Source organism: Quercus suber, unplaced genomic scaffold (assembly GCF_002906115.3).
Source record: "Quercus suber isolate HL8 unplaced genomic scaffold, Cork oak 2.0 scaffold_664, whole genome shotgun sequence".
Lineage (NCBI taxonomy): Eukaryota > Viridiplantae > Streptophyta > Magnoliopsida > Fagales > Fagaceae > Quercus > Quercus suber.
The window spans coordinates 96133-168221 of NW_027070105.1; the positions used below are offsets into that span (position 1 = coordinate 96133).

A 72089-nucleotide genomic window follows, 5' to 3' on the forward strand; every position below is an offset into this window, starting at 1 on the left:
AAAAACAAGAATAAAAAGTCATTTCCTTTTGTCAAATCATCAATCACTATAGTGAACAGGATTACGAATTTACGATTTCAAGTTAGGGGCCAAAACATGAAAATTCAAACTAACATCCACAAAAGAAAATATACAAAATAATTGCTTTTTTTTGCACACTATTATACAATTATATGCCAAAATGGAATACAATATTCTTTTGAATCCCAAAGATCATTTTTTTCAGTGCCTTTTAAGCTATGTTTATTTCTCCTCGCTATGAAAGGCTAATTCTTTTATCAATGATTTTGAGTAAAACTACACATATTGCACCACACATCTTTATCAATCTAGAAATCAATATATAATGGGAACTCCAATGAGTATTTCCATGTCTTTGTAAAGGCCAATATGGTTAAATCCCCCTATCAGTCTTGAGATCATCAATGTTAATAATATGTGCAATTTCAGCAGCTTTGAAAATTTTCAATTGATCATTACGCTTGCATAAAGCATCAATAATATGACAATAAAAGTAGGTCTAGTAAAAAAAATTGATAATGGGGATAATAATATATGCTATTTTTCAAAATTTAAGTTTTTAATCCATTCCATTTATCTTGCATATTGCTTGGACCGTTGTATCCTTATACTTTTGAACATATAAACTATGAGACATAATGTTAGCAACAAGAAAAATCCCAAAAAAGCATCCTCACACCAAGCCATTATCCACAAATCTTAAAGCCATAGTCGCCATTTGATCAAGTCATCACAAGATTCATCAAAAACTGTGCAAAACTTTGCATCACCAATATCTTAACGATGAATCTTGTGATAAGTCAATGAAAGAGGAAATGGCTATAATTTTAAGATTTATTAATAAAATTGGTTGCGTGAAAACGTTTCTTTTTTTTCTTTTTTTCTTTTTTTTTGGGCTTATTCATTTCATTGGCACAGGGGCATCAACCCTAAAAAATGGTGTGTGTGTGTATATTCTTTAGTATATCTAAACTCTATCATCATAGTTTAGATATTCAAAATATTTGAGAATAAAGGATATGATGGTGCAACTAATATGCAAGGTAAAAGAATTAGATTACAAGCTTTTATTTCAAATGATTTTTCATATGCTTACTACATACATTATTTTGCACATCATTAGTAATTGAAATTAGTAGCAACGTCAAAATAAGTTATCTTCATTCATTATTTTGTTTTACTAAATTTATTTCAATTTATCAATATTGTTGCTTCATGTAAGCATAACTAGCAATTGAAAGTTTTCAAAACAATAGAAGTTGTACATATAATTTACTATGATGAGCTCAAGACTAGAAATAAGACTTAATTAAGTTGGCCCTTTACAACAAGCTAGAGATACTCATGAGTTCACATTTTAGATCGGTTTTTACTTTTTAGCCTAATAAAGATGTTTAGTGCAATATGTGTGATTTTATGCAAAATCATTGATGAAGAAACAACTCCTTGATAACTGCAGAGAGAAGTATACTCAACTTATGAGTCATTGACTTTGTTTGAATTTGTTTGGTCTTGCATTTCATGAAAGACAATATAGAGATCATTGATTTACTTTATCAATTTGTACAATTTTCAGTCCCAAGAAATTTTTAATGTCATGCATCTTGTTTCATCTACTAAAACACTTGAACAAAAATTCTTAGATGATGGACAAGATGACTTACAATCATTTTGTGGGGCACGTAACATAAATATTTCAAATATGAATGCTCATTATGCGAGAGACGAACTCAAGATCATCATTAACAATATGACTTTACAATTGAGCATCATTATCGAGTAAAAATTTTTTTTAAGCTACAATAGTTTAGATTCAAATTTAAAGGAATTAAATCATCAACTTAGGGAGCATGCAATAGAGTTATTTATTTAGCCCAACTCTAGATTTTTGAGAGGCACAAAAATTTTTTAGAATCAAATTCAATTAGGACTATATGCATAGTTCGAAACGGGCAGATTAAAAGAAAGTTTTTCAACCAATCCACGGCAGGTTGGAAAAGTTTCAAATCGTTGTGGACTCACCAACCTCCAAAACCAACAAGTTAGTTGAAAATTTACCTTTCTTGACTTGATGGATTGATGGGTTAGGTGAGTTAGTTTTTAGTTATATGTACGTAGTATACTAAACTTTAAATATTTACCATTTATGGATAAATTTTAGAAGTTGTATTTCCTCTCAATCCTATAAACTATTGAAGGAAACATAGGTGACCTATTTTCACATAAATCAAAGTACACATGTCTTAAGCTATAATATTATATCCATGTTACTATGTATGTTTATGAATATGTTGGAAAAGAGTAAATAATTCATTATTCATATTAACAGGAGCAAATTATGGAGTTAAAAAAGAAAAGAAAAAAAATTAGATTTGATACAAAATAAAGACTAAAGAGAGATGAATATATAAAAGTGGGTTGCCCACACAAGGTTAGCTCGATTGGTAGGCCTTGGGTGTGCTCCCTCAAAGTCCCGAAATTGAGTCTTGAGATACCTTAGGAACAGTTTTTGCAGGTGGCATTGTGCATTCGAGGTTTACTCGACAAGGGTGAGTCCAAAGGGTTTGCCTTGAAGAGGTTCCCGTCATCAAAACATATATATATATATATATTAACATAAAGAGATAAAGAGATGCAATCTAAGAGAGAGGAGTCAAAGAAAATGAAGTCAGGTCTAAGAAAAGGAGAGATGCTGAGAGTCTAAGACATACCAGAATGACGTTGAAGCATGCTGTCATGGAGTGGAGCGGATTGGGCGGTGAGGCAATGTCAACATGGAATGAACCTTAGACCGTTGGTGATCACTAGTGCCTGACATTGGAAAATCAGGGCGGCTCATGGTTGAGTTGAGAGCTTGGACCGTTGGAACTCCAATGGTAGACAACTGCATGAAAAGGTGAAGCCGAGGAGATCATCAAGTAATAGGCTAGTGGATCACATCCTCTAACACTCTTCTATTCAACTAGTATAGGTTTTTTTTTTTTAATAAATCAATAGATATTTGATATAGGACATAGTTTTCTTCCAAACTGATTTGAGAAAAACCATCAATGAGTATTATTTAAACAAGTCGTATTACCCAATAAATATGTAATGTGTAATTACAAAGCCATCCTGGCAAGCTAAGCTCCCCCAGTTTGATTATTATTCTTGATTTTACTTATTATTATAAAAACAACTTACTATCAAGTGAATGGTTTTATCCAAGTGAATTGAAGGTAAACTTTTTCCTTTGATATAAGGGGATTTTGTTTGTTTGTTTGCTTCTTCTTCTTTTTTTTCTTTTTTTCTTTTTTTTGTTTGGGCTAATTTTATTTTATTAAGGTGCCAAGAATTACGTGGAGAGCAGACAAGAAGGGTTTTGTCGGGTTTGATTCTAAAATGTCTCTCTCTCACACACACACAAACAATTGACGGGGTGTCGTAAATTATTCAACAATGGCACAAAAATAAACCTAAGAATGTAAGATGTTAATAATGGTAATGTAGAAATTTTGGACTATATATAACGCAGCAATAGGATCATATAAAAAATAACTCGAATAATATTAAGTTTATTTAGTACTCACAAAGTTCGTAGAATTGCTGAGCAACATGCCTGTAGTGCAGTAGTGGTGTAACTCCCGTTCAAGTTATAAAGTTAACAACACATTGGGCTTTGGAGGAGAATATTGAAGCTCTATTCCATTTCCGTCTCTATCTCTACCTTGGCTTCACTATCTAAGCCAGCATTTATGGCTTCCACAAACTCCTTATTGCAGCCTTATCACATCTCATTGCAATGCCTCTCGAATCTAGTTAGTTTCAATCTTGCTACAGTTGGTATGAATAGAAAAAATCTTATAGCTTGAGTTCCTATCAAATTCCCCTGTTTTTGGTTTGATGTCATCATCACCAATCTCAACAACATGAAAAAGCTTCTTTTCAGTAACAGCCTAATATCTGCTGGATGACCTCTGAAAGATTTCATAAAGGAAGCTAGAATAGTTAGTAAGGAATACAAACAACCCAACTACCAACAAGACAACGAAATGGTAGGTTCCAATTAACTAAACTGATAAAGTTAGTAAGGAATAGAAACAACCCAACTACCAACAAGACAACGAAATTGTAAGTTCCAATTAACTAAACTAATAAAGTCTTGTCATCAAATAAAGAATTTTGGGATATCACTCCTACACCAAAAAGAGAAATCATTATGTGGCATATGGGAACAAGGAAGGGTGAACACAAACATTCACAAACACATGGATCCAACTCAATCAAAGCAACATGTATACAAGATTAAAAAACAAAAACATACAAACCAATCTAAACTAAACCATCAACCTTCCTTTTGATTTACAACAACAATAAAGTCTTAATCTCAAAACTTATGGGATCGAGTATAAATCCTCAACAAACCAATCGAGATCAACCACATGAATTCTTTTGTATCATTCTACCCTATCTAAAATCATACTCTCTACTAAGGGAAAAACTTCCAAATAGCTTTTGATGTGATACTCTTTAATACAAACAAAATTAGGTACAATTTCTTAGGAGGTTTTACCTGTTTGCCACCTCCATAATCAACATGTCATTTTTTACTAACATGCAGCTAACTTAAATCCACAATTCATAATCACCACACAAAAAAGAAGTATGCATATATATATATATATATATTAATAAACTTTTAACTATTTCAGTGTAATATCAAACTACAGCCACCAATCCTTTCCTTTCTCAGCCGGGCACAACATATTGGGGTTTCAACTGCAAGCACAAGGTTGTACAAATCCCACAAGATCCATCAACAAGGAAAATTAATTATTCAAAAGAAGTTTAAAATGTCCAAAATTACATTAACAATATGCCATTTACCAGAAAATTGAGAACAACTAGTCTTACCAATCCCTAACAAAATCAACGCTACTTCAGCAGACATTGAAATCAAGATGCTTGTGGAGAAGTTGAATATCAAGATCAAAAGCACTTTTTAACAATAAAAGTGTCTCCCCAACCAAGATTTATTGTTAAACTCCTACAAGCATTGAGTGACAGAAGCAATCATGACAAAGCCTGCATACTCTTTCTTATTATTCTCTGTGGATACTGGATCTAAAGGATTCCCATATGTACATCTTCTCACAAGCCACAACAACATCATCCTTCAGCAAGCATGGTGTTAACTCTATTTTGCAAGCAACAAACATGCTCACAATTGCAAGTGTATGTGAAATAGCACCATTGCATTGAAATGCACATGCAAATATACATCATGAAGCCTTATAGTGAATAAATATTATACATGCTATAAATCATCGACATGTAATTAACGTGAGGTGCAGTAAACTAAGAGGGAAAGAGAGATATCTTGTACCCAATTGCAACGATCACAGCAAATAGCACCAGATGCAACAATGCTAAGATAGTAAGGCCATTCTAGATATATATGGAGAAGAATGCTAAAGAAATCGCTCATTTTAAAGACCGATAATTGATTCCCCGGAGCAAAAGACTATGATGAAGATGACTTCAGAAGTAGTAGCTTAATAAAAGATACTATCTAATCAATTCAAAGGCTGAGGGACTCGATTGTGATGATGGAACCAAAGAAGATTTTGAACAAGTCAAAAAGGATAACATAGGTGTAATTATAAGTAACATTATCATCATAAACAAGCAGAAATAGCCAAACATTGTGAATTTGTGACATATATACACAAGTAACACTACGTACGTGATCTAGAAAGATACAACATAGGCAGTAACATTCATTAATGTTTTATATCAAACATAGCGTATATACATGGTTACCACTATTACCAAGATGCTCATCAAAAAACAAACAAAAAAAAAAAAAAAAAACACCACTATTACCAAGATTCACAGGAATTTTATAATCACAGGAAATAAAAAGTATTATTATATATATATGATAACGTGGTACGTACCTGGAGGCTAATGGAATCCATGAATGTAAAAGGTCGGTGATTCATGTGAAACCCTAAGGCCGTACTAGGGTTTGATGAGAACATCTTCAATTTGCGTTGACTCTCTTTTCTTGGTCAGCACACTTGTTTTGGTGGATCCAGATTTAACATGACGTAAACTGTGGAACAATGTGATTACAAACTAAATTAGATTGTTGATGTTTAATTGTGTATTAATTAATTAAATACTATTTTATGAATAAAAAATTAAGGAAAAAAAAATACAAGCGTTGTATTTTTTTTTTTATAATTAAAAATATTACTAGCTGAATCGAGAAAATAAAATGAGGATCAATTCAGATTCCAATCGGTTAAACAGACTAATTGGGGTTTTTTTTTGGTTTTTTTTTTGGGGGGGCTTCAGTTCGATACAATATCTAAAGGTTTTAATCCAAAGGATTGGTGGGCCAAACCCAGAAGTGGGCTTTGCCTGGGCCTAATCGTAGCACACTAGATTAATTTGATATATTACCAAGAAAATGGGTTATTCATTAATTTAATGTCTAAAGAATTTTTCTAAACCCGGAAGGACCATTAATGCATTCATTGGGCCATTGCATTTCAACCATTAATATCAAAGTTGTTTAAGTGGGCTTAAAAATTGGGCTTATGTCCATTTGCTTCCTTCTTTTTCACATGCCCGGTCCTTTCTTTGCTAAAAATACTTGCTTGAAAAAATAAAAAATAATTTAAGTCCCTCATCCTTCTTGCTACTCCTTTATGCGCTTGTGGAGTAAACAAATGGTGCTTAATCTGAATTCAGTTCATGAAATCAAAACCTAATTGATGAAAAATCGACATTATTGCAATTGCCATTGGAAAATTCAAATGAAACTAGCGATCCATAAAATGTTAAAGATGCATCTTATATATATATATATATATATTGTATATCATGTAGCAAGAAGGCCTGATTGGTCCATCGCAAGTGGTTTTAAGTTGTGTACATATTTAGTCCTTTTTTGGGGCTTGAAGCGCATATGTACAGTATCTTAGATGTTGTTCCTTAAGTTCTCATCTTAAAATTCTGTCATGTAACTACTTAACTAAAAAAATACACTTCTATCCCATGAGAAAAAATTCACAGCAAAATCTTAAGATGAGAACCTAAGGAACAATACCTAAGAACTGTACTTAAGTCTTGCCCTTATTTATTTATCTTGGGTCCAAATAAAAAATTAATACTGATTTGTGCTAATCGAGTCCAGGACAAGAAATAATTTTCAAACCAAGGCTGGCCCTAACCTAAGCCCTGAAATTGCAACATCTCACGGGCACAGTTTAGGGCCCAAGAGCATACTAACGTTTAAGAACCCAAGTATTCAAAATCCTAAACCTTAAACTAGAAGTATCCTGCACTGAATTTTGATAGATGGTGTGATTTTCTAGTATTTAAAAGATTTAGCAATATCATAAACTACTGCGGCACACATTACCTCATGTATATAGAAGTTTGTAAAGAGATATCAGATTTGTCATTTTCCCCAACATCCTTGTATTATACTAGAAATATAGCCTTGACTCTCCTACTAAAAGAAGCAGCAATACCTGTGACATTCCAAGTTACATTGAGAATGAACCCCCAAAAAAAAAAACAGATGATAAAATCATTTCCCCATGACAAAATAAATCAATCGCTACAAATGTCTAACAGCCTTTAATTAAATCTTAACTTTTTTTAGTAAGGAAAAAAGCACTAGGGTACCAAAGAAGTATAGCCGCTACCCCTTATAAATGCGGATTTGTTAGTTATTTAGCAATTACACAAAAATATATACATATAGCCTATGTTAGTAATACTAATAAATATGCAAGTATTGGTGCGTTTAACTAAGAAGCACTATGATCATTTAAAAAATGAACTGAAATGATATATAGTCAATTGAATATAACTTACAAATGTGTTGGAAACCCCTTTCTCTGTCAAAGGACACACACACGCAACACACAGAGCAAGATGTCTGTAGTGGCATGAAACTCCAATTTAAGTTCAAAAGCTCACATCTTCCTTTGTTTTTTTATTGAAGAAGAATACTCTAGCTCTATTCCATGTTCCAGCTCTCTCTCTATCCAGGCTTCACTATCTATCTCAGCATTTACCTCTTCTACAAACTTCTTGTTTGCTGCTGTGTCACGTCTCCTTTTAATTGCCTCTCTGATCCTGTTAGTGTCAATCTTCGTATGGTTATTATGAACAGAAACAATCTTATAGCTCGAGTTGCAATCAGACTCCACTCTTTGTGGCTCGATCTGACCATCACCATCCTCAACAACACTACTAGCACTGCCACCATCACTCATCTGACATGGTAAAGCTTCTTTCACACTAAGACAGTTGTCAACTTTTTCCTGATTCAGGCTACTATTAGACTTTACACCTCCAGCCTCCACCAGGGTTCCATGGCTAGAATGGCAATCAGAAGTTGATCCACTTGAAATGCATGTTTGATTGCTACTAACCACTGACTTTTGAGCTAAAGCTTCAGATTGAGTGTTCCTCCCACATGCAGTTCGTGGTGCTTTTTTTTGGTCTTGCTTTAACAACTTAAGCATCATCTGCTGGATGACCTCTGATGAAAGGATTCATAAAGTTAAAAAGACTATCTGAAGAATTTAACAATCCAACCGCCAATAAAACCAGAGAGGAGAAAGTTGAAAACAATGACACAGCAATTCAACCAACCAGTACACTAGAAGAAGAGACTACAATTAAACCACATCATCCATGCTTTAGAGGGAGGGAAAAACAAACAAACAAACAAAGAAATAAAACAGGACAGGAAACTCAAATACATTGTCAGGCATCAACCATAACTCTTACAAACGGTCTTCTGGTTTTCATTAAATATATCTCCTAGGTCCAGATTACATAGTAGAAAAACTAACATGCAGCTGATTTCAATCCACACAAGTCATAATTCATGATATTTAAGTACAAATTATTTTGAGATATATCATGACAAACCTTTTAACTGTTTCGGTGCTACTTCAAACTCCAGCCACCAAACCTTTCTCTTCTTTGTAAGCAGCTCCATATTTTGTAAAACAGTGGCAGCAAGGAAGATGGAACCAGCAGCAATATAATGAGGTTTATACTGCAAGCACAATGTCGTCCGAAGCCTACACATTACATTCACAGGAGACTTTAATTATCCAAAAGATCTATAAATACCCTGATTCACATCTATGCTATGCCGTACACCAAGAATATGATGAGAGAACTAATTCTTACGAATCATTCACAAAATTCCATGCTACTTTAGAAAGGTCAGACAGCTCCAATGTCTTTAGTGCTGCAACAAGAGGCTTGTATGGAAGTTGACTATCGAGATCAAATGCAATTGTTGACAAGAGAAGTCTCTCCCCAAGTAAGATTAATTCCTTCTGCTTATCAAAAACCTCCTACAAGCACAAAGTGGGAAATAAGAAATCATAATCATGGCAAATATAGAAAGTCAAAATGAAGAATGGGCATTTCTACTTACACTTTGTTTCTTTATTCTTTGCTGGGCTAAATTGTCCCATTCATACATCAACTCATAACCCGCAATAACGACATCCTTCAGGAATCGTGGTGTCTCCTCCATTTTGGAAGCAAGAAACATGCTTGCAGTTGCAATTGTCTGTAACATGGCACTACCAAGTTTAAGCGATAAATATAACTAATAGATAAGCAAATCTTTTCAAACTTCCACATTTGGCATGCCAAGACAAGCTAGATTCACTAAGAAGAAAATTATCATAGAATTTTGGAACCATATCAATTTTCAAGAATATTTAAAATTATTTACTCTTTAAGAGTATATGTATATGACATAATTTAAAATATAACAAAACAGCACAGATACGCATATCCTGTTTTAAGAACTAATCAGATTTTGCTGACGTGCCTCATAAACTATGAAACCCATCTCACCATGCAAAACTTTACCATAGGGATAAAACAAGCAAGAATAAACTACAGCACAAGCACACTAACTGTAGTAAGCAAAGGAAATAAAAAAAGATCCATAATCCTCCTTGTGTTTGTCTTCTAACTAATTTCTCCATCTATCCTTCCATGTTGTTTACTGATCCAATTGCAGATAACTGAGCGTCTATAAGTTAAGGGAGTTCGGGTGATTTGGGCAGGAATGAAACAGGGGGAGTTATCTACAAAGCATTTGAATTTCCCCTTTCAGTTGAAATAGTTGAAAATCTTCTTATTGGATTCTTTTTTCTTTTTCTTTTTTTCATTTATACACACACACACACACACACACACACCCACACACAAATATATATTCTAAGAATGTTCATCACAAGAACAAAAATTACAACTTCCTGGTCTGACGCATTTTAGTCATAAAGATAGTAAAGCAATATAAAATGGCTTATCAAAAAAGGAAAAGAAAAAGTAAAGCAATATAAAAATGTCTACCTGCCAATCATTCTTAGCATGAGATTGACGTATATAAAACCGATGGCACAACAGCATTCCACCTGCTATGGTCACCTGAGGCCTGAAAGGCAGACAGCATCAATCACTATCGTGGGTGAATATCATGCCATAAATTGATGGCACACAATCATCTAAGACGCTACTACATATGAAGGGAATAATCAACTACATTGTATCCAGTGTAATTAATACATTATGAGGACAAGAAGTTCACAGTAAATAGCACCGCAACACATATAACAAGGCAATTCAGAAGGGTATATAATTGGAGACACTTTAAGGGGCCTTTTGGAGAAGTCACAGTAACAAGTCATTCATTTCAAAAGCTTACTGCTCCTATCTTGGAGAACAAAGCATATTGAAGCAAAAAATGACTAGATCTAGTCAAAGAGGTGTTCAATCTTTTCCAAAACCCTTATCTTGGAGAACACTAATGGATTTTTGAACGAGTAAAAGGAACAAAAAGGTGTTATTCAGATAACCATTCATAAACAAGTAGACAGCTGTATCATGGGTCCAATCAACAACCAGATGCATGCTCCAAACATTACAAGTCTAAGAGTATGCAACATTGGCTGATATATAGCGAACCTTAAACCAGGTATGTGGAACAGCACAAATATAAATCAACATCTAATTCACATAGGCATTTTTAAACAAAGGCATAATTTGTATTAAAACTAGAGGGGGACGTAGATGACATGACCATCACTTATAAGAACAAAACACAATCACTAAGAACGGCATGTAATAAATTCAATTGGAAGCCTCGTGACTCAGCAAAAGAACATGTTTAAAAATAACAGAAACCTAAATTTTTTGGCAATACTAGGTCTAAGATGCCATTAATAATATAAATCAGAACATAAGCTTACACATTAATCTTCTTGCCAAGCTTCTGAAGAAATTGGCAATATGACTCCCGCAAGTGTGACTCATACTTGAAATCAATTCCATCCTTCCTGGAAGGGGATTGATCTTCAATTTCTTTTCTACTGAAATACCACTTTCGTGTATAGCTTGGAGCCTCTTCTGTCATATTGCAAATTCTTGAGATCCCCTGCTGATAAAAAACTTCTCAATGGAAGAAGATCCAAAGAATTCCAAAGTGACACCAAGAGCCTTGTAGCTCAATGGTGTTGCCTGGTGTTTCCAATGGAAATGTCCAAGGTCAACTCCCCCTCCTCTCCCACTTAAAAATGTATAATAATAAAAAAATGTGACAACTGACAACTGAACTACTGGTGCTTGTTAGAAACTTTCCCTCAGAAATTAATCACCTGCAGAGAAAAAAAAAAAAAAAACAAAGGTGAAAATGATATATCAATTAAATAAAGAAAAATCAACTAGGAAATAAGTTCCTGAGGAGCTCGAAAAAATGTGTAGTTGTACTAATAGAAAAGATCAAACATATTAACATACTCTGCCATCTACATGCACAACATCCAAAAGATAACCAACATATATTCCATAACTATTTACCCGACAAAGTTAAGTGACATCCCAAAAATTTTAACATTTACCATTGAATATTCAAAAGCCCGGATTGTTAATTTCAAATGCCAAATCACATGATTTTAAACAAGAAAAAATGTTCATACTAATCAATATGATCACGGCATACAAATTATGAATTCAATCTTGTAGGAATAATACAAATCCATAAATCAAATATAATAAAACCCCACCAAAAAACAAACAAACAAAAAAATAGATTGTTGAAGAAAAACACTATCAAGTAGCTATAAAACCCTAGAATTTATTGGCATTGGCCTATACCAGATTCAAACATTTGAAAATTCACACACAAAAAAAAAAAGAAGAAAGCAAAATCCAACATGAATTCTTTTCTAGTAACCAAATAAAGTAATCAATTTTGATTCATAAATGTCCACACACACATAGGGTTAATGGAATTCAAGAATTCTGACCCAGGAAAAATATGAAAAAAAAAAAAAATCAAAATCAAAATCACAACGAACGAACCAAACAGCTCCTCATATTAAATTAAGAAAAACAAAAACAAAACCTATAATACCGACGATTCCAAGGCATTTAAATTCAATAAGTGCGAAAAAGAGAAAATAATAATATTAATAAATATATATTTATATATATATATATATATATAGTCAAAAGCGCGTAATTCAGAAATTATACGAACACCGAAATATATAATTGGAATAGAAAATTGTATCAATTTTAATTCAGCTTCACTCGGATTCAGTGTTCAGAACCAATAAATCACAGGAAATAATTTTAATTAAAAAAAAAAAACTTGCAATTACCCAAATTTCCTTCTATTAATTATTGAAAATTTTCTGAGAAACCAAACGCAAAGAAAGATTGAGAGAAGAAAATAGTACCTGTGAGGCGCCGAGGCTGAGGGAACCGAAATACTAAATATCGGATTTGGAGCACAAAACCCTAATTTTTTTAAATCAAAAAAAATTTTAATTTTCTTTTTTGGGCTTTTGGGTGAAGTCCTTGGTTCCTAAGTTACCGTTTGTGAGAGAGAGAGAGAAAGAGAGTCAACTAATAAGTCAAGTAACTGTAGGTCTTCTAAGTTCTAAGTTCTAACCCTTTTTATCGAAGGAGGGTTGGTCGGTTAGTGACTTAAAGTGTAATTTTTTCTTGATTAAAGTATTACAACTTAAAGTTTAATTTAAGTAAACTAAGGATTTGTGATTATTTATGCAATTAAAATTTTTAAACTTTATATTTAAGCATTATCCTTTTTTTGTTAAAATATATATATTTTTTATATGAAAATCCCTTTATAAGTAGGTTCTTATATGCTATTCAAAAAAAAAAAAAAAGCTTAGGCACCTTATATTTTTTTTATAAACAAAAAATAAAGTGTATTATTTTTATGTTTAGTCAAGTATTGAGTAATGGTGATTTCAATTAATACAACTAGTAAAATTTCTTATCTTGAATTTCAAGTAATAAACTAGCCCAAGTAATAAATAAATAAAAACCTTATAGCCACAAAGAAAGAAGTTTTCTAAATATTTTATAATCTATGCGGACAACCTTTTTTTTTCTTTTTTCTGAATCTAAGTGAACAACTTAACACATATTTACTGGGATTAATATGCAGGTTAACATGACGACACATATAGATTTGATCTACACTTAAATAGCAGATGTACTCTTAACGCAATGGTTACTCTATAAATATAAATGCTTGTGAGGAGTGAGTGACAAGAGTCAGGATTTAAGTCTCCCGGAGGGAGACTCGAACACATATATATTTAAATTAGACTATAGTAGAATTTCTATCTTATATAAAAAATAAAAACAAAAAAAGCCATGCAGACCACTCTTCTTGGTTTTTTTTTTTTTTTTTTTTTTTACTTCATCGTGTAATGCAATGGAAAACAATTATATAAAAAATAAAAACAAAAAAAGCCATGCAGACCACTCTTCTTGGTTTTTTTTTTTTTTTTTTTTTTTACTTCATCGTGTAATGCAATGGAAAACAATTGAACTAATATTGTTCATGTCCGATTTCCAAAGGATATGAAATAGTTCCGTAAACCGATTGATAAAAGTTTGCCATATATTTTGAGGAAATAAATAAAAGATTTTAACTACATTGTTGCGTTGTGTAGCATTGTTAGGTAAATGAATCTATAGTCTCAAAAACCAACAAAAAAAAAAGGTAGATCTATATTCTCTGTTGAGAAATATCCAAAACAAAACTGAGAGTTGGAACTTTACTTACTAGTTCATTGTGTAGCATTGCTTCCTAACATTACTTCATGAACTTTGCTACATGTTGTCAAGTTCAAAACTGAGCAAGTTACTTCGATTCACTAAAATGGTTTGATTTCTTAAGGCGTGTTTCATTTCCATTCATCTAAAGGCTATCGCATCTAGCTTTTCTAGCCAGAAAAAAATAATAATAATAACAGGAGCTAATTATTCAGTAGCCATACATTATACACAAAAAGATCTAATTAGGAAGCAAATTTTTTCTCTCTACCCTCTTCTTTTTCATTAGTATTTCAGAGGCATATCTCAATACTATAATTGCTAGAGGAACAATTCTCGGAACAAGGGAAAAAAAGAATAGTCATCAGAACAAATGTCATTATTTTCTCATTAAAGGTCCGTTTGTTTTGGCTTCAAACGGTTTCCGAAAATTATTTTCCGGAAAATTGGGTGTTTGGCTGTTCCTTCAAATTTGGTCAAACTGAAAACCATTTCCGGTTGACCGAAAATAATGCCAAAAACGGGTGAAATGGATTTCCGGACTTATTTTCACTTCAAATGAAATTTTCCGGAAAAGAGAGAAGAGAGCATGAAGAGAGACCCAGCAACCTTCGACCCAGAGAGAGCACGAACCGGCGCTCCAAGCCCAGAGTCCATCGCCGGCGACCTTCGACCCACGAACCCACCAGTCGCACCGCGTCGGCGAGACCTAACGAGTCGCACTGCGAGACCTACGAGTCGCACCGCGTCGGCGAGACCCAGCGAGTCGCACCGCGAGACCCACGAGTCACACTGCGCCAGCGAGACCAAGCGAGTCGCACCGCAACGATCCGATCGAACCCAGTGGCCGGCGAGACCAAGTGAGTCGCACCGCAACGATCCGATCGAACCCAGTGGCCGGCGAGACCAAGCGAGTCGCACCGCAACAATCCGATCGAACCCAATGGCTTGACCGCAAGGATTGTTGCCGGAATTTGCGTTGTTGTTGCCAGAATTTGCGTTGTGTTGTTGTTGTTGTTGTTTTTTTTTTTTTTTTTTTTTTGGATGAACTGATTGTTGTTGTTGTTGTTGAGAATTTGGGTTGTGTTGTTGTTGTTGTTGTTTTTTTTTTTTTTTTTTTTTTGGATGAACTGATTGTTGTTGTTGTTGTTGTTATTGTTGTGTTGTGTTTTTGTTGCCGGAATTTGTTGTTGAATTGGGTGTGATGTTGAAATTTTTTGTAATAAAATTTGTTTGGATGCTGAGAAAATGTGAAAAATTTTCCGAAAAATAGCATTTTTAGAATACATCCAAACACATGAAAATATTTTCCACAACAATTTTCATAATTTAGCCAAACACTTAAAAATATTTTCCTTTTCCAGAAAATAGCATTTCCGGAAAATAAATATTTTCCGTAAAACGTTTTACACGAAACAAACACAGCCTAAGACATTGTCGACAATCATAAACCACACCAGGGCATGTCTTTGTCTGCTATAAACTTAAGCTAGCCAGTACTTCAAAACCTAACATCTCAAAACTTCTAATGTTTGGGGGCACTAAATAAAGATTGAACTATAGCCAGCAACATGAATACAGACAGAACCTTTTTTTTTTTTTTTTTTTGATAAGTTAATGCAGACAGAACCATTAACGGTGAGCCTGTTTGAATGTATCTGAAACATCATTCCTATATGTCTGCTACAAGGAAGTTCCCAGATAGCGATACCTGCATAAAGACATAAGTCAAATATTTACACTAGTTTCTCACTTAAACGTAATCCTAAAATTGAGAGGATGGGGAGGGAGGGCTTATGATTTTAAGTACCTTCTCGCCAAGCTTGAATGGTGGAAGACCCTTGTAAGGGCATGTACTGCACCGAAAAGCATCCCCCAGTCCACACTGCAGGTTGTATAAGAATTTTAGCGCATTGTTAGTAACATTTATGAAAAAGGGTGATTTAGATATTTCCAGCACAGTCAAGCAACAAGCAACTGCATGCATGACATAATGAAGGACAGCTTTGACGTTTTCATTGAGCCCTTGAGGTCTACTGTTACAAATTTTGTCCTTTGATCATCCTGTACTTCTAAAGGTTTTGATAAATAAAAAACCACTATAACCCAGTATCATTAGTTTACTTCTGCACAACCCCATTAAAGCATACAAGCTACATGTACAGGCATGCCACTTCAATCAGTCTTAAAGATAAATGCTAATCAACATATGCAGCCAAAAAGTGTCACTCCATGCAGCCACTAAAATTCATATCAAGCAATATAAGACATACACTGCCACATGCTGATTGGGGATTATTGATCTGCTCTGCAGTGACTCCCAACTGTACTTTCTGCTCTTCTTCAGCCCTTCCACATGTGCAGTTTTTGCAAGCTTTCCTAGTGCTTCCAACTTCACAATCATCAACTGCACGAGCATAATGTTAAATACATGGAAAGGTAAAAAGGGGGTAGGGGGCAGGCATCAGAACTCCCAAGACTTAACCAAACACCATTCAAGAAAGATAATGAGAACTGTTTTAGGCTCCTATAATATCTTACCCTGTGGTAGCTGTGGTTTCTTCAAGTCCTCTTCACTTAATAAGCTATCTTCATCAATCAAATCAAAATCATCATCAATCTGGACTTTGGGTAAAGTTTTGGTGGCCTTTTTTATGGCAAATGAAGAGCCAATCTTCCACGAAGGTTTCTTAGCCTTAACCTATGAACAAAGAAGAAGACAATTATCAACTACAAATATAAACCTCCCAATCAAGTTTACTTCTCCACATCCAATAAGAACTGAAAATAATAAACCTCTCTCTCAATCAAGGAAATGGTATAAGTATTCATTCTTTCATATTCATCATCTAGAAAGTAGCTGCAACCTGATGGAACCACCTACATACCTTTAAAATAATCAAAACCATCCACCCCAAATTATAACTGAAACTAAACATGGTGTTGAGGTCCAGAAACTTCATAAATTAAACTCCCATTCAAGTGGCAAAAAGAAAAGGGGTTACACAAACTGCGCACAAAAATACTAAATGGGCTTCTTCATCTTATTTGTCTTAATTACAAATAGCTGATAAAAATTAATAAATACGGTATTTATTCTTCACTCATCCTATCCATATCCACTTAAAGCTTCTTTGTTCTTCTGGTTTCGGATCTAATTTTAAGACCTTGTGTAATCAACTCACAGAGACTTTACAACACTTGGCTGGTCAGGCTCAGGATGGCTGGTTTACCTTCAAGCTCTTGGACCTTTTAACATTTTGTTTAATGATTACAGTTGTATAGTTGTCTACCTTTGTCAACGGGTGAGAAAGATAAGGAGTTTTTTGAAGATAAACTATCAGGAAGTTTATTCACTCTTAATGGTTTAAATCAATAAATGCAGTGTCCGTCCCTAAAGTTAATAGTCTGCAGAAGAAACTATTAGAATTCGTGAATGTTCTCATCCAAAATATTTTCCTGTAAAATCTATTCAGTTTCTAAATGAGGATCATTTGGGTTATATTACTAAGATATAACTTACTTATAGATTTATTTGCAGAATTGTGTGTTAGCACCATGTTAATCTGACATTCTCTACTGTGATTGAATCCTGCTTATAGATGGAAAGGAATTGGAGGAACTCAAAATTGGGAGCAAGGAAAAAGATAAACTTTATAGAGATGAAATGTGCAGGACTGCCAATTTCATAGAGGAAAAAGGTAAACATTTTGCTCAGCAGATTTTTAGGTGGCATTTGTCATTTTTATTGCTAAAGGCTGACAGCTTGCAACTCCTATGGACTGCTGGTTCATATGGGAAAATGAGAAAATATAACCAAATAAATTTAGATCACAACAATTATAGAAGAACTTCATTAGGCTTTGATTTCACTGTCTATTTATTACTTTGGAAGACATTTGAAGTTCAAGCATCAAAGCACCATAAGATTTGCATATACTACGGCTCAAAGAATAATAAAGTAGTTGGCCTTCGGAGCTATGCAGTTATAATCAGTTTTGGAAACAAAGCCAAATTCCTTACCATATGATATATACATCTTAAAATCTCCAATTTTTAGAAAGGGTTGCATTGAGGGGGTAGAGAACAAAATAATACCACTTTAAACAGGCTTAGACACAGAAACTTACCCCAAAAGACTGGACTTCTGATGGAACCGTTGATTTGAGAACTCCCACTTCTAAGAAACCCGCCAACAGTAACTTGCGCTCAAGAGCAGAGGCTATCTGTAAGAAAACCTATTAAAATCTATCACTTCAAACTAATTTCATATAATCACAAAACTTCAAACTAATTACCTTATCTGTTTCCCCCACAGTAGACTGACGATTCTTATGAACTAGGATTGTCCCACCAGGCTTCAATACTCTTAAGATTTCCTCAAACAACCGGTCAGTGGGAAATTCAACTGATCTACATATACAAATAACAGTCTCGAAAGAGGAAGACTCCACAGGCAGCTGATCTATTGTAAGTCAAGACCATATTCAGAAGAGAAATGAGAACAGAATATTTGATTTAGAACTACTATGGAAGCATTCTTAAAAAATTAAAAATTAAAAATTAAAAAAAAAATTAAAAAAAAAATAAAAAAAGGCTTGAATTTAAAAGACTCTGTAAGAAGGTCAGGTAAAAAAAAGGGCTAATCAAGTTATAAAATTATGTATCTTGTTAGTAGAGGCTTGTAAAACCAAGCTATTTATAATCTGAAAAGACTGAAATTATACAATAAATGGCATGAAGACTTCCCTATAAGAAGAAGCATAAGAAATGGCTAAAAATAATCATCATGATCCAAAATTTCTATAATTAAATTAAGAGGAAAAGAAGTAAGGAATAAACTAATTACCGGTTAAGTTTGTGAAAATAAAAGTGTTTATATATATATATATATATATATAAGTTGCTCAATCCAAATATGGTCTTGAATTTCAAAATTATTGTAGGAAAAATAAAATTCTATGCTCCCCAATTCTATATCACTGAGATATCAGGCTGAAGCCACAGAGCTTCTATGCATACACAAAGAATTCACATAACTAGACTACAAGCTACACAAACTACCTTCATACAATCTATTACTAACTTCAGCAAGAATTATGTATGTTAAATTCAGAATTGAAAAGGACACATTTGTTTATTGGATAAATAGAAGGGGGAAGAAAGTAACAAATCATAATACACTCCTGATATCATAGAGATAAATGAAAAAGAATCATGCCAATCCCCCATGAGAGAGAGAGTGAGAGAGAGAGAGAGGGAAAGGAAGGCGATAGAAGGTATAATGGACATTGTAGGTATGCAGAAACAGTCAAAAAGAGAAGCAAAAGCTAAGTTAAATAACATAAATGGAGAGAGATGAGTGTGTGTATTTTTTCAAGGATATTACTTCTATAATATTTAGATCTAGCGAATGGCTAGTACCCAGTAATAATAAGAAAAAAGATACACAGTCCCAGCAGCAACCTCAATTTGGATGAATAGGCACACAATTAATGCAGTCTAACTCAACTCTCAATGGATTACCCTATGTTTACATCTATAGAAATATGAATTGCACAGAGATCACTGTTACAAAACCCAAAAGAGGCAAGAAAGACATACTCAAAGAAGATGCTTGAGTGATAATTTTAGAATCACATTGTTCAACCCCTTGAATACCGAGCTCACTCACTGCAGTAGAAACAGCGTTAATTGAGAGAACCGAATCATCTGTAAATGCCAGCAGACTACCCTTCATTGTGGTGGTATCCTACAAAAGACCATATATCAAAATGTAAAATGTCCAGCTGCCCAATCAAATATCAATCTTTCTTTAACAGTTAAATAATGCTGGGTAAACTTCGCAAATAAGAATTTGAGAGACACTTTTGACACCCAATAATAATGATTAAAACACAAAAAAGAAGGATAATAAACAAAGAAGAAGAAAGAAAACTAAATACATATAGAACACATGATCAACACGAAAACAAAAAACCTAAAATAGTCGCATCATTCATATTACAGATATGATTTCATCTCCCTCTTCAAAATTTAAATGATATTTTTTTCTTAGTTTACAATAGAATATAGGAAAAGTAAATGGAGAAAATAAATTTAAAAAATGAAAGTCATATGTTGCATCCTGGGACTCATACATAAGTGGTGGGTATTGCCCCACTCAGTTCACACCACCTCAATCTCTTCTTTAGCAAAAACAATGTTGTAAATTACAGTTAATAGTACCTTAAAAAGCCGAGCGAGCCTTCAAGGTGGCCGCCAAGTTTCAATTGGAGAAAATGAGGGGGGAGGGATGGTTGCGTTAGGGTTTGGAAAATCTCTTATTATGCTGGTAAAACTCGTCCTTTTGAATAACCCTCTCTCTCTCTCTCAACTTTTTTTCTTTTATTCCTTTCCTTTCTAATTTTAGCTTCCCACTCTTAGCATCATTATAGTTGGGGAGGTGGGTTTTGAACTAGAGACATGGGCCACCACCAAAAATGCCATTACCATTGGACTATCACTTGAAACCCAATCTCGGGTTTTAGAACCAATTACAGATACAAAGAGAAAAAGTTCAATGACCAGAGTTCAAGGTTCCTCAAATTTATTAGGCTTTACTTCAAAAATTACACAAAGAGACAGATTACAGGCACACCCAAGTTAAGGAATTAATATGTAATCATCTTTTCTTCAACAAAAAAAAAAAAAAAGTAAGTCATCTATGATTGCTTCAAATTTTGCAATTTCATATATCCTACAATAATAGACATATACAATAAAAACGAATGAATAAACAAAATAAGCAAAGCTAACAACAACAACAACAAAAACTCTGCCAATCATCTGAGCTTAGATGTACAAAAACTAACAGAAACCGAGTCTAATATAACAATTTTAAATTATATGAGAAATTATTCTTAACGCAAAAAGAAAGCGTAAGATGCTCCAAAAAAAAAAAAGCATTCCAGTAAATAGAGACATAGATCAATAGAAAAATAATAGTAAAATTATAAACAATCAAAAAGAAAAACAACAAAGGCGATCAGAGAAAATGCGGTTCGATCTGCGAAAATTAAATAAAATAAATAAATAAAAACTAAGACGTAAAGAAAGAAAAAAATAAATAAGACTCACCATATGGATCAGATCTTGGAACAGAAGACGAAGAAGAAGAATCGAGAAAGCCTTGATTTTGGGGAAAGAAAATTAAAGAACAGTTTTCTGTTTGCCGACTTTTTTTTTTTTTTTTTTCTTCTCTCTAGAAAAGTTGCGAATGCTATTTGATTTTGAGGCAGTTGTGTTTGTAAAGAGAGACGGCGTTACGTTTGTAACGAGTATTTATTTATTTAAAATTGGGACACGAGGGATTTAAGTGGATGTTCGGCTGTGACGCACGCCACCACAATGAGACAATTCTATTCGCGTTCTCAACGCGTGGAGGCTCCGTGGGAGCGCAAAGTTTATGCGTGCTGCCAACTCAGCTGCACTTTTTTATTTTAAAAATATTATTACTATTATATTTTGGGGTGAGATACTCACGAAAAGGACCTGAATAGATACAACACTATATCTGGGCCATAGTTGGGCTTGATCTACTATTGAGTTTCCAGCCCAATAATGAAGTGGGTTTGCTTTGGGTTTTTTTTGGGAAAGTGTGATACTTTTAGGCTGTGTTTGTTTCGCGTAAAACATTTTCCGGAAAATACATATTTTCTGAAAATGCTATTTTCCGGAAAAGGAAAATGTATTCAGGGCGTTTGGTTGTTTCGGAATTCGTTTTACGGAAAATTAATTCTAGTGTTTGATTCGTTCAAACATTTTATGGAAAATGTTTTTTGTTTTACGGAAAATCAATTCTCATGTTTGGTTCAGGAAAACATTTTATGGAAAATGAAATTCATTTTTTCCGGAATATCAATTTCCATGTTTGGATTGTGAATTAATTTTACGGAAAATATGAAATGCCTTACAAATTTCTACTCCTGCATTATCTAGACAAACCTGTAACAATACAAAACTAATCATCCACTTCAACATACACCTGCATTGCGTATACATATCTGTAACAGTACAAAAATAATCATCCACTTCAACATCAAAAATAATCATTTAAATATACCGATAATATTAATATAAAAATAGCCACATTCATCGTTCACCATTGTCATTACACCTCCATGGTGTACAAAAATGATACCTACTCGTGGTATCTGAACAGTACAAATACATAATTTGGGCAATTGTATCGTCCCAATAATACAAAATACTACATATATAATACAATGGTAGATCAATACTAGTACCACAACAAAAGTGAATTCCTAAAGCTACCGTCACAGTCTACATGAAACAGGCAAGTCAAAGTTGTGAGAAAAAAAAAACTATCCAACCACATCTTTCGCAGCCTAGCATTTTTTGCTAGAAATCCCCGTGCTACCTTCTCATTTTCACACAGATGGTCAAACGCAGTTGCGAGCATTTCTTCGCTATACCCATCCGCCATCATAGCCATAACCTCATTATAAAGAGATGTGTAATCCACCGGGCCCCGATTGATTTCTTTAAGAGCTGTAACTATTTCCTTCAACTGATCAGACAGATCAGTCAACACGCTATCATCAGCAGTAGAAGGTGCACGCCCTCTTTTGCGGGACTCGGAAATTCCCGACCCAGTGGTGGATAACTCGACTGCATTCTTACCTTTTTCGACCACATCTTCCTCCACATTATCTGCAACAAATTCAGCATTGTCGCCATTATCTGGCTCATTTTCAATATCTACATAGGACTTTGAGAAGCCACCCGTGGCTGTGTCCTTCCCCACGACAATAGCTAACTCATCATACATCTCTATTTTCTTGTTTAGAAACTCTGCATGTTTTCGATGCGCCTGTAAGGGAGAAAGGAACGTATAATAACAATGCAATAATCACTTCACTCATAAATTCAATATTCAATGCAATATTCATGCCAATAAATGTTTTAGGTCAATGATAAACAAACAAATCTGTTATTATACGAAAAATATAGTGGGTGTCCATCATTGTCAAATTAAACATAAAATCATGGTATGGAGTAGATGCTGAGTTTAAACATCTAGATATGGTGGTGTGACATTACTCTTGGACTATGGACAGTAAACCGTACTAGGCAGGATATGGTTGAAACTTTGAATATCTTTTCAAATAATTCTTTGCCTTCAATTTCCAAACTTAGATATGGCTGTCTTTTTCTTTTTCTTTTCTTTTTTTCATTTACAACTCTTTAAGATACCAAATAATTGACAAAAGCAATGGAATCCTAACAAAGAATGACATTATAAATTTCAATTTTTGGACAAAAACATATATTATCATTTATATTAAGAAAATATAGTTGGAAGGCATACCATAACTTCTTATTGGTATGTCTTTGCATCGCACGTTATCATTTTTAGGTTGTCATCCCAACCAAATCCACTTTTCTTTCGAAGTTTCTCAATAGTAGACCACATGGTCCTTAGAGTTCGCATCCGATTCTCAACATAGGATGGGTGGCACTCAACCCCAAATTGGGCAGTTATCTCCTTTGCTACAAGAGCAAAGGAGCCTGCCCTGAAGGTGCTAGAGGGCTTGTTGCCCTTTCCAGCCTCTTGTGCAAGTATCCTTAGCATCATTTCATGCATGGGGGGCAGCCACCTGAATTGCTTGTTGATGGTTACCTTCTCTTTGCCCTTTGACATTACTACATATGAAAATTATATAGTCAGAGTAGCATTTAAAAATGAGAGTAGCATTTAGTAATTATGCTCGGAATATGAACAACAAATCAAACACACATACAACCATGCTTATAAATTTGCACAACAGAATGAAACATGCTAACACTCGAAATGACAATGTAATACCATCAAATAACAATGTAATGCTGAAAATACTTTTCCATTACACCACCAGAAGTCTATAGTAAATACATTGTCTTTATAAATTAAAAAAAAAAAAAAAACACACATATTACAATCATAGAAATCTAAATAAAGTACTACTCTCCAATCCTGATATAATCAGACCACATAACTTGACATATCTCATCTCTCTTAGCATTCCACAATCTACTGTCTTCAATGGACTCTCGACGTGATTGTGTTTCTTGTTGGGGGTCACTAGACTCTACTTCGTTCATTGCAGCTTCTATAATATGGTCATGTGGTTCAACCCCCATAATGTGATTATGAACCACACAAAATGTCAACACTACTTTCACTTAGGTTTCAAAAGACCAAAATGGTTCTGCATCCAACCCTCGAAAACGTTTCTTCAACACTCCAAACCCTCGCTCAATGGTAGTTCTCAATGAAGAGTGTCGCAGGTTGAACAATTCTTTCTCATTCTTAGGAGGATGATCACTAAACTCTTTTAAGTGATATTGCACACTTCGATAAGGTGACAATATTCCATTTTTATTACCATACCCAGCATCACCAAGATAATATTTACCTACATATATTCAAAAATAAAACCAAATCACTACTATGCTTAAGAGAACGCACAATATTTATTAAACTAATAAACCAAAAAGGTGAAGTAAACGTATAATACTGTTGGGAATTGAAAATCCCCCTGGCCTAGCAAATGCATCATTTAACGCACATGAATCATGTGCACTGCCTTCCCATCCAGCCAATATATAAGTAAACTTTAAGTCAAAACTAATGGCAGCTAACACATTTTGTGTGGTTCCATCTTTACGACCACGAAATCTTCCTTGTATTTTAAGTGGCACAGATGCACGAACATGTGTACCATCTATTGCTCCAACACAATCCTAGTTTTTGACAGACATAATGGTTTAGAATTACACAAATCTTCATAATTTACAAAAATACACAAGTCGCAATATTTACCTTAAAATATGGGTAGAACCTTCTGCTATTCCTTATCTCTTGGGGTATATCTTCGCTACGCAGTCTTATTAGAGCTCTATATAATTTCAGGACTCCCTTAAGGACGACCTTAAAATATCTATGAACAGTCTCAGTTGATCTATAAATCCGACTACCCATTACACGAAACCTCACATTATGACCAATAATGTGTAAAAAAATAAACACTTGCTCTGTAACAAGCATGTGAACAGTCGGGCGTACATGCTCCCCCTCAGTGAGGATGTGACATAAGCGATGGAAAGCTATAGGCTTCATCCTAATTTGATTCACACAATATCTCTCACTTCCATGCAGAACACTATTTATGTATTCCTCTCTCTCGGCTGCATGATTAACAAAAGGCGCCCTAGGCAGTCGTTTACGTCTACGCCGCAATTTCCTTAACAATGCAACCCCCACAAAGAGGACAGATGCAACTGAGGCAAGAATTGCGGCTTTGGTTTTTTTCTTCATCTAAAAAATCACAAACACTGTGGTCTAAGAGGTATGTAAACAAGCATGCTATTGATTACACAGTAAATAAAAACAGCCACAAACAGAAAACATCCAAACCACATTGATAAAGAGTACCAAAATGTTTATGCACATATATTTCTGTATAATTGTAACATCAACACCGTACACAATATAATACCATCACAATCAATATTTACACCTATGAATAAATCACATTGCATTGTTATTATAGAAAACACTGAACAAGAGTTTCCCAAAAAAAGAAAAAACACAGAACAACAATAGCTGCATCAAATTTCACAACTCACAAAACAACAATAGCCACATCAAATTTGTGCCCAATAACCAACTCCCACCACAACAACTATTTTTACATCAAATTTATACCTAAACCCACGGTACCCACATCAAATTTATGCAACCCGCTCAACATCAGCTACACCCAATACTCATTATCAACCAAATAAAACTGAGGAAATTTCAGTCATAGCCAATTTCAGTCATACCCAATACTCATTATCAACCAAAAAATATAATAATAATAATAATAATAATAATAATAATAATAAAGGTTGGGTTGTTTATAAGGGACTGATGATTTTCAGTTGGATTGTTTATGGGTTTGAGGGTGGGTCGGCCCTTTTAGTTTTTTGTATTTTTGGTGTGTGGATCAGAGCTGTGTGGATCGGGCTGAGAAATGAAGTGATGAGAGGGTGGATTGGACTGAGAAATGAGGGTGGATCGAACTGAGAAATTTTGGGGATCGGACTGAGAAATTAGGGGATCAGACTGAGAAATGGAAAAGGGAAACTCACTGTGCGTGGAGAGGATCGGCTGTGTGAGGGAGATGGTAGAGCTCGGTGTGTGGATCGGAGCTTGGAGCTCGGTGTATGGATCGGAGATCGGAGCTTGGAGCTTGGAGCTCGTCGGTGTGTGGATTGGAGCTTGCTCATAGGTGTGTGGGTCGGAGCTTGGAGCTTGGAGCTCGTCGGAGAGTAGATCGGAGCTTGGAGCTTAGAGCTCGTCGGTGTGTGGATCGTCGGTGTGAGCTTGGAGCTTAGAGCTCGTCGATGTGAGCTTGGAGCTTGGAGAGCAGTTGGTCGAAGAGTGCGTGTGAGAGATGAGAGAGCGTTTTACGGAATTTGTTTGAAGTGAAAATGAGAACTGAATTCATTTTCCACCTTCATGCCTCTATTTTACGGTCAAAGCGGAAATGCATTACAGTTGACTGAATTTTACAAACCAACCAAACACACTAATTTTCCGGAAATGCTTTTCCGGAAGTGGTTTGAAGCCAAACCAAACGCACCCTTAGGTGCCTATGATGTGATGCACATTACCTTAATGTTACATTAATATGTTTGCCATAAGTAATGTAAGATCATTTCCATTTAAGAAAGAGATGTGATATATTTTGTAATCTTAGATTATGGTCTTACTAGAAAAAATTAAATGAACCAAACACATTAATGTGACATTAAGATAATATTTGGTTCTAAAGTCATCTCCAATATTTTTCTCTTTCTGCTCTCTCTACTGAGGGAAAAGACTATAGAATCTCAATTATCTTCCTCAGAATGATATTCTTCTCCCTATAATAACAAGGTTATTAGTAGGTTTGTGGGGTTTTTTTTCAGGGGTGGGGACACTTATCTATTGTCTTTCTATACAGTCTTTTCTAATTATCTACAATATTCTCATACGCCTTCTCTCCCAACGATGGAAGACGTTCTTGATGATTGGAAGAAACTCACTTTAACAGAAACTGAAGGAGCAAAAGTAAGATTAAGAAATCCATGAATCTGAATGCTAAGGAGTATGTTTTAGCAACAAAATTTTTAACCAAGCGAGCTTTAAACATAGAAGCCATTGGCAGAACGTTTAATCCCCTGTGGAGGTCAAGGGGTGAATTCACGATTAGAGAGGCTTAGGATCACGTCCTACTATTCGTCTTCGAGCAAGAGAATGATGCAAAAAGAGTTCTGGCCTTAGAACCGTGGGTGTTTAACAACATCAAGTCCTTTTCAAGCGGTTTGATTTCTCAGTCCATACAAGAAACATGAGGTTTACCACTACAAATTTTGGATCCAATTACATGGATTGCCAATGAGCATGATGGATCCTGAAATGGCGATAGAGATTGGTGAAACACTAGGTCTGGTGTCGATGGCAAAAAATACTAAGGAAATGGTAGGGGGGACATTCCTCAGTGTTAGAGTTGAAGTTGATGTCTCTAATCCTCTCTGTAGAGGTAGGAAAGTAGCTACCAATGAGGAGTCAAAAATTTGGGTCTCATTCAAGTATGAAAAACTTCCAAACTTTTGCTACTGGTGTGGTATGGTCTCTCACGCAAATAAGGAGTGTGATGTCTGGCTCAGTAGTAAAGGGAAGCTTTGACAATATTAACAGGGGTATGGGAATTGGCTTCGAGCTCTACCTTTCAACCCGGGAAGAAATACGGTAACCACTTTGGCTGGAATGGGTGATGGATTGGGATGCCCTTCATCCCAGACCAAGGCCTCAGTAGCTCAGTCACAGCAGCACAAGGTGGTGGACAAAAAAACCACCCCCCACAGTGGTAGGATAGATGTGGTCAGAGGCAGTGCATTTAATCCGAATAATCAAGGCTCAGAGGAGGAGTAACAGTCATACACGTGCACATAAGTTAATGCAATAATTGAGGAGAGTAATACCAAATTTAATACTCCAATTTCCCAAACAGATCACACCGAGTTGGACATGCAATTTAATGTCATTGATTTAGTTTGCCATAAAAAAGGAAATGGAGGAAACATGCATGTTATTTGCAGCGAATCTTTAATAACCCCACGCCACATGGAATTGAAAGGAGAAAAGCAAGAGAATTTAATAAGAGTAATAACTCTAACACTGATTGTGGCCAACTCAGTGACCCTCATGCACCACGTAAATGGAAAACAATTGAACATGAGCCTCACGTGCACAGCCAACCCTCAACTTTGCAGAATTCCTCAGAGAAGAAAAGAATACGTAGGGATGAAGAAGCAGACTTGCCTAAGTTACAAAACAAAAAAGTCCATGTTTCGAAGGCGGAAGTTCCAGAAATTTCAATCGTGGAGGCTGCAGGGCAACCTTGCCAAGAACAATGAGTCTAATAGTGTGAAACTATCGTGGGCTTGGGAACCTAGGTATAGGGAAAGAGCTTGAAAGGATGGTTCGAGCAAAAAATCCCTCCGCCGTGTTTTTAGCCGAAACATAGGCGGATGAAGTAAGGCTAAAAGAAGTGAAACGTGATTTGAATTTTGATAATTTATTTTTTGTTGAAAGGAATAATAGAGGTGGAGGATTGGCATTGTATTGGAGTAATACAATAAATTTAAATGTTGAATCTTATTCTAAAAATCATATTGATGCTATTATTAACAAGGGTGCAGGGGATGCTTGGAGATTCACAAGTTTTTATGGTGAGCAAGTGACGCATAAGCGCCATGAATCATCGGATATGCTTCGTCAGCTCAACAACAGATTCAAGCTGCCTTCGCTCTGTTCAGGAGACTTCAATGAGATAGTGAAAAGTTTTGAAAAGCTAGGAGGGAGTTGCAGAAGTCATGCCTAAATGCAACTATTCCGTGACGTTATTGATGAATGTGGATTTATTGACCTAGGTTTCGTTGGGTCACAATTCACTTGACAGAAGCACTTTGCAGATGGGCATTCCATTTGGGAAAGATTAGATCGAGGCCTTGCAAATAATGATTGGTTTATGAAGTTTGCAGAAACAAAAATCCACCACCTTACAACCAATTCTTCGGACCATTGCCCATTATGGATTGTTCTGGAGGGTCTAGAAATCCCAAGCATTACAAAACCATTCAGATTTGAAGAAATGTGGTTATCTGATAGAGGATGCACTAATGGTGTTGAAGCGGTATGGACATCTCATGAAGAGGCCGATCCTAGCACCAAGGTGATCAAAAAGATTAAAAAAAAATGTGGAAAGGAGTTACAAGACTGGAATCGAAAGCATTTTGGGAATGTGAAAAGGGAGCTTGAGAAAAAAAGAAAATTATTGAGGGAGGCTAAGGCAAAGAATACAGGATGTGGTTTCAACGTTCTAAGGTTTTGTGGGCAGCCAATGGAGACAAGAATTCTAAGTACTTCCACTGCTGTGCCACCCAAAGGAAGAGAAAGAATTCAATCCTAAAAATCCACGAAGCTGATGGAGAATGGAGTTTAGATACGGGCCAAGTAACAGACACACTAACTTCATATTTCTAGGAGCTTTATACCTCGGCAAATCTGCCACCATGCGAGGCAGCCACAGACTCAATCAACCAAGTGATCAGTGAAGAGATGAATGAACAACTATCTCGAGAATTTCAGGCTTAGCAAGTGCAACAAGCTATAAAGTAGATGGCCCCACTAAAAGCTCCAGGCCCTGATTGTATGCCTCTCCTATTTTTTCAGCATTATTGGAATTTAATTGGAGATGATGTTATAGATTCAATTCTTACTTTCCTTAATTTTGCTTCTTTACCCGAGCATCTAAATCATACTTTTATTACTCTCATCCCAAAGAAAAAAAAAACCCCGAATATGCAGCTAATTTTAGGCCTATTAGTCTTTGTAATATTTTATATAAGATTTTTTCAAAAGTCTTAGCTAATAGGCTTAAATGCATTTTACCAAAAATTATTACTGAAAACCAAAGTGCCTTCACCAAAAGCTGCCTCATTTTAGATAATATTTTAGTAGCATTTGAATCCCTACATAGCATGCAAAAACATACAGGAAAAGATAGTTTTATGGCAATCAAACTTGGCATGAGCAAGGCATATGATAGGGTGGAATGGCCTTACCTTGCAGCTATCATGAAAAAATTGGGGTTCAATGATAGATGGATTAAACTACTCATGTTATGTGTTATAATAGTATCCTACTCCATTCTTGTAAATGGGGATCCACAGGCTTAATCCATCCATTAAGGGGCATCAGACAAGGAGATCCCATATCTCATTTCTTGTTCCTACTTCACATGGAAGGCTTTCATGGCCTAATTAGTCAAGCAGTAGCTCAGGGTGATATTCAAGGCTATTCTTTATCTAGAAATAGTCTTCGCCTAACCCACCTCTTTTTTGCAGATGATAGCCTTCTATTTTGCAGGTCCACAGTTCAAGAATGCCAAAAAATCCTAGACATTCTTGACACTTATGGCAAGTGTTCGGGTCAACAGATTAATATAAATAAAACCACCATCTTCTTCAGCAAATCCACTGATGAGGGTATAAGGGACCACATAAAGCAAGCTTTGGGAGTGGAGGAAATAAGACAATATGAGAAATACCTTGGCCTTCCCTCACTTGTTGGAAAAAAAAAAAAGAAAGCTAGCTTTAATTACATTAAAGAAAGGGTATGGAGGAAAATGCAAGGATAGAAAGAGAAGTTCTTATCACAAGCAGGAAGGGAAATTCTAATCAAGGCTGTGGTTCAAGCAATCCCAAGTTACACCATGAGTTGCTTCAAACTCCCATTGGGTTTATGCTCCGAAATTGAAAGTCTTATAAGGAAGTTTTGGTGGGGTCAGAAAGGAGACAGGAGGAAGATTCATTGGGTTAAGTAGGAAACTCTATGCCTTCCAAAATCTGAAGAGGGTATGGGTTTCAAAGACTTAGCCCTCTTCAATGATGCACTATTAGCCAAACCAGCATGGAGACTTTTACACAATCAAAATTCCCTATTTTATCGAATATTCAAATCAAAGTTCTTTCCGGATTGCTCGTTTTTGGAAGCTTCAGATTCTCATTCAGGTTCCTATGCTTGGCAAAGTATCCTAAAAGGGTGTGAAGTTTTGTTGAAAGGTGCTACATTGAGAGTAGGAAGTGGGGAGTCCATTAATGTGTGGCTGGATGCTTGGCTGCCATCATTGGATCATCCACGGATTCCATCTCCAATTGTTGAAGGATTTGAGGATAATTAAAGTCCAAGATCTCATTAATCCGGTGACACATAGCTGGCATGACTGTCTAATATGTGGACTGTTTAACACACAAGAGGTATGTTTGATAAATAGTATTCCACTTTGGTCTACCCCTGTGGTGGACAAATTTACATGGCCTTTTAATGCATCCGGCTCATATACGGTCAAGTTAGGATACAAGTTCTTATCAAGGGAAGAGCTCATCAATCGGTCTCCTAGGCACTCGAATCGCAACAGCGAGTTGTGGAAGCTGATTTGGGGTCTTGATGTCCTAAACAAAGTCAAAAACTTTGTATGGAGGTTAGGTAAGGATGCTATTCCAGTGAAGGCAAACTTGAAGAAGATGAAAATCTTAAATGAAAACATATGTGACTACTGTCGGCAAGAGGAAGCATCGATCTTACATGCCATATGGGAGTGCCCAAAGCTTAACCCAATTTGGGATGCTATACTAGAGTTCTCTTTCCTCCAAGTTCACTCATTTGCAGATATAAAAGAGGTGCTCCTCTTTGTCTCAAACGTATGCAATAAAGTGGAATTATTAGTGGTCATTATGTGGAACATTTGGTTTCGCAAAAATCAATTGAGAGTGAGCAACAAAGATCACCAAATTTCACAAGTGATTCCAACTTCCTAACAAGCCTTACTGGACTATCAATGATCAAGAAATATGCAACGAACTCAGAGGATCAACCCACCACCAACCCAACTTGCATGGACCCCTCCACCTGATGGTTGTGTAAAAATCAATTTCGATGGAGCAACATTCAATGACATAAACAAGGCAAGACTAGGAGTAGTCATTTGGGACAACTTTGGTCAGGTGTTGGCTTCACTGTCGGAGCAAATTCAACTTCCTTTCTCTTCGGATCTGGTGGAGCAATGGCAGCGGCGAGAGCTCTTTCCTTTGCTGTAGAACTCGGCTTCTCAAGGTTCATCTTAGAAGGAGATTCAAAACTCATAATAAAAGCTTTACAGAGTAAGGAAGACTCCTTGGCTCCCTTTGGTCACATTTTGGAGGCAACCAAAATCACAACAGATGTCAACTGTGTTTCATTTACCCATATTCATAGACTTGGCAATGTTGTTGCTCATAATCTTGCAAAACATGCACGACATGTTGCAAGTTTATAGGTGGATGGAAGATGTTCCTTCGCACCTTTATCCTATACTGTTATCAGACCATGTTTGATTTAGTTCAATGAAGTTCAAGTCTTGATTCTCAAAAAAAAAAAAGAAAAAAAAAAGATAATGTACGTTAACCACCACTACCCCTTGGTGCGGTGGTCACTCCACAAGTATAAATGCTTGTGGAGTGTGGGAGGAAAGGGCTGGGGTCAAGTCACCAGAAGGGAGCTTCACACACATATACACTTAGATTAGATTAATAAAAATTCTATCTTGTATAAAATAAATAAATAAATAAATAAATAAATAATGTACATTACATGAATGACACATACAAACCAAATGCTTCAAAGAAGAAGGTTTTCAATTTTACAAGAGAGGGAGAGCAAATTTGGACACTGGTCCTTTAAATTCATAGATACCTAAGAATGGGCAAAATGGGCTTTGTATGCCCGCTAGTTTTTTAAGTAAAATATACTGGCAATTGTTTTTGGTTTTGGGTCGGGGTTGGCGGCCTTTTCTTGCTCAAAGTTATCGGCTACTTTTGTTCAATGTTTAGGAATTGAATTTGGGCCTTTTTTTTTTTTGAGGAACGAATTTGGGCCTATTTAGCCCAATTCTCATGCACCAATCGGTCCTTAAGATTGTGAATTAATTATATCCCACTGGCCTATTAGAAAAAATTTGATGACCCATCTTAACTCTTTTTGTTGGTTTAGGTATATGCTCATAATGAGTCCCCCAAAGAAGTAAAAGAAAAGAAAAGGCCCATTATAAGCTGTACTTTTACAAATACTACCCTTAAAAGAGTTTTTTTTTTTTTTTTTTTTTTTAGGAAATACTATCCTTAAAAGAGTTATTCCAATTTAGTAGATGGATTTTCAATTTGAATAATTACACTTAAACTTTAGGTTTGTGACACATCAAAACATCTGTTAATATTTTTCGCTAAAACCTAACAAGGTTTAATGATGTAATATACATTGGGTAGTAATGACATTTCAAATTTATATGTGATGTGTTAGAACCATGTGCACTTCACATTATTAATTTCAGTAATATGCAATGGAAAACTCTAAAAAAATGCCTAATTTGTCACAAATCAAAAGCGAAAAGTTGGTAAAGTTCATGTTTCATTTAGTACAAGAATTAAGAAAGATTTAATTTAGAATCTTAGATAGATGATTCGTGGGGGAAAATTTTCTCATGTCATTGTATCATAAACTTTGTCCTATATTCAAAAACACATAGCATTTTTTTAATGAATATTGAGTAACAACCCACAGGCCACAAGAGATAGAAATATTCAAATATTTCAAAATTTGTATGATTTTTAATACTTGACCATATAATTTGTATTTCCACTCTGTAATTTTTTTTTTTTTTTTTTTGGGCATAAGATTGAATTGATACACTCATTTGTTAATGGCTGAACTATTATTAATAGTTTCCAAATGCTTTGCTAATTTTTTTTGTATGAAAATTTTTTTAATGCTCTAAAAGTAATGTTCTATCATCTAAGATTTACATACATAAGTCTCATCATAAATTTAAGTAATGAGACCCGCTGTGATGTGGAACGATGCCAAGTTACTGTACTTTTTTTGTTGCAATGGCCATGGATGATCCACTAGGAGGTGCTTCAATAAACTATGACAAATGTTGACTATTTCATCTATTGTCACTTGCAGCACTAGTCCATGAAAAAAAAAATTTATGTGAATTCAAAATAAAAATATTTTTTATATATTTATTTATTGTGCTTATTATTTATTTATTTATCTGTTTTGTGGCTATGTTTATTGTATTCATTTGGAAAAATGCACGCGCACACCGTGCTCGTTTGGTTTAGTGTTTCGGACCTAAAATACACAATTTTAAAAAGCTGAACCAAACTCACTCAAAGAGAAAGAAAGCTATATCTTGTCAATTTGTTAGGGAGATAATAGCAGATGCATCAATAGTATGTGAGTTTCTAAAATGTTCAGACATTGTTTCATGCTGCAGTTGCACGCATAATTCATACACAAATTGCGGGCGACAAATTAAAGCACCCTGACGCAATGGATGAGCTAAATGGGAAAGAGGAAAATGACATTATCACCATTGCGGGGACAAGTTGAAGTCACCCGGCAAGGCAAGATTTTCAGTTCTGTCTCTTAGATTGCCGAAAATCCCATGCCGATGATGCAATGAGCCAATGACTATTCATCCATGAAATCAGAAAGAGATTGACATTGTTGCTCAGCTTATGAAACAATATGACAAAGTCATCGAATAATGAAGCCATTAGTTTAATTTTTATTGCTAAACATTTGTTTCTATCATTCTTTATGTTCTGTTGTCTTCTTCTTCTTTCTTCTCGTGTTTGGACTTTGGCCTCTTCCATATTATTAGCCCTTAAATTTTGGGATTCTATGCAAAGCATTAAACAATGTATGCATGCCATTATTTCAGGCTTTCAGCCACAATTTCTGACCATTATTTGTGTAGACTAGGCTGAGCTTGTTTTGTGTGAGCTGCTCAACTTTCTATAAATAATCATTGCACAATCCCAAGCGATTTGATTTAGAAATTGTCAAGGTCTCGAGAGATTCATAGGGTCCTATGAGGCTAGGTTAGAAGATTACACACGTCCAATAAATAATTACATACTTGAAGAAATTTAGATACTCACGTTAACTAAAGAAAATAAAAAGTATGTGTAGCGCACTATACATTCAAATTCAATTATGAAGAAAGAATCAAATATTGGACTAAGAAATTTTTTTTTTTTTTGATAGGATTGGACTAGGATATTGATAATTCAGTGTATGTTTGAGACTAGATTAAAAGTTAGTCTTTTTTGAGTTTTTAGCTTTTATATATCGCTTTTTAAAACCATACTTTTTCTTATTTTTCTCACATTTCAAAGTACAAATATATGTTAACACGGTTTCAACCAAAAAAAAAAAACTAAATAAATTAATCGTACACTCAGCTTCAATAAGATCACATCTGAATCTGAGGGTTTTTATTTTTTTATTTTTTTTGGGCTGTGAAAGTCACATGGGCCCGGGCCAACTAACATGTGGACCCTTAATGGAAGGTATTTCTTTATTAAGTCCAATAAAAACTTACCATGTCAATCTCCAAATTCCTATTTGACTTCATTTCAGATTTTTTTTTTTTTTTTTTTTTTGGTCAAGAGTCAATAAAGATGTCCTAACGATTTAATTAGCTTAATTAATGCTAGATTTAGCGCAAATTCTTAATAATAATAAATTAATAAATCTTTAAGGGACAAAGGAGAGGACATGGTATAAAATAAATGATAAATATTAGAAGATATGCTTTGAAGTGACCACCAACAAAGTGTCACGTTCGATCCTAGATTTTTTGAAATGACACTATCTTCATGTGGATCTATAAAGTAGCCTAGTAGTGGCCATTAGTGCCCTTCTTCTTCCTCGCATTGGCTGGAGACCCTAGTGGGTTCATTTATATTTAATTCTACTCGAATAGATCCATTAATAGAAAATACTCAAAATAGTACAAGACCATCGCTCTTGTTTCTTAAATATGGTAATGGCAAATTTGTAGATAGACAGAAAAATTAAAGTTATATAGTACTCTTACATATTGTTGCATTATCCCACATATATATATATATATTTATATTAATTAATTAATTTTACTTTTTTAAGGGTCTAATGAATACAAATAATTATATATATATACACACACACACCTAGTTGGAGCTTTGAGTTTTTACTAATATTTATTATTGGCATAAGACAAATTTTTGTCACAAATAACTAATTTGTGTCTTTAGCCTGATGATAAAAGCTATTATTATAGAATGAATGTCATTAATTTAATTTTGTGAGTTCTAATCAGCTAAACTGGTAAGTCTCTAATGATAGAATAAAAGATTTAAGGTTCAATTTCTGCCAACACCAAAAACTGATTGGTATCTTGGTTTGATGATAAAAAACTATCATTAGGAACAGACGCTATAGATTAAAACTATCTCAAAAAAAAAAAATGTCATTACTTTAAATTCTACCATATCTATTAAAAAAAAATGGTTTGGTTAACTACTTCGAGTCTATCCACTTCCTATTAAAATAAGTAATGGAAATTATTCACATAAAATATATCACTCATTTATACCGCTCTCTTCTTAATTATACTCTTTGTGATTTTCAATTACTTCAATGTGATTAATTTTTTATTAATGATTTAAACATGAATTTGATGGAAGAAACTGATTAGAATCATGAGATATTACAAGAGGTGTGATCAGAAAAATTGAAAACTTAAAGGGTACCTATAAAACTGCATTGAACTATTAACATGTATGTGTATTTTATTCTTTCTTTCTTTCTTTTTTACTACTAAATTATTTGTGGTGTTTGTATTTCTCTTATGAAAAATACTAAAGTTATTATCAATTTTACTACCAAAAAAATTTATAATATGATAACTGATGGGATAGAAAAAATTACTATCTATGGTTCGTCTAGAGGAGTCATCCATGATCATCAGTTAGCCAAATGGCCAGACCATCTCTGATTTGTCCAGATGTGTCGTCCCTGAGTATTGATCAATTGAATAAACCTTAGGGAATCAGGTTGGAAGAATCGTCCATGTGCAAAGCTCATGGACAACCACACAACATCAATATGTACACACAGAGTCATCCATGGGCAAAGCACATGGACAACCATGTGACACTCGGTAAAATTCTGGAATTCTAGAGCGGTTAATCAATCCTTGTTCATTGCCAGCAATTTCTCCTAAGTATATAACTTCCATCAGCGGTTACTACTTCTATAGCCGTTGGGGAAGTTATTTTCATAATTTTAGACTTCCACGAACCTTGGGGAAGTTACTAAACCAAATAACTGCCCCAAGGTTCCCTATATAAAGGCCGGTCTGAATCAAGCACAGGTATGAGACCATTTTGACATTACTACAATACAGTTAGAATTTCACTTGTGAGAAAGATACTAACTTAGCCATCGGAGGGTCTTAGGCCGGAAAAACCCCGGTCTCCTTTGACAGCGTGTTTATTTTTCAGGCCTTCGCTACCGCTTTCAACTTATCGAAGCCGAGTTGTTTAGCCTACTGATTCTGTTCAGCATCAGTTGGCACCGTCTGTGGGAAGAAATTATCTGTGAAAACTTCAAGTTTGACAGTTTATTCTTCTCCGACAAAAGGCTGTATGGTTCGGACTAGATCAAGGGCCACTAGCCCAAGCCAGCAAGAGAGTAGGGAGGCTTCCAGCCATCCCAACTGAGATTGTCAATCAGCGCCTGTCACGCAAGCTCCTTCCATCTAACACATACAGTCCATAGCAGTCGCCATGGCAGAGTTAACTCGTCAGAATCAAGAATTGACTAGGGAGATAGAGAGGCAGCACCGTGAAGGACATGTAGAAGAACAAGTCCAAAGTCAAGAAGATAGAAGGGGAAATGCTAAGTCCGAGAATCAATCAAGGGGCACCACTTCGCGAAGGGTGCCACACTTGGAGAAAAAGATGGATCGGATGATGAAGGTTATGGATGAGATGAAGGAGAACATGAGAAGGACAAATCCCGTAAAGGATTTGGTTCACTGAACCAATTCCCCTTTCACGACTTCCATCAATGGCCATTCCTTGCCTCCAAAGTTCAAAATGCCTTCCCTAGATTCATATGATGGAGCGCGCGATCCTTTCGATCATATCACTACTTTCAAGATTACAATTCATCTCCAAAGGGTTTTGAACGAGATTATGTGCAGAGCCTTCCCTACCACACTTAAGGGATCAGCGCGAGTGTGGTTCAGTAAAATACCCCTGAATTCTGTAAGTTCTTTTGAGGAGTTAAGCAAATTATTTATTAATAATTTTATTGGGGGACAGAGACACAAGCGTTCCTCGTCCAGCTTGTTAACTATAGAGCAAGGGGAGAATTAAAGTCTGCGTTCCTTCATCACGCGCTTCAACAGGGAAGCCCTGATGGTAGACAAGGTGGACGACAAGCTACTATTGGTAGCCTTCCACAATGGGGTTAACTCAGACTTATTCATTCACAAGCTGTATGAAAGGGAGCCCCAATCCATGGCTGAACTCGTCCATTTAGCCCAAAACTTTATGAATGCAGAAGACGCAATCATAGCTAAGAAAAGGAAGAGAGCTAATAGATTGGAAATCAACCCCATGCGTCACTTTAATCAAGGGTTTCGTCCAAAGAAGGGACAAACGGAAAATAAAAAGGATCGAGATAGAGATAGCAAGAAGGCAGGCCCATCAGCAAGGAATCAGAATTACACACCCTTAAATGCCCCACTCGATTAGGTGCTCATGCAAATCAAGGATGATCCTTCCTTGACGTGGCCAGAGAAGATGAAAGGAGATCCAACAAACGCAATAAGAATAAATATTATCGCTTCCATAGAGATCATGGGCATGATACAGACGAGTGTTATGACTTGAAACAGCAGATTGAGAATCTCATTAGACAAGGAAAGTTGAGACATTTCGTTGGAAGGGATCATAAAGATGAAAAATTGAAAGCAAAGATGGAAGAGTCATCACGACCCCCACTCAGAGAAATAAGGGTTATTATTGGTGGGACTTCGACAGGACAATCTTCCAAGGCAAAAAAGACGTATCTCAAAGCGGTGCAAAACGTCCAACTTTCTGGACGACCCCCAAGGATGAGAGAAACAGATGAGCCAACCATCTCTTTTACGGACGAAAAAGCTGAGAGGATTCATCATCCACATGACGATGCGATTGTCATTACCCTACTCATTGCAGATTATACAACTAGGAGGGTGTTGGTGGATAATGGAAGCTCGGCGGATATATTATATTATCCTGCCTTCAGCAGATGAGGCTTGGACGAGATCAACTTCGTCCAGCATGCTCACCACTAATAGGATTCAAAGGAATGAAAGTGTAGCCTATCGGCACCATTACATTGCTTGTAGTGGTGGGGTTATACCCACAACAGATAACTAAGGAAGTGAATTTTCTTGTGTTAGATTGTTCATTCTCATACAATGCCATCATTAGAAGACCAACTTTAAACAGTTGGAAGGTAGTAACATCTACCTACCATCTATCAGTCAAATTTCCTACGGAATGCGGGATTAGACAAGCACAAGGAGATTAGTTGGCAGCTAGAGAGTGTTATCTAGCCATGTTGGCTGTGGACGAGCAGATGCAGATTATGAGTATAGAAGAAAGAAGAATTCTTGTAGAACCAATTGAAGTATTGGAAGATGTTTTATTACAAGAAAATGATCCTAAAAAGTTCACTAGGATTGGAACAGGTATGAAAGAGAAAGTGAAAGAAGACCTTGTCCAGTTTTTGAGGAAGAATACCAATATTTTTACGTGGAGTCATGACGACATGCCTGGTATTGATCCAAGGGTAATTACTCATCGATTGAATGTGTTCCCCTTTTCTAAGCCTGTTCGACAAAAGAAAAGAGTCTTCGCTCCTGAAAGAGACAAGGCTATCAAGGAAGAGGTTCATAAACTGACTATAGCACATTTCATCAGGGAAGTCTATTATTGTAAAGAAGGCAAATGGCAAGTAGAGGATGTGTGTAGACTTCACTGACTTGAACAAGGTCTGCCCTAAGGATAGTTATCCTTTGCCACGTATTGACCAATTGGTGGATTCCATAGTTGGCCATCAGTTGTTGAGTTTCATAGATACCTTCTCAAGATATAATGAGATAAAGATGGATAAGGTTGACCAAGAGAAGACCTCTTTTATTACCAGTCAAGCTTTTTTTGTTACAAGGTGATATCCTTCGGTCTAAAGAATGCAGGGGCAACTTATTAAAGGTTGGTGAATCATATGTTTCGTCCACAGATAGGACGAAATGTGGAGGTGTACGTGGATGACATGCTTGTGAAGAGCTTAGACGAGGGAAGCCACTTGGACGATCTTCAGGAAACCTTTGAAACACTTAGGCAATACAAGATGAAACTGAACCCAAGTAAATGTGCATTCGGAGTATCGTCAGGGAAGTTTCTAGGATTCATGGTTTCACAGAGAGGAATTGAGGCAAATCCAGACAAGATCCAAGCCATATTGAACAAGGAACCACCGAAGAACATCAAGGAAGTCCAATCCCTTACTAGACGAGTTGTAGCTCTTAACAGGTTTGTTTCAAAAGCCACAGACAAGTGTTTGCCCTTCTTCAAAATTCTCAGGAAGGCATTTGAGTGGACGGACGAGTGTGAGAAGGTCTTCCAAGACTTAAAGTACTATCTTACTACGGCTCCATTGTTAAGTCCATCCGTGCTAGGAGAGGAACTATATCTCTATTTAGCAGTGTCCCCGCATGCCGTGAGTTCAGCGTTGATTAGGGAGGAAGAAAAGGTGCAAAAGCCTGTGTATTACATTAGCCGAGCATTGAGAGGAGCAGAAGGAAGGTACCTACTGATAGAGAAGTTAGCTTTTGCACTGATAACAGCTTCTAGGAAGTTAAGGCACTACTTCCAAGTTCATGTCATCAATGTCATAACTGACCATCCACTCAAGAAGGTAATGAACAAACTAGAAGCTACAGGACGATTAATCCAATGGGCAGTTGAGCTCAGTGAGTTTGACATTCAGTACCAACCAAGGAATGCAATAAAGGCTCAAGCCTTGGCAGATTTCATTGCAGAGTTCATTCCAAGTCATGAAGACTTGGAAGAGAAAGAAGGCAATATAAAATGGGTCATCCATGTAGATGGATCATCTACGCTATATGCAGGAGGTATAGGAGTTGTTTTGCAGTCACCAGAAGGAGATAAACTGAGGTACAAGGTTCGCTTGCAGTACCAGACAACTAACAATGAAGTGGAGTATGAAACCCTTCTTAGAGGGTTAGAGTTGGCTAAATTTGTAGAAGCGGGCTCAGTACTCGTCCTGGGAGACTCACAGTTGGTCATAGGCCAAATAAATGGGACATGTGAAGCCAAGGAAGGTAGAATGAAAAGATATTTGAAGAAAGTGGTACGCCTTGTGAAGAAATTCAAAGAAGCTAATTTTGTTCAAATCCCGAGGGAAGAGAACATAGAAGTAGATACCTTGGCGAAGGAAGCCTCCGCTAATGAAGTGATAGACAAGTTTGATGAAATACAATACATGCCAAGCATAGACCTCCTAGAAATACTGCAGATAGAAGGTGAGGAGAATTGGATGACCCCAATAGTATCATATTTGAAGGACAGAAGGCTTTGAGAAGGGAAGGACGAAGCTAGGAAGCTCAAAGTTAAATCAGCTAGATATGTCCTTGTGGACGAAGTGCTATACAAAAGAGGCTTTTCATAACCATACCTGAGGTGCTTAGCCCCAGATGAGGCGAATTACATACTTAGAAAAGTTCATGAAGGAGCATGTGGTAACCATTCAGGAGCCAGATCACTCGTCCAAAAGGTCATTCGTGCAGGGTACTATTGGCCACCCATTCAAGCTGATGCTAAGGCATATGTTAAGGTATGTGATCAATGTCAACGTTTCAGTAATATTTCTAAACAACCATCAGAATATCTTACCCCAATGATGGCCTCTGGGCCTTTTGCACAGTGGGGTTTGGATATTTTAGGCCCCTTTCCAACTGGAACTAGACAGATGAAGTTTTTGGTGTTAGGGATAGATTATTTCACTAAATGGGTGGATGCTGAACCCTTAGTGAAAATCACACAGTAAAATGTCAAAAACTTTGTCTGGAAGAGCATTGTATGCAGATTCGATGTACCTAGGGTATTAGTGTCTGACAATGGACGACAGTTCGATAACACACCCTTCAGGGAATTTTGTGAGCAACTGGAAATCAAGAATCACTACTCCTCACCCTCCCTCCCACAGGCCAATGGATAAGCAGAAGTGGCAAACCGATACTTGTTAAAAATTATCAAGACTCGGCTTGAAGGGGCAAAGGGAGTATAGCCGGATGAATTACCTGGTGTTTTGTGGGCTTACAGAACAACGGTGAGGACTCCCACAGGAGAGACTCCTTTCAAACTGGCTTATGGGAGTGAAGCAGTCATACCTGCAAAAGTGCATATGGCCAACCATAAGATGATGAAGTATCAAGATAAAGAGAACAACGAACAGTTTCATCTTAACCTCGATCTCTTAGACGAGGTAAGAATGGATGCGGAGCAAAGAACAGTAAGGTACAAAAATCTCATGGCAAAGCAGCATGATGTCATGGTGAAACCCAAACGCTTCAGCATTGGGGATCTCGTCCTTAAAAGGATTTCTTTGGCCACCAAAAACCTGGCCCATGGGAAGCTGGGACCAAACTGGGAAGGACCTTCCAGAGTTATCAACTCCAAGAGACAAGGATCCTACTATTTGGAAGCCCTGGATGGACGAAAGTTAGAGCACCCGTGGAATGTTAAACACCTAAAGAGATACTATCAATGAAGGGTGATCATGGACGAGCCTTGACATGGACGAGATCCTTGGACGACTGAAGTAATGTGTTTAATATTATTTTCTAGTATTTGCTTATTACTATTATATTTTAAGTGTATAAGTATTTTATGCTGCTCATGGATGAAGTTATGTTGTATAAGTGTTTTTAATTTCCTAAAGGCGCTAGCTCTTAAGTATGTGCCATGATTGTGGACGAATGATTACCTAATCCTTAATTTTCTATGATTCAAGATGATCCACAGAAGGCGAAAGGCTAAAGACGAATAAAATCCTTGGAAGAAGCTAGGGGTATCGTCTATTAGCTTTCCTTCAAGTAAGGATAAAGCAGGAAAAATAAAACCTAAGGTATCTCCGTCTAAAGCTCAAGACGAGATAAAACCTAAGGTATATCCGTCCAAGCTCAAGACGGAATAAAACCTGTGGTATAATCTTCTAAACCATGGACGAAGAATATGCTAGAAGGAACACCACAAGTTCCTGGATGAATCTAAACAGCTAACCAGTCCAGCACATGGACGAGCATTTGCTGAAATTACTTTCGTTAAAGACAAATAAATAATCGCAAGTTTGAACAAATCCTTAAGCTAGCCAAAAGACGATGTTCATGGACGAATTAAAGATGGCGTTTTAAGGGTTCATTTTTACTCCAGCTTTGTGACGAAAGAACTCATCTATAAGTTCAAGCTAAGATAAAATGCTTTCCTAATGGTATGGAAGATACTAATAAAGTATGTCTATAAATCCTTAAACATGTTCAAATATGATAGAAACAATGAAAATAAAAAGTATTCATTCATTCATTCATAAACTCTAAGGGTAGACGACCACCGTCCAGAAACCCTTGAAAGAAGAGTAGTATTTCATAAAACTCGTCCATAAATGTAGACAAGGGAATTGTACTTGAATAAATTTCAAAAAAAAAAAAGAAAAAAAGAAGAGATAAAAGCCCAAAACACTAGGGCACTTCCAAACAAAAGTAAAAATATAAAAATGTTCTAAAGTGAAGTCACTTTGGTGGATTGGCCTTCGGATCGTCCTGGGTCACCTCATTATTAGCATCATCCTCCACATTGACGTCCTCAGAGCTTGTCATAAGCAAGGAACTCTCTGCGGCGAGGGGGATCTTAAATGTATCGAAGTTCAAGTCAGGGAATGCATCTTTGGCATCAGTATGGAAGTCCTTATACCCAGCTGCGTAATGGTTGTCTAGACGATTCTTGTATTCGTCAGACTTCTTAAAAGCTAATATGACTTCCTCACGTGCTTTCTCCAAGGACAAAGGAAACTCTGAGACTTGTCCCTCCAAATAAGCGATGCGAGTATCCTTCTCAACAACATCTACTTTAAGTTCCTTAACCTTGTCCTTCAACTTCGTCTCTATTCCTTGCAAGCGATTGAGATCCTCAGTCAACCTGATCACTTCCCCCTTTTTCAACAGAACTTCATTGTTCAACTCCTTAGCCTTGTCATTCGCTGTCTTTGCCTCCTCAGCAAGTTCCTTGGCTTGGCACGTTGCTGTGTAGAACTTTGACATAGCCTATGCATGGACAAAGGAATGTTAAGAAATTTCATCTCTGAAAAACTTATTGAAAACACACAAAGACGAGTGAAAATCATACCTTAAAGAGGTCATGGATACTAGAATGTTCAAATTCCTTCACTCACATCTTATAACATTCATTAATCTCATTGTCAGTGATGATTCCTTTGAACGTCCTCCATGCATAGCCTTCGTCCAGCACCAAGTTGGAAGGACGATCAGATAGCTCTGACGGATGAGGCTTGCGAGGAGTCTTGGCTGGAGGGGGAGTAGGATTAGTTGGAATAGGATGAATTATTTGGACGGGCTCCACGTTGGCAAAAGGGTCGTCCAGATTCACCGTCGAAGGTGTAAATTTGGGGACCTTGGGAAAAGATGAAGTCTGGTTGGTTTTTTGTTTTTTGGAGCCTCGACAACTAGGAAGGTCGTCCAGGTCCACAGCACTAGAAATCTTCTTAGACTTTCTCTTTCCAGCCTGGATAGAAGCCTTTTGGACAACTGGAGGCACAGAAGCATCCTCGTCCCCACTAGTTACTGTTTTTTCCTTATTTTTTCTCATTGTAATTATTCCTACAACAAAGGAAATCAGTTTAAAAAAAAAAAAAAGGGAAAGGAAATGAAATGAAGTAGAGATGGACGATACTTACTTCTACGGGTAGTTTCTTCGTGGCTTAGGTTCTCAGCAATAGGTTCTGGACCAAACCCCCACGTAGCCAAACTACTAAAAGTTACTAAGTCGTGAAAAGTCCTTCTAGGGAAGGCGCGTACTTGGTTAATTCGCTCCAAGGATAATCTGTCCAAACGTGGACGAACAACAGTTGCACCAATAAAAGAAAGGTGGTTAGACGATTGAGAGTTAGAAAAAGTGTAAGGAATGAAAGAAATAACATGGAAAGAAAACATACCCTCAGGACGAAGGTGACCTATGGGGCTGGTAAAAGGAGGGAAGGGGGCATTACCAACATCTATTGGGTCCCCAGCCCAATTTCCAGAAATAATAAAAAAACTCTTTTTTCCAGAGCCTGTCAGACGAGCTGCGGCCCCTTATTAAGCTATAGTGAGAGCCTCTGGACGATAACTGGTAAAAACCAGCAGACTTCTTTATTTCTGAGGGCTTATAACAGTAGAGGAACTCGTCCACTATTATAAGACATTCCCCTTCCAGTGCCTCACGCCATAGCACTTGCATGGCAACTATCGTCCTCCAACCATTGGGGTTAAGCTGGTTAGGACCAATGCCCAACCTATGAAGAAGATCTCTACAAAAGAATTTAAGGGAAACCTAAGACCAGCTAAGAGATAAGACGAGTATACTCCCAAACCAGAAGAAGGAGAACAACACCACTCTCCTTCCTTAGGTAGACAAGGTTCAAACTCCCTAGGAATTTGGTATCTATCTACTAAAATTTTTAACTTAGGGGCGTCTAGGGTGGATGCTACTTTAGGGGCACAACTATATATTACGTTTTCCTCTTCCTCCCCCTCGTCCTAAAAAGGGCTAGGTGGCGCTCTGGACGAGCTAGTCCCAGCTCCAAAGGCCGTCCTATGTTGCATTTCTTGAAACTCTTCTATGAAAATGCCAGGGACCCTGGACAAATAATGCTCGTCCGAAGAACTACTGCTGCTATAACTTGTGCTACCCTCATCACTCTCATAACTCCCAAATGAGACATCCTGATATTCGTCTATTTCTCTCTCTAAACTACTAGATGAAGACATAGCTAAAATAAAGATCAAGATGAAAACCTAAAAAGGAAGAGGAAATACCTGACAGAACTAAGACGAGGGCTAGACGAGGATCTTGGACGAGATGGCAGAAGGGACTTTATGAGAAAGGTAAGGGGCAAGAAAGAGAATGTGTCTATTTATAGGGCCCAGGAGTAGGGTCAGTGAAGCGACACCATCCATTAAGAGGATGACACGTGGCAATCACCTGAGAAAATGTAATCGACGTAACTAATCAACGAATTAAATCATGACACGTCACTACATAAAGGGTATTAAATCCCCACAATATCCTTGGAAGACACTTTGGACAAGGGGGCAACTGATCGGATAGCAAAAATTACCATCTATGGTTCGTCCAGAGGAGTCGTCCATGATCATCAGTTAGCCAAATGGCCAAACCATCTTTGATTCGTCCAGATGTGTCGTCCCTAAGTATTGATCAATTGAATAAACCTCAGGGAATCAGGTCGGAAGAGCCGTCCATATGCAAAGCTCATGGACGACCACACAACATCAATATGTACACACAGAGTCGTCCATGGGCAAAGCACATGGACGACCATGTGACACTCAGTAAAATTCTGGAATTCTAGAGCGGTTAATCAACCCGTGTTCATCGCCAGCAATTTCTCCTAAGTATGTAACTTCTATCAGCGGTTATGACTTCTATAGCCGTTAGGGAAGTTATTTCCGTAATTTCGGACTTCCACGAATCTTGGGAAAGTTACTAAACCAAATAACTGACCCAAGGTTCCGTATATAAAGGCCGGTCTGAATCAAGCACAGGTATGAGACCATTTTGACATTACTACAATACAATTAGAATTCCACTTGTGAGGAAAATACTAACTTAGCCATTGGAGGGTCTTAGGCCGGTCCACCCCGGTTTCCTCTGACAGCGGGTTTATTTTTCAGGCCTTCGCTACTGCTTTCAGCCCATCGAAGCTGAGTTGTTCAACCTACTGATTCTGTTTAGCATCAATAACAAATATAAATGCTAAATCAACAACATAATTGATAAAGTTTTTAATTACTTTTTTATTGTATTTAGAGCATTCACATTAGTGGGTGTAAAGTTGTGCAAATTAGAAAAAGATGCAAAATTTACACAATATCTCTTAAATTTGCTCCGCATCAATCCTTCTATAATTGTGCAAATATACACATTTGCTATAGTAACCGTGCAAATATGCACGATTACTGTAGCTATGTATATTCTTATTTTATTAATTTTTTCTCTCACCTCTGCTCTCATCAGTCTCTCTCTCTCCCTTTCCCTAGTCTCTCACCTCCGCTCTCATCGAACCTAAAGCTTTCACCCAAACCCAGCAACTCAACTCTTTGCTTGGAACGGGCGAGCCAACATGTCACCAGTTGAGTTGGGCCAATCACCAACAACCACCAACACCACCCAACCACCACCAGCACCACCGCAATCCAGCACTACCAACCTCCACCACCATAACCCACTTCAACGGTTGAAAATCCAAACACAACCATTGAAAATCAATTTCAAACTTAACTCAAAATCAATCCAAACCAAAATCAATTCAAACTTGTCTGAAAACCCATCCCAAACCCAACTTAAAATCAAACCAAACTCACTGGAAAACCCATCCTAAACTCAACTCAAAATCAATCCAAACCAAAAGCAAATCAAAACCAAACTGCCGAAAAACCCAAACAAATCAAAACCAAACTGCCGGAAAACCCATTATAAAAACCCAAAACAAATCAAAACCAAACTGTTAGAGTTGCTGCCGATATACCTCAGAGTTGCCGTCCTTATTGTCGGATCCACTGCCGTAATCTTTGCCGCCGTTTTCGTCGGATCTCCTCGCCTCCATGTGTGAGTGTGTGGGTTTGGGATATGAGAGAGTTGAGGAAGGAGATGGAGAGAATGAAAGAAAGAGAGATGGGGTAATGTTGATAAAATAATAATCTACAAAAAATACAAAATATTATTTAAATAAAATAGTGTGTATAATAGATGGTCTGATGTGGGTGTTTTGTAAAATGATAGTGCAAAATAGAAAAAGTAGACTCTTATGTGTAAAATAGACAAAAAAATTTAGATGAGCTGATGCTGATGCTCTTAAAAGTTGACACATTAATTTGTAAAACTTATGTAATAAAGTTTATAGTATCTCTAATATCACTCTCTTACAAATTAAATTTTCAGTTTTTGATTTGAAGTCACAAATCTAAAATCTAAATTATAAGTTTTCATATAAAGATATCAAAATAGCAGGAACCATAACTCCTATTTCTGTCACGTTGAGTAGTAGCTTCATTGATGGAAGTAAAGTTCTTAAGATTTGTAATGTTCTTAAAAATAATCTTACTGAGCTCCACAATCTCAAAATACAGGGGATCCATAGATGTGTGAGTAAGATGGTCTCGTGGAACTGTTCCATAAGATACCTTTTATCTTTGTTCGAGAATATACACATCTAAGTACTTTTCTATATTAAAAAAATAATTAAAATATATGTATCTCTATCTCATAAAACAATTCTATAAGGCCTTATAGAACTGTTTTTATGAGATACCTTTAATCTTCATTGGAGAGAGTATACACATCTAATTACTTCTCTTTGTAAAAATAAAAATCTCTGTCTCTTTCTCTAGAAAAAGTAAAACCCTAGAGCAAACATGGAAAATCAAATGTTAATGTTATTAATTTGGGTGAGCAAGCAAAACCAATAGTAAGATTCTTTGTAAAGGCTGCAATCATCACTGACCTGCTGCAACTTCACCAATCTATAAATCCAACTTCAAGCATCAAATAATTTAAAAACGAAAGTGCTTCTGCGAACGTGCAATTATTTAATTTGATACAGTATTTTTTTTGGGTTAAAAATGAAAATGCCCCCTAGCTAGCTACTCCCCTACCAGCAAGTCAGCTGTATGTATCATATTTTAAAGATAAACTTCAATCTGTACATAATTACACATGGGGTAGAGCTAGCAGCCTGGCACAGTGGCACTCCCTCAATCCTCAAAAAAGAGAGATCACGATCACAACACAATCATTTTCCTGACCAACTATATAAAAATTAGGTAAAGGACTAGTCTATCATTCCCTTTCCATATTTCATTGCCAGCACAACAACATTCTATCATGACTATGTTACATTTACATATGGTTTTCTTTTGAGGAAAGATATGCACTTCAATATTAAATCAAGTAACACAACTTCTTCTCTTACATTTATATTTTATATATAAACTGTGGACTAAGTATCCAATTAGGTATGTGTTTTGGGAGCCTAAAAAAGCGTGTTTTAAAACTCAAAACTCTGTTTCATAATAACAACTTTTTATAACTTTTTACAAACGCTCATTTTAAACTTAAAACACCGTTTTGCAACAGTTTATAAAACGTATTCTAAGTTTAAGTCCCTCGTTAATAACTTTTTTTTTTAATTGTGTGCTTAATATAGTTTATTTTTCAGTATATTTGGTTAAAATTTTATATAATTTCTCTCTTTTTTTCCGAAGGTATATATGTCTTATTTTCATGCAACTTTTTTTCTAAGTTAAATAAAAATTAATAAGTTTAAGCTATCCCCAAATAGATATTTAAAAAATAATGATATATATATATATATATATGTGCGTATTAGTGTCTAAATTATATTAGAGATTAAAAGACACTTATTAAGGTGACTTGGACTTACACCTATAAACCTATCAAGTTCATCCACTTTTTCACTTACTTAACAAAAACAAAATAGATTAAAAGAGTATTTTAAAATTATTAATTTAAAAAGGCTCGACCTATTTCATGTTTAACTTGATGATGTGACAAATGCCAACATCCAAGATCCCCGCGGTAAATAGACAAATCTTCCTGATATATAGCATTGGCGTTCGGTAGTCGGCACCACCCTTTGGAATTTTATTTATGAGGAAAGCTTTATTTGTCTATGAATAAAGGATGATTCTGATACTCTTATTCAGGACTATCTGGGCTTTTGCCCTTATTTTTTTTTTTTTTATTTAGCAATTTGCCCATGTTTGCAAACTATATAGGGGCGTGCCTCTGTTTCGATACTCGATTACCTTAAAATCGAGTTTTAATGAAATACTCGATTCATAAAAAATCGAGTTATGCCCGATCAAACTTAAAAAAAAAAAAAAAAAATTGCACGTAATTCGAATATCAGAAAATCGAGTTCCATGCAAAAAAAATTTTATAAGTGAGAGCCCTATAGTGGCGTTTTTATGCCCTATTGTGACGTTTTAAATCACTATAGCGGCATTTTCCTGCAAATTTTTTTTGTAAGTGTGATCACGCCATGCAAGTTTAGGGACCTTATAGTGGCATTTTTATGCCCTATAGTGACATTTTAAATCCCTATAACGATGTTTTCATGCAATTTTTTTTTTTATAAGTGTGATTTTTCCTGCAAATATTTTTTTACAAGTGTGATACCATTAGGAAACCCTATAGTGGCGTTTTTAAGCCCTATAGTGACGTTTTAAAGCTCTATAGCGGCGTTTTTCTGCAAATTTTTTTTTTATAAGTGTGATTACTTGATCAGGGAGCCCTATAGTGGCGTTTTTGAACTCGATTTCCCTAAAATCGAATTCCCTGCTTTTTTTATTTTTTTTATTTATTATTATTATTTTTTTTATGTTTGATCGGACATAACTCGATTTTGTACAGATCAAGTATTTCGTAGAAACTCAATTTTAAGGTAATCGAGTATCGAAACAGGGGCAAATTGTTAAATAAAAAAAAAATTTAAGGGCAAAAGGCCAGATAGTCCCTCTTATTCAAGCCAAAAAATTTGACGATGGCCCTAATTATCATCTTTCAAAAGATATGCTATTTGTTATATTTATATCTAGATAGTACATGCATTTGAAATAGAATCGGCAAAATTGTTCTGATACGATATTTTAGCACTTTCCCCCCAAAACAAAACCCTAGCGCTAGAAAATGGTTAGGCAGGCACTTGGGGGGGGGGNAAAATGACATTGGGTTTGTTTACCAAAAAAAAAAAAAATGACATTGGGTTTCAAAATGGGCTTGGTACTTAACATGCCACGCCACAAAAGGCATTTGAGATGAATCTGGCAGCCGAATGCAGTGAAACAATATTAAAGTTAGTTACGGCAAAATTTGCGGAATACTAATTTTTTAGAGAAAATTTTGGTGCAAAGTATGCATTTCGAATTATTTTGTAAGTTAGAATGTTTTTGGAATTCAAGTTTGGTAAACTCGAGTTTGGGCTGGAACTCAAGTTTGATAAATTCGAGCTCCAAGCAGAGTGTGCAGTAAGAACAAAACTTAGGTAAAGTACCTTAGATGTTGTTCCTTAAATTCCCCTCCTAAGATTTAGTCATGTGACTACTTAACTAAAAAATACACTTTCTTCCCATTAGAAAAAATCAACATGACAAAATCTTAAAAAGAGAATATAAGGAATAACACATAAGTATTGTACCTAAGTCTTGCTCATGCAGCAATATTGAATGGAACTCGAGTTTGCCAAACTCGAGTTCCAAAAACAGTCTAACTTACAAAATAGTTTCATCAGTGTGTTGCTTTCCTAAAACTTTTCTAAAATCATGATATTTGGAAAAATTTTTCCTTAAAGTTACCATTTTTGTAACAAGACATTCACCACTTAAATCCCATTGAGAATAATATCTTATGTGCTGTTCCTTAGGTTCCCCCCTTAAGATTAGGGATGGCAATTTAGATCCGATCCGCGGATACCCGGCCCGACCCGACCCTAATGGGCCGGATTTTACCCGGCTCGATAAAGAATAGGGTCGGGTATGGGTTTTTTTAAAAAAACTCGAAGCGGGTCCTGGTCGGGTCTGGGTTTTATCATAAAAAACCCGAAACCCGACCCGGTTAAGACCCGGTTATATTACATACAAAATTACTAAATTACCCTCATATATATATAGTTAAAACCCTAAACTTATGATTCCTCTCCTCATTTCAGCCTCTCACACCTCTCAATCTCTCATCTCTTTAGCTCTCTCACTCACTGTCTCTCATCTCTTCATCTCTCAGCGATCTCACACCGTTATATGCACGGCCACAAGCTGTATGTATAGCATCATAAGCATCATGAACTCATCAGACGAGCTAGTGGGACTCCCATTTCCAACAGATTTAAGAAGGGAAAGATGCAGTTTCGTCCTCGCCGTTCCCGTTTCTCTCAAGTTTCAACTTCGTTTCGTCCTCACCGTCGCCGATGTCGCACTGTCTCCATTTTTTTTTTTTTCTTCTTTTTTTTTTTTTTTTTTTTTCTGGGTTCAGTTCGCCTCAATCATGTGAATTTGTGTTTGTGTTTATGATTTCTGAAAGGGAAAAATGAAAATCATAGATCTGAAATTTTTGTTTGGATTGTGATTTTGAAAGGGAAAATGTAGATCTGAAATTTGTGTTTGTGATTTCTATGATTGTGATTGTGATTGTGATTGTGTTTGGATTGTGATTTTGAAAGGGAAAGATTTCTGTTATTGTGATTGTGGTTGTGTTTGGATCTGAATTTTTTTTTTTTTTCCCTTTTGGTTGGGCCATGAATTGGGCCCAATCCTTTAACGGGCCCGAAGGGCCCGACTGGGGCAGGTCTGGGGCCCAGGAAAAAAACCCGTTTAGTTAACGGGCCGGGTCTGGGCCATGGGTCTTGACCCGCGGGTCGGGTCCGGGTATAGAAAAACCCGGCCCGAACCCGACCCGTTGCCATTCCTACTTAAGATTCAGCTAGGGCTGTACACTGTGCGGTGCGGTCGGTTTTTATGGCCGTTTCTGCACTGCACCAGAATTTTTGATTTCCTAAAATTCCAAGCCACCGCCGCGCCTGAGGAACGGTTCTTCGGCAACCTCAGTGGTGGTTCCAGTCGACGCGGTTGTCAGTGTCCACCTGTCTATCACACACACAAAGAGGAAGAGATATTTAAATTCTAAAACCAAATCAAACCCAGAAAACCCAAGGATTCAAATCACAAATCAAAATTTAGATCAAATCTAAATATCAAAAATTCAAAACCCAATACAAACCCAAACATTAAAACCTATTACAAACCACCTATCTAAGTTTGACTAAGCTGAGTGATGGAGTGAGTGGAGTCTGAGAGACTAAGAGCAAAAGTCTAAAAACAAGAGAGAGACAAGTTAGACAATTGGGTACGGTGTGGCTGGGAGTAAACAAGAAAAAAAAAAAATTATACAATGACTTAAAACACTAACCAAATACGGCATCGTTTTTTTGTTGTTGTTGTTGTTGTTGTTTAAATGCAAGACAACTTAGACAAGACCTGAGTGAGACTATTCAGACTTTAGGATTGACACACGCTAACATTTTTTATTTATTGATAGGCACACTAACATTATTTCTTTTGACTTCACACGCGGGTGAGAAAGAAACTAAGTCCTCAAACTCCTCATCAACAAAAAAATAAATAAATAAATAAATAAAAACTAAGAGAGTAAGCATGGCGTGCTCAGCACGCCATATATCTTTAAATAGTGCACAGGCCGGCATGAGAAATTGAGAGCACATCTCAATTAAAAAAACAAACAAACAAAATTATATATATATATATATTAAATATACTCGGTGCAGTTCGGTTCTTGGCAGTGTGCACATCTCAGCATCGACGGCCGCACCGGTCCAACATCGGCACTGAAAATCTACCGCTGACCACCGTGCCGGAAACCTTCGGTGGAGCCCTAAGCGAGGTAGAGTAGTGCAGTCAGATCGGTTTTGTCGGTGTCGGTATATCCTTGAACAGGCCTAGATTTAGCCATGTAGCTACTTAACTAAAAAAATACATTTTCTTCCCATGAGAAAAAATCCACGTAACAAAATCTTAAAATGAGAACCTAAGGAACAGCACTTAAGTACTGTACCTAAGTTTTGCTCATGTAGCAATATTAAATGGAACTCGAGTTTGCCAAAAATAGTCTAACTTACAAAATAGTTTCATCAGTGTGTTGCTTTCCTAAAATTTTTCTAAAATCATGATATCTGGCAAATTTTTTCCTTAAAGTTACCATTTTTGTAACCAGACATTCACCACTCAAATCCCATAAAGAACAGTACCTTCGATGTTGTTCCTTAGATTCCCCTCTTAAGATTTAGTTATGTAGCTACTTAACTAAAAAATACACTTCCTTCTTATGAAAAAAAAATCCACATGACATAATCTTAAAATAAGAATCTAAGAAACAACACGTAAGTATTATATCTAAGTCTTGCTCGTGCAGCAATATTAAATGGAACTCGAGTTTGGCAAACTCGAGTTGCTCAAACTCGAGTTTGCCAAACTTGAGTTCCAAAAATAGTCTAACTTACAAAATAGTTTTATCAGTGTGTTGCTTTCCTAAAATTTTTCTAAAATCAAGATATCTGGCAAATTTTTTCCTTAAAGTTACCATTTTTGTAACCAGCCATTCACCACTCAAATCCCATAGAGAACTTATGGGCAAACATGAAAACGATTGCCTAATTTATTTAATGGTAGGAATATTGTGTTTGACATTTGTTATTACATGTAAATAATTGCATTGCATGTGCTATTGTGCTATGTACGGCCCTGATGTTTAATTATTTTTATAAAGAAAAAGTTTAAGAGCACAACAAAAAATTTTACTGTATTTTTATAATACTTTTATTTTGAGTTGTGGTGAGTCTCAATATATTTCTCTTTTCTTTTCTTTTATTATATTTTGATCTCCAACGAATTGACAACTTAGTTTCTTGTAAAAATATTGCGATATTTTATTGTACTTGTAAAAGAACTTTTTAGATAAATTAACATTAGTGTTTTTAAGAAATGAAAATTTTAACATTAGTCTATTTTTTTTTTTTTTTTATAATGATATTCGATAGTCTAGTGATGAGAGATATGAATCCTAAATGTTTTTCATATGAAGACCAAGATGAGGTAATTAGTTGATAAATTAACATTAGTTTTATTAAGAAATGACAAATTTAAAAGTAGTCTAAAAATATTTTATTTTTTATAATAATTGATAGTTTTTTTTTTTTTTTTTTTTTTTTTTTTTTTTTTTTTTTTTTTTTGCGAAAGAGATAATTTGATAGTTGAGGGATAGGAAATTTGAATCCTAAATGTTTATGTTATGAATACCAAGATGTGCTAATTAGTTGAACTATAATGATCTTGGTTGTTTAGCAATTATTCTAATAATCCATTGAACATGTGAGTTCATATTCTTCTTTAATAATTATAGCCCAACCGTTATGTTTTAAACCTTTTAAATGAGACGGAATGAAATTAAGGTTTGAACTCAAAATCATCTGCTATGATACAACGATAAACAATGAGTAGTTTTATATTTTAATATATTTATGTCATATAACAAATCGATTCAACTTAACCACGTTATGTTTTTAGCTTTTTAAATAAGACTTTTTTATATGGGACACAATGAAATTTAAGGTTTAAACTTAAAATCACCTATTATGATACACGGTAGATTGCCCATCAATTTCAAAAGCTTAGAAAATAATAAATTTAATCATTGTTCTAATAGTTTCAATCTCTTAATATCTTTTTATTAAAATTTTAAAAATAAATTTCATTAGTTGTGAAGATCGGCTCCTCAATATCGTATATATAAAATTATATATTGAGATCATAACTAATCATCACACATAGATGGAGCCTTTAAGAGAGATTTTATTCTTTCAATGAGTCAGGAGACGAACCATCCCATTTCATAGCTCAATCGTTGGGAGAAAAAAGAAAAGGAAAGAGCCATGAGTCATGTTGTATTTTTTATTTTGTTTCTGAATTTATATTTTAATATTATAATGTCATATTACAAATCGATTCTTGATGGTACAAACTTTATACTATGAGATTGCAAATATGGAAGCAATAGCATTAACATTCTAAAACTAGGCAGTCAGATTATACTTTTTGATGCTCCAATTACAATGAGTCAATGAGTTGCTCCAATAATTATTTGAGAGGCGAAAAAGAGTAAAAAACACATAGGCTCCTTTAGATCAAATCCATTATATATCTTCTCCATGATACCCATTGCCATTGGCATCTGCATTATCTTCTTTATCCCAAAGCTCTTTCATGAAATACTCAAATTTCTCCACAATGCCCTCTGGCATAGACACAAGCACTCTCACTGCATCAAAGTCACCAATAACCGGTAAAAATAAGCAGTAAATATCACTTGTCAGAGACCCCATATGTAGTGGCTTTCCTTCTCCAAAATCCAAATCCTCTAATCCTAACTTCGACCATTGTGATATAACCAAACTTGTGGTTAGGTCCGTTTTCACCGATTTATCTTCCAGTAAATCAATCATAGACCTTATGTACTCATCATTGAGAGTAGATTTAGCTTGTTGCACTAGCTTCACCCCATGGTACAAGTTAGAGGTGACCAAGTCCTTCACATTGGTTTGGGCACATCCTAGCACAAACCCATTTCCATAGTACCCTAATGGTAATTCTGGGTTCATTTTTTTTCGAACACTAACTGAGAAAAGGAGCTTGGCATTGAGTGAGGGTGACATGTCCAATGAGTTGCTCCAATAATTATTTGAGAGGCGAAAAAGAGTAAAAAACACATAGGCTCCTTTAGATCAAATCCATTATATATCTTCTCCATGATACCCATTGCCATTGGCATCTGCATTATCTTCTTTATCCCAAAGCTCTTTCATGAAATACTCAAATTTCTCCACAATGCCCTCTGGCATAGACACAAGCACTCTCACTGCATCAAAGTCACCAATAACCGGTAAAAATAAGCAGTAAATATCACTTGTCAGAGACCCCATATGTAGTGGCTTTCCTTCTCCAAAATCCAAATCCTCTAATCCTAACTTCGACCATTGTGATATAACCAAACTTGTGGTTAGGTCCGTTTTCACCGATTTATCTTCCAGTAAATCAATCATAGACCTTATGTACTCATCATTGAGAGTAGATTTAGCTTGTTGCACTAGCTTCACCCCATGGTACAAGTTAGAGGTGACCAAGTCCTTCACATTGGTTTGGGCACATCCTAGCACAAACCCATTTCCATAGTACCCTAATGGTAATTCTGGGTTCATTTTTTTTCGAACACTAACTGAGAAAAGGAGCTTGGCATTGAGTGAGGGTGACATGTCCAATGATTTAACCCAGCAACGCCACGTGTGAGATGCGAGTGCTTCAAAGGTTGTACACTTGAGCGAAGGTACACATTGCCTCTTGAGGTGAAGGATATGAGAGGTGGTGAAGGTTAAGGACGTAGGAACGAGCGGCTGAGACTGAAGGAACTTGACCATGTCAATAGTATTGTTATCGTTGGGATTAGTTCTGGTGTATTCGGGATGAGTGAAACTTGATTTTGGGGGACTTCGAGGTTTTAACATGTGGCGGTTGTGCAGCGGTGTGATTGGTAGACCAAGATTCGGCCTGGCCGTGATGTGGGCCCATGTTTGTAAAAACTGTGATGTGCCAATTCCGTCGCATAGACAGTGGTTGATCGCGGTGCACAGGATCATACCTCCACAGCGTAGATTCGTCACCTTAAAAAAACAAATTAAGATTGCAGTAAGGCAAGGAAAACATTGATGACTGATATAATTGGTTGGGCTGTTACTATGTACTCCAGAATTAAACTTCATTTCTCACATAAACTTGAGATCCACTCTTCTGTGAGGGAGAATATAGTTCTAAAAGGAAAACTAGTAGGTTCTTTTAGAGCACAAAAAAATTTTGCTCTCTTCTTTTATATTTATAGTGAACCTTATCATGAATTTAATGAGTAAATTTTACCGTAAATGTGAGAGGAAAGAGTATTATTCTATGTTCTAAGAGCACCTAAAAATTATTCTAAAATACATAATAATTTTTCAATTCATTGTGATTGATGTATAATTACATAAATTAGTTAGGTGAAAGTCTTAATCACAACAGATCATATCCTAAGTAAGAAAAATATGATGTCATGTCAGCATCTTCTCTTTAGATACCATTGGTGTTAATTAGACACCATACACAACCCAAAGTTCACCAACTGAGCTCGTGAAAGGCACAGAAGAACCAGGAGCAATTTCAGCGTTTTTAGGTAGGGTCACCTACTTTTGGGTCATTATCTTGATAGGAACATACATATGGGGAACATATGACTTGTTGTGTCACTCAAACCGAAGCCATTTAGTAACTTGCCATTACTAGTATTTTTAACTATGGTACACTTTTTAGTTTTTACTCTTTTGTCTGTGAATTTTTTATTTTTTGGGTGCGTGTGTTTGTTTTCTTATGTTCGGTAGAAATTAAGGTAATTAGGTATAGCCAAATTGCTATCTTTATTCTTGAAAGAAAAAAAGAAGAAGAAGAAGAAGAAGGTATGGCTAGAGTGATTTCAAACAATTGATTATATGATAATATAGTGATGTTTCTAATGGTCTGTATGGATTGAAGGAAAAGATGAGAGAGTAGAGTAAATTAGTCAAAATTTAATTTCACTCTCAACCCAAACTAGGTGAAAATAACAATTACCCATGTGAAATTTCCCTAAAATTCAAAAAATGATTGGGCATGTCTGACAAACTGACAGTGTGAGTCAATGGAAAAGACAAAACTAGCCCTGTCCTGGCGAGCAGGAATGTTGCAAATTAAGCAAGGCACCATTCAAAGCGACGTGGTTTTATTTATGCACCTTAGTGTATTGTTAGGTCGGCACTTGACTTGGCAGCATCATTTGCTGAAGGGATATATGATTGAAAGAGATTGTTCAAAGTGGAAGAGCTAGAACTATAATTACAGCACTAAGCTTAACAACCGGTTATTTGCTAAGTTTCTAGGATAAAATGGATTAACAAAGGACCAAAACATGTGGACAATAATAGTAAAGTCATAATTCAAAGACAGTAAGTTTTTTAATCTAGAAAGAAACAAGAGCTCTTGGTTAATATAAAGAAATTTAAAGTGAATCTTTTTTATATTAAAAGATTTATAAGGGGGGCTTCTTTTTGGGCTTGAATTTTTAAAACCCCACAAACCCGAAAAAAATGAAGAGAGATGCTATAAGGAAAAGCAAAGAATACAAAAGAAACATTGGCATAACAAAAGAAAAGAAATAAGACCTGAACTACAAGAGGAGGAACATCCAAGAAAGTGAGAGCTTCCACCCTATACAAGAGCTTTCTCCAAGACCTGTTTGGTTTGTTGGAAAGTTGAAGAAAATCTTCAGCAGTGATGTCCATGAAAGCCTCAGCAAAAACAGCACCTTCTCCATTACAATCAACTTCAAACTTCTGTTCATCCTCAGCAGTGGCTCTCAACCTCCCAGCTAATGGGTAGTAATCCACAAGAACTCTGGAAAGAGAATATTTCAAGTTGTCTGAACTCACAGATTTCTTGAAAAGGTAGAGATATTTAATGGAGAACCTAAGGAACTTTTGGTCATCAAGATTAGAGAGATACAATGAATGCTTTGGAGTTGGGGTACTTGGGCAAATTAAGATGGGTTGGTTTGCATAGCAACAATCTGGGAGTTCTACAGGAGATTTTAACATATTTTCTGTTATGTTCTGCTGTTTTTTTTTTTTTGGGTGAGAAAGAGAGATAGAGAGTGAGCGAGCGATAAAAAGACAAGGTGAGAGAAATGGAGAGCTTTGTAGACAAGAGAACAATGGGTTCTGTCGAAGATCTACGGTTGGATATGGTAATAGATACGATCAGACACCTTTAAAGAGTAAGAATAAGGAGAGGGCCGGAGCATTACGCTAAAAATGTGCCCTCCCTTTTGAGCACTTTTTTGTGGCATCAAAAATATATATTTATCCAGTTTTGGGTATTATCAAAAATTAATAAGTTAATAAAATTAGATTGTATAAGAAATTTAAACTATTGAAATATGATAAATTTAATCATTTAACCATATATTTCTAACACTCCTCCTTATATGTGGGCCGAAACTATCTTTTAATAAGTGATGTCTAATATGTGGGAATTTAAATGAGAGGTAGAGTGGAGGAGACAAGGATTTCATGCTTTGATATCAAATTAAATTATCGATTATCCCAAAAGTTTAAGTTATTGAGATATGATAAATTTAATCATTTAACCACATATTTATAACACATAATTTGCAAAGATCTAGTTGTTTTAGTCTATTTATCTGCACATTGGTTAGCCTTCCCATAAATATTTATGTTCAACGATAACATTAAGGAACATCCTCGGTTGGATCTTGCAATCAATTAACAGATATTCTAGAATAAGGTTTTTAGAGGAGGGATTATTCATCCAAAAAAAAAAAAAAACTATAACTTCAACATCCATTTGAACAACAAGAAAGGAGAAATCTAACCAATAAATTTTGTTTCTATTTAATTATCTTTGAAAATAATGATATTGTTTAATTGTGTTTTATTAGCCCATGCGATTAGGTGTCTGAATTTTAATCGAAAAGCTTAATATATTGCACATAAGTTATGCACTTATCTAAATAGGAGATGACAATTTTGCCCTGCTCCTTCCTGCTTCGCTCCACGCGGATTTTTTCCGCCCCGCAAAGGTAGTGGGGCGGGGATGGGGCAAGATTTTATCTTCGCACCATGGGGCGAGGCAAGGATAGATAAGACTTTCAGACCCACCCCGCCCCATCTCGCCCCACATTGATAATAGTTAAATTGTAAATTTTTTATACCCTAAAACCCTACTATTTAAACAAATATATCGTTAGCCTATTTTATTCTACGCAACATGGCTCCTTGCCTCTTTTTTCTCTCTAGCAATGTTGGAAATAAGGTATCAATTTTAACTTTTTCTTTTGTCTTTATTAGAAACAAATTTATATATTATTGAATTTTTGATTTTGTATTATGAGATTTTTTGTTGTTGTGATATTGTCTTGTTAAACACTTCAATAATATTTTTCATTTTTTGCTAAAAATTAGTTTGATTTGATGGGATAAATTTACTTATAATTTCAAGTATATTTTTATTAATGAAAAAAGTTTTACTAAATTTTTTTTACTAGCTATGAGAAAATTAATAAGAAATAGAGTTTTACAGGGTGGGGTGGGGTTTCTCAAGGCCCCAAAGGGTGAGGATGGGGTAAGAAAACTTTTCTCATCATGCAAAGTGGGACAGGTATAGGGCAAGACAAAACTATGTGGAGCAGAGGCAACGACCCATCATTTGGCCCCACCCCACCCCATGGCCATCCCTTATCTTTATCAAATTCATATCAATAACAAGTAATGTAACTTCCAAGATCATAGGTATTTTAAAAAAATAATGTTACTCCCAAAATCACACATTGGAGAAAATGATATATGACCAAAAACAATAGGATAAAAAAGAAGAAGGGAGAGGATATATTTGGACTTATTGCTTTAAAAATTATAGTGTCATTGTTCCAACATGATCCTCTTTATTTCGCTTCCTTCTCATGATCAATATTTTAATACTTGAATCTGATAATATATAAAGTATCACATTAGTTAAAATTTTAAATGACATGGCATTACTACACCTTTAGATTTGTAAATTGTAATAATTAATTTAAATTAAAAAATGGATCAATTTCAAATGGAGATTATCATAACACGAGTTAGAGATTGAAAAGTGTTTTAACATAAGTTTTATATTTATAAAGATGTACAAGTAGCTTGGAAAGTTACCTGTCTATCTTGTATTAGGATTCTCTTTATTCAAAATTGATCAATTTCATGGTTTATTACAAATTTAAAAGCGAATCCTCTATATTTGAAATAGATCTATTTCAAAAGACACGTGGTGTACTTTCAAATCTAATAAATAAAATCTCTAACCGTGAAATATTTTTGGCATGGACCACTGAGAATATGTTATCACTAGACGCTTCATTCTTCACCCAAAGTCTATCATTTACTAGTAGCAAATTTTCAATAGATCCATGTACAAGATTCAATTATCTTTTCTATCTTTTCAACTTTTTCATTTCCATATTCATATTTTTCTACTAAACATTTAAAATAAATACTTGCTTCAATATAGATTATAATATAACTAAAATAAAATAAAATTTAAAGCTTGGAACAATATAATCTAATTTATCAAATAACTTCACTTAACATTATAATTAACTATAATCTCAACCTTCACAAGTGAAGATAGATTAACTTGAAATCAAAATGTGGGTTCCAGTTAGTTCAACTGGTAAAATCTCTGATGGTTGTATAAGAGATCTGATGTTTAATTCCCGCCTACACCAAAAATTGACTAATGTCTTGGTTTGATGACAAAAAGCTATTATCAAAAGCGGAGGCTATAAGTTGAAACTCTCTCTAAATAAAATTTTAAAAAAAAAACTTATACTGTTCACATCAATTGTATATAAACACAAGATATAAATAATGAAATAAAATTGATTCTAAAAAAAAAAAAATTATCTGCCTTAAATATGATTTTTGTTAATCAGTTCATTGGTAAGGTCAAAAGAGTGATTTAATATTGAATGGTTATCCAGAGATACTTAAAAAGAAAAAGAGCGAAAAATAAAATAAAAATGTAGTATATAGTTAGACATTGACCACTTTTTAAGCCAAAATAATTAATAGACAAGAAACAAATTTTATTTTAAGTGTGAGTATATATATATATATATATAAAAGTATGCTGTTATGATCAAAATTATGGGACCTTTTTTTCACTTGAGGGCCTAATGTGTTAACATAAATGGCCTAGTATCTAGGGCTATATCAAACCTTCGTAGATATATTGGATTATTTGGCAAGGAAACACTATTTTTGTTTTAATTGTTGTGCATACGCGTCATCCTTTAATTAAAAAAGGAAAATAGATTGCATTTTTTTTTTTTAAAAAACTTTTGTTGTTGATGATGGTTTATTTAACGCTCGAGATGTGATCCATTTAACGTGGATTAACTTTAAAATATCCATTCTCTCCTTTGTAGAGGTCTAGAGAGAGTTGCAAGTACCACTTAACAAAAAAAAAAAATCGAATCATTATTATCTCACTTTTCTTTTTATTTTTTTAAGAAAAAAGTTAGAAACAACAATATCTTACTTGCAAATTGCAATATTACTTATTAGTTAATTGGATAGAGGGCTGCAATCTTGTTTTAAAATGCAACAAGAATATAAGTCAGTAACCTGTCTCTTCAAATTTGGTGGAAAAGACTAAAAAGTGCTTCGAAGTCCAGTTAAGAAATAGAATAATGATAGTCACACACTCCTTATTATATACTTATACTAAAATACAATAACGAGTAAAATCGTGTTTAAGGAATGTACATATATATGAAGTATACAATAACGAGTAAGTAATAAAATTTCCTGCAAAAAGTATATTTATAGCAGTACTGGACTATCCTCCCTTAAATGTACGTACCTAAGAGTTTTATAACATAGATAAGCTTTTTGGTTGGCAATTGGCATTCTTTTTCTTCGTAGGGGAAGGGGTTCGTTGAATTGGGAGGCCATTTGACTCATTATATCCTATGGTTTGCGTAATTTGACCACAACTTATGAAAGATTCGATTCTTGCAATTTTGTTTTAATCTTTTCTTCTCTCTTTTTTGTCTCTGTAGATAAACAGTATTGTACTTTGTCTTCTTTCTTCAGTGTCTCCTAGAATTCAAAAGGTACATCAATAATTCACTTTTTGATTGGTTAGTGAATGCTGATTTATCTTTTAACGAAAAGTATTTCCAGGGAGTGTATCCTGGAATTTAAAGGATACACTCGCCCTTGTGTTTTTGTGTTGTGACGAATCTAATCGAGTACTTTTTCAAATTCCATTGAGATTTGAAAATGTCTGAAAAATTTTGGGTCCCTAGCAAACTATTCTTTTTAAAGTGATTCAATGAACTATGAAGATCAAAATCATCCTTTTGTAGATGCCTAGATATACAAGAAATCTAGTACAAGACAATTGATAGACTTCATATCTGAAATATTTTCTAGCTCATTTTCTATGGCTATTGTTCTTGCTTGCTCGTGGCATGCATGCAGAACAAAATTTCTAAAAAGAAGCATTTGGATATATGTTTTCTTCTGTAAACCACACTTTCATATGTTGGATTGTGTGCCCAAATAGTGCACAATATTGATGTTGAAATGTGTGGTTAAATAACCCACAATATGTTTGTGTAATTCTCAAAAGAAATTACCTTACACGATATTGTATATAAGATGATTATTATTAATAAAATTGTTTGAATAATGGAATTGCATGTTTTGGCTATGATTGGCTGTGTGGGGTTTGACATGGTGGTCAAATTTGCAGTTGAGATTTCTCAGGGATAATGAGTTGTAAATGAGGATAGTAAGGTGAATAAGAGATCTAATTTTAACGTTTATTTAAACGTTAGAGACTTTAACGTTCATGTCTTGTCTTAATTTATAAGAACTGAAATGAACGTTAGCAACTTTTGTGAGTTTTTAGATATCCTACTTGAGATCTCTAGATAAGATAACCACACAAAAATCTTACAGAGTGAAAAAAAAAAAAAAAAAAAAAAAAAAAAAAAAAAAAAAAAAAAAAAAAACTTGCAAAATGAAAAAAAAAAAAAAAAAAAAAAAACACTGCAACCCAAACACTATTTCACTTTTATCTCCCCATTTGAATATTTGTTTTAGATATTCACTCTCTTAGTGTTTTAGTTGAACGAGAGTTCTATTTCAATTTGAGTTCTATTTCAATTTTGCTTCATCATATATTTTTAGAGATGATGAATCATATTTTTTGTTTCAAAAAGTAACAATGGACTTTAGTTAGGAGCCTCATGGAAGAAGCCAATTGGAGTCATGAAGCAGAACGAATCAATTTCATTATCTGATAATATTTATGTAATTAATAATGATACAATCATATAGATACACCAAGGAGCTTCGTAGCCCAACTAACACTTCATTTTATTTTCAATAGAGATATATAGGGATCAAATTCCTCTTCACCAACCATAAAATTATAAATAAATAAATAATTATGTATACAACAGTTTCTTTAACTTTTCTCTTCTTTTTTTTTTTTGGGGAGGGGGGGTGAATAATTGTTTTTCACTTGTTGAAGTGGCAAATAGTAGTTAGCATAATATCACTTTTGATGTAAACAGAACATAACCTGCTACCTCATCAATTGTGAAAAATATTGTGAAATTTTAAGATGTAATTAATAATTATACTTATGTTTATGTGAGATCAATACACATGAAACTCATGTATATTTTGAGAATTTATTGGACAAAACAATAATTAGAGGTTGTTCACATATTTTACACATATTTTAAAATTTTAATTTTACAACCTCACATCTTTCGTGCGATGGTCACTACACAAGTTTGTGGGATATGGGAGTAAGGGCTGGGGTTCAAGTTTTCAAGAGGGAGAGCTTTACACACATATACTCTTAGATTAAGTTAGAGTAGAATTTCTATCTTGTATAAAATAAATAAATAAATAAAGATTTTTAATTTTGTACATATTTTTAGCCTTATTAGCCAATCCCTTGATTATGGCTTGAATTAAGGCATATCAATTGTCCTTGGTACAAGTCTCATCAAGACCTCCTATCAAAAAAAAAAGTCTTATCAAGGCCTGAATCAAGGAGTCCAAATCTTCTGTCCCACTTTTTTTGCTCCACTCTATACTCCACCAATAAATATTTGCACGTGTTCATCTAATTAATTAAATATTATCATTATTGACTTATTAATACTACAGTTATTAATTAATAATAGTATTTAATTAATTAAGTAAACACGTAGTAAATATTTATTGGTGGAGTATAGAGTGAAGTAGGAAAAGTGAGACAGAAGATTTGGACTCTGAATGAAGACATTTCCTAGGAGTAGGGAAATAAATAAGTAGATACAAATCGAGAAAATAGTTTTTTATACCTTAACTTAATGTTTCCCAAGAGTGTTGCCGAATCTTTGCCTACTTTCGAAAAGATTTCAACCAATATGTCAGTATAAAGATATTCTAATAAGTATTCACTTTTTGGTTTTTTTTTTTTTTTTTTTTTTTGAAATAATGTTATAACATTTCAGATTTTGTTCTATTATTTATTTTTCTTTTTCTTTTTTTAGAAATATATATATATATATATATATATATTTGTATATTATAACACTATGTTTAGGACTTTCATTCAGATATTTGCAACAATTGAAAATTGAAAGTTAGGGATTTTGGAGTAGAAAAATGAAAGATTAAAAATTGTCAAAATTTTAAAATAAGTCAAAGCTCATATAAAAGTTCTTAAAATTTTTATAGGTATATTGTTAAATTTTTAAAAGTATATTGGTTTATTTTTAAATTTACTCTTAAATAGTCAAATTATTTATTTAAATTTTTTATATATGAATTACACTTTAAGTTAATTTATACTTGCATCATATTTATTTGGAAATAAAATTTCTGTTAAGATTTTTATTTTTTTAATTTTTTGTATTAATTAATAATTTTTATTCAATTTTATTTTCAACTCTTATTTTGCTTTGCACACACCTTATTAATTTCACAAGAGGTGTTTACGACATAGGCACCAACGAGCTTTGGCTGAAATGACGTCCACGTAGGTCTTCAAAATGCCTTTAACAATAGGGTAGAGTTTTTCTTCTTAAAAAAAGAAAAAAAAAAAAACAAAAAAAAAATTACTATATTCACAATATTTTTATAACAGATCATAAGTGGTAAATTATTATTAGTTATAATTTTAATTTATCACGGAAAATACTTTTTAGCCTATCAATAACTGCCAAAAACAACCTACTACTTAAAACTTGTTATAAAATTTTTGTAAAAATTTTGTAAACATGATAGCATTTCTAAAAAGAAAAAAGTTAGAGTTAACACGTTATCTCCATTACAAATTCAGCTTAGGTCCAGTGTCGTGTGCACTAAACCTTGTAGGATGCTTCCACGTGTCAACATCTTATCATGTTTAGTGCAAAGGTCACACTAGATCCAAGTCTCTCACCTTGGGGAGGATGAACGTTGCCACGTGCCAACATCTTATTAGGTTAAGTGCAAAATACACACTAGATCAAAGCCTCTCTCCTATGTGAATGTTCATATAAAAAAAAAAAAAAAAAAAAAGGGAGGATATATGATTAGGATTAGGATAGCCAATTTGGTACAAAACATACTAATTAGTAATTACTATGCGTTGTTGCTTGATAGGCGGTGGGGAAATTTTTTTCATGGCACAGTGTCACTGTCAATCAAGATACTCAAGAAGGGGCTTTTCTATTTTAGCCAAAAAGAAGAAAAAGAAGAGGAAGCAAACACAGAGAAAGATAAGAAAAAGGAGACCAAACCTGCCTTATTCTTTTCCCCCTCCCCCAGCTTTTGGCTCTTTAAATAGCAAGAAAGCAAGGATTTTAATGCCCAAAAGCAAAACTAATTGATCACACCGAAGTGTAAAGTCTAATTCTAAAGAGAGTGTTTTTCTTTTCAACGTAAAATGATTTTAATTTGAGCAAAATTTTCGGAAGTTCCAAACAATTGGAAAAAAAAAAAAGAAAAAAGAAAAAAAGAAGAAGATAAATACGTTTCCCAATAAATATTTTACACCTAAACCAAAAATAAAGACCTAAAATACCACAAAAACAGGAGAAAATTTATCATATTTTTGCTATATGTATCCACCCTCTCACATGAGGTGGGTCTCACAAGTGTGGGGTCTATTCTCATGTGAGAGGTTAGATACGTGTAAAGAAAACATGTTATACACTTATACTACATCACAAGAGAGAGACAATGAAAGTATTTGTTTAAGGAACATAGTAGTGATTAAGGAACACAATAGGTAATAATTTTGCAATCACTTACTCCATTTTTTTCCCTGGCAATAAATTTGAACTACTTCGACACCAATTGATTCCTGACTTGAGTGAAAGCTTTTGAGCTTTAGTCACTTCATAAGACGGAGATATTATGGTAGTTGGTTCTTTTATAAAGATTAGAGCACATGGAATGAAACGACTTGAGCAACTTTCAATTGTGCTTAAAGTTTCACCCGATGGCTCCATTAACTTTGTCCCTCATAGAGTCCTTCTGTGTCGAAATAAAGTTTTTTGTTTTTTATTTTTTATTTTTTTATTTTTATATCTTTCTATAGCAGATTATGCCTTTGTAGGAGATATATCGAGTATCTAGACGGTTTATGCTGCTCAAAAGACTTAAAAATCTTTGGGGGATCTGTAATAGATCTAATGCCTTTTAAGCAAAGATTCCTGCTGCCACCATTACTTAGTCAATATAAACTTGTATGAATATATTCATCATTCAGACTTTAGAGAATAGCCCAAAAAACATTGTCAGAAAAAGTAACTAGCACCATATTCCCAACACAATATTAGTTGCAAAATTTTCATGACAAGGAAAATCCAGAGTTTGAAAACCATGGAGCTTTTCCTGATTATCTTTTCACTTAAAAGAGTAGTGAATATTCCTATATCTATTTAAATTCATAAGCCTTTTGGAATCAAATTTCTTAAGAGCATTTTCGTTTTCTCCTATTCCAAGGATAACCAAAATATTAGTCCGCCACGATAAAATGGAATCCAGTTCCTGTCAAATATACTTAAATTTAGAGGGATATATGCCTAATCCACGGCAGATAAGCGTATCAGAGATTTATTTGGGGATCAAAACCTCATTCACCAATATGTTTCAAAATTGCATGCGTCTTCATCATTTATGCAGTAACAGCATCAGCATGCCTGCTCAATTATGCAGAACTCTGATCCCATTTTACCCTAACCCAAATTGGTCACTTTGACATATAAGTTCCTAGCATATATTTACTAACCTCAAGAAGTGGGCCTTCTGATTCCTCAAACCTTTGTTTCTTCATTATAGTGCCAGAGTTTGACTCCCCTAATAGAGTCCAGCCAAACTTCATTGTCCGAGGGGAACTACTGTGTATTACCATTTGCCACACAAAATTGCAGCAAGCCACTTACCATACCCCATTTCCCTACTTCCCTCGACAATAGATGCCCTCGCTACTGTGACTACTGACTATGACTAGGATCTGCTCATAATATTAATTGTTTACTACGAATAATGGAAATGAAAACATGAGATGTCTAGCTGTTGTACTCAACCCTGACTTCAGGTTTAGATGGTTTTTTTTTTTTTTTTTTTGGTCTCTCTTTTTTCTCCTCTGTTTTTTTGTTTGGCCTGAGTAAAGATGTGAAATAAAGCTGCTTCATCTAGATATCTTCGTTCTACTTTACCAAATTGCAGTAACAGAGATCCATATAAGTAAATGCTTAATAAAAATAGCATAGAAAGGATCAAATTTCACGGACCATGAAAACAAAAAAATTTCTTTCAACTGCAGTTCTTATTGGAATGAACTAGTGAGAGGAAAATGGAGCAAGTAAACATAGGAACAAGAAGAATTATGGGGAGAATAGACTATGATCATAACCGAGCAACATAGGAATTCGCCTGTGTGACATATCTCACCCATCTATATGGATTGTCCGTCTTGGACTTCTTAGCTATCTGCAAGTATTTTACCTGCATAAAAAAGAACAGAGAAATAAACACCTTAAACCATTAAAAAGGAGATAAAAATGAACACATGGGGAAAAAAGGTTTGAGTATTAAAGGGTAAACATCTTGTTATATGGCAGCATGCCAGTTCTATGATAAAAAATGTTAGTTTTTTTTTTTTTTTTTTTTTTTTAAATGTTGTGTTAAAAAAAAAAAAAAATCTCAATGGATATCTGAAGACTAAAAAATAACCATAACAGATAGAATGGTACTCAATGAAATCCTGCCAACCATTACAAAACCAAATGTTGTTATCAGCTTTCTTCAATTCCATTTGCCAAATACCACCATAGGGAGTAGTGAGTGTAGCTACGGTGGATAGCTCAGCATTGTTGAATCCTGACCACAAGTACCCATCCACACTGACGTGAAAACACAGAGCATCCTTGAAAAGTTTATGCATCAATTTTGGGGGTGAGCTATCTCCCATTGCTACACTGATGTTTGCAGTGTTGTATGTGCTGCTCAATAGCTTCACACTGTTAAATCCTGTTGAGTCATATCATCCACACACACATTAATACATAGATATGTATCCTTTTGCAATGCACCATTTTCAAGGATGCAGAGCATCCCTAAAAAGTTTATAATACATTTAACACAGCTTAGCACTATCTCATCAAATTATGTCAGATGAAGCACAGGAATGCTGAATAGTCTTCGTGTGAACCCTGTCCAGTCATATCACCTACCCGCACGTCAATACATAAATTGCATCCTTTTGCAATGCACCATTTTCAAGGATGCAGAACATTCCTGAAAAGTTTATGATACATTTAACATAGGTCAGCAGTGTCTCGTCAAGTCATGTCCAATGAAGCATAGGAATGTTGAATAGTCTTCACGTGAATAAATACACAACCTCCTTTGCAGTACACATCACCAGCCCACTGCTATAGCACAAGCTATAGCCATATCAAATAGCTGCCTCAGCGAACCATATGCACCAACAGGTGCCACTGTATAGCCAAGTCGTGTTCGCAGTTTTGCATGTGCTCCTCAACACCTCACTGAATAATACACTGTCAAGTCATATTATCTTTATTCACGTGAATACTTGCCCTTGCAAAACTCCTATATAATGTCCCAGTTACATCTACCCTTACAAAACATCTACGCATACTGAAGTCCCATTTACATCTACCCTTGCAAAACATCTACACATATCGATCAAAAGTCACATTTTCCAATGTCAATGTGTAATTGGATGCTACCTCATTTTCCAGATAACTATAGAAAAGAGAGAGATTCCGACGAGAGGGAACACTATGCCGGATTGCGATGGGACTAGGACTTTCGTGTGAATGAGTCCAACGCTTTGCATGATGATCTCGTGCAACTCGGAGTGCCTCTTGTCGACCGTATCTTGCTCACACTGCCACGGCGAAACATGCACCAATATGAGCGTGCAGTGACAAAAAAAAAAAAAAAAAAGAGAACAATTTGATGATACTACATAGGTCCCGGTATCACATGCTATAACTGGCGGAAGAGCTGACTGCTGCAACGAACAAGCAACTCACTCTGACGGAATGTAACAATGTCCTCAACTACGAGGACTATCTGTCAGAGTGAATGCCTATGTGGTATGTGTGTTATATCTAGGGTTAAGTTAATAATGTTAGTAGAGTTAGTGTTCAATATGCAATGCATGCATATTGGTGACATTGTGTAAGTTATTTTAAGTTTTCTGTGTTATGTTCCAATTGTTTATTGAAAAACATTATGTGTGGAAATATTTAACTTTTATGTATTATGTGGAAATAATCTATATTACGAATAATGTGCATTCTCCTCACAATCAGTAATAAGGTTTATATAGTACAAATGCAACAATAGTGACACATACATTTAAAACATAGTTAAGCAAGATAGTTCTCCAACAAAGTCTAATTACATCACGAAACGATTACTCTTCATCTGATATCTCCATGTTTGACTGATAAATGGGATCAGTAATAAGTGATTGCATGAATTGTGCGTGCTCATACCACCGTCCTTCCACTAACTCTCGAATCTCAACTTGGGCCGATATTGATTAAGACGTATCTTCATTTGATTATTTTCTTCTCTTATATGGTTCAATGCTTTACGAAGTTCTTTGATCGTGTCTCTGGGCATCTGCGATGCAAGTCGCCGAGGTACTGGTAACTTAAAACCAACAAACTCATCATAAAACATTTGTTATTCACGAAATAACCAAGCCCACTCCTGTCTCATGGTATTGTGAATGTAAGCACTA

General features: G+C 35.2%; 3 protein-coding genes across 5 annotated transcripts; all 3 read right to left on the reverse strand.

Moving 5' to 3' along the window:
- Nucleotides 1-2260: 2260 nt before the first annotated feature.
- LOC112011049 (cyclin-T1-3) lies at nucleotides 2261-13007 on the reverse strand. Of its 3 annotated transcripts, XR_002882824.2 has the most exons (12): nucleotides 12807-13007; nucleotides 11316-11720; nucleotides 10420-10501; nucleotides 9485-9622; nucleotides 9232-9401; nucleotides 8965-9119; nucleotides 7897-8569; nucleotides 7436-7547; nucleotides 5961-6118; nucleotides 3591-3977; nucleotides 2733-2905; nucleotides 2261-2589 (listed from the first exon to the last, which is right to left on the reverse strand). XR_002882824.2 is itself a non-coding variant. In XM_024043442.2 (7 exons), exons 2-7 carry the CDS (start codon nucleotides 11477-11479, stop codon nucleotides 7998-8000), a joined length of 1281 nt encoding a protein of 426 aa, XP_023899210.1. In that variant the 5' UTR covers nucleotides 11480-11720; nucleotides 12807-13007; the 3' UTR covers nucleotides 7849-7997. The 3 variants fall into 3 exon arrangements, 1 of the variants encoding a protein (XP_023899210.1); XR_002882825.2 differs by lacking the exon at nucleotides 7436-7547; XM_024043442.2 differs by lacking the exons at nucleotides 2261-2589; nucleotides 2733-2905; nucleotides 3591-3977; nucleotides 5961-6118; nucleotides 7436-7547 and having other exon boundaries at nucleotides 7849-8569.
- Nucleotides 13008-15501: 2494 nt separating this feature from the next.
- LOC112011038 (anamorsin homolog) lies at nucleotides 15502-21457 on the reverse strand. The gene is made up of 8 exons (XM_024043424.2): nucleotides 21280-21457; nucleotides 19765-19912; nucleotides 18459-18625; nucleotides 18291-18386; nucleotides 16702-16861; nucleotides 16434-16567; nucleotides 15971-16045; nucleotides 15502-15871 (listed from the first exon to the last, which is right to left on the reverse strand). The coding sequence occupies exons 1-8, from the start codon at nucleotides 21280-21282 to the stop codon at nucleotides 15833-15835; spliced, it is 822 nt and encodes a 273-aa protein (XP_023899192.1). The 5' UTR covers nucleotides 21283-21457; the 3' UTR covers nucleotides 15502-15832.
- A 35388-nt stretch (nucleotides 21458-56845) lies between these two features.
- On the reverse strand, nucleotides 56846-60058 carry LOC112012402 (alcohol acyltransferase 9). Its single transcript, XM_024044799.2, has 2 exons — nucleotides 59405-60058; nucleotides 56846-57841 (listed from the first exon to the last, which is right to left on the reverse strand). Exons 1-2 carry the CDS (start codon nucleotides 59834-59836, stop codon nucleotides 56918-56920), a joined length of 1356 nt encoding a protein of 451 aa, XP_023900567.2. The 5' UTR covers nucleotides 59837-60058; the 3' UTR covers nucleotides 56846-56917.
- Between the last annotated feature and the right edge of the window lie 12031 nt (nucleotides 60059-72089).

What these genes read in the sequence shown, in the direction of transcription:
- LOC112011049 (XM_024043442.2), bottom strand. Translation starts at nt 11,479, where the DNA reads ATGACAGAAGAGGCTCCAAGCTATACACGAAAGTGGTATTTCAGTAGA. An exon ending in CTTGGCAAGAAGATTAATGT is followed by an intron (nt 10,502 to 11,315) that starts GTAAGCTTATGT and finishes TCTGCCTTTCAG; the next exon opens with GCCTCAGGTGACCATAGCAG. An exon ending in AAAGAATAAAGAAACAAAGT is followed by an intron (nt 9,402 to 9,484) that starts GTAAGTAGAAAT and finishes TTGTGCTTGTAG; the next exon opens with GAGGTTTTTGATAAGCAGAA.
- LOC112012402 (XM_024044799.2), bottom strand. Translation starts at nt 59,836, where the DNA reads ATGTTAAAATCTCCTGTAGAACTCCCAGATTGTTGCTATGCAAACCAA. An exon ending in TTCCTCCTCTTGTAGTTCAG is followed by an intron (nt 57,842 to 59,404) that starts GTCTTATTTCTT and finishes TGTTTTTTTAAG; the next exon opens with GTGACGAATCTACGCTGTGG.
- LOC112011038 (XM_024043424.2), bottom strand. An exon ending in CAGAAGTCCAGTCTTTTGGG is followed by an intron (nt 16,862 to 18,290) that starts GTAAGTTTCTGT and finishes CTTTGTTCATAG; the next exon opens with GTTAAGGCTAAGAAACCTTC. An exon ending in GAAACCACAGCTACCACAGG is followed by an intron (nt 16,568 to 16,701) that starts GTAAGATATTAT and finishes ATGCTCGTGCAG; the next exon opens with TTGATGATTGTGAAGTTGGA.